The 72,089-nt window shown below is 38.2% G+C and overlaps 3 protein-coding genes across 5 annotated transcripts; 1 reads left to right on the top strand and 2 right to left on the bottom strand.

Annotated features, from left to right (window-relative positions):
- Positions 1-29,655: 29,655 nt before the first annotated feature.
- On the bottom strand, positions 29,656-35,303 carry LOC104440754 (CSC1-like protein ERD4). Of its 2 annotated transcripts, XM_039311558.1 has the most exons (7): positions 35,003-35,303; positions 34,868-34,969; positions 33,337-33,485; positions 32,826-33,101; positions 30,934-31,778; positions 30,357-30,612; positions 29,664-30,247 (listed from the first exon to the last, which is right to left on the bottom strand). In XM_039311558.1, exons 1-7 carry the CDS (start codon positions 35,139-35,141, stop codon positions 29,891-29,893), a joined length of 2,124 nt encoding a protein of 707 aa, XP_039167492.1. In that variant the 5' UTR covers positions 35,142-35,303; the 3' UTR covers positions 29,664-29,890. The 2 variants fall into 2 exon arrangements, with proteins under 2 accessions (XP_010052015.2, XP_039167492.1); XM_010053713.3 differs by having other exon boundaries at positions 29,656-30,247; positions 34,868-35,303.
- Positions 35,304-37,689: 2,386 nt separating this feature from the next.
- On the bottom strand, positions 37,690-43,400 carry LOC104440756 (CSC1-like protein ERD4). Its single transcript, XM_010053714.3, has 6 exons — positions 42,888-43,400; positions 41,331-41,479; positions 40,819-41,094; positions 38,936-39,780; positions 38,401-38,656; positions 37,690-38,291 (listed from the first exon to the last, which is right to left on the bottom strand). The coding sequence occupies exons 1-6, from the start codon at positions 43,159-43,161 to the stop codon at positions 37,914-37,916; spliced, it is 2,178 nt and encodes a 725-aa protein (XP_010052016.2). The 5' UTR covers positions 43,162-43,400; the 3' UTR covers positions 37,690-37,913.
- Positions 43,401-59,383: 15,983 nt separating this feature from the next.
- On the top strand, positions 59,384-66,658 carry LOC104440757 (protein PLASTID TRANSCRIPTIONALLY ACTIVE 12, chloroplastic). 2 transcript variants are annotated; one of them, XM_010053716.3, is made up of 10 exons: positions 59,384-59,614; positions 59,942-60,021; positions 61,559-62,272; positions 62,582-62,694; positions 63,369-63,628; positions 64,039-64,160; positions 64,726-64,794; positions 65,512-65,565; positions 65,660-65,758; positions 65,979-66,658. In XM_010053716.3, exons 1-10 carry the CDS (start codon positions 59,581-59,583, stop codon positions 66,087-66,089), a joined length of 1,656 nt encoding a protein of 551 aa, XP_010052018.2. In that variant the 5' UTR covers positions 59,384-59,580; the 3' UTR covers positions 66,090-66,658. The 2 variants fall into 2 exon arrangements, with proteins under 2 accessions (XP_010052018.2, XP_010052019.2); XM_010053717.3 differs by having other exon boundaries at positions 59,951-60,021.
- The last annotated feature ends 5,431 nt before the right edge of the window (positions 66,659-72,089 follow it).

The following is a 72,089-nucleotide window of genomic DNA, read 5'->3' on the forward strand; positions in this document are numbered from 1 at the left end:
CATTGAAGCAAAGCAGAAGTCACACCGCTCAAGTTGCATGATCCGAAGCACTGACTAAAGATGAAAATCCAAGAGTCTAATAGCAGTGTTTTGTTTGAATTTGTCTAGGCTAGTCCTCAAACAACAAAAATGAAAAACGAGGGGCATGAAAAAAACAGTATGCCTAGTAAAAGCAAGGTCAATGCTCATAAATGTGAATATTGGATTAAAAACTAAGGGCGTGAAAAAGTAGTGTGCCTAATAAAAAGCAAGGCCAATGCCCTAAAAAAAAGTGAATTGAATTAAAAACTAAGGGCATGAAAAAGTAGTGTGCCTAATAAAAAGCAAGGCCAATGCCCTAAAAAAAAGTGAATTCAACCACTTGTACTCCCAAACAAAGCTGCTGTGGTGGTTCAATTAATGAAGCTTCCATGAAGATACTACCGACGGTGAGAAAAAAGACCAATGACAATGTCAAGACAATCACCAATTCTCACTCTTTTACACATGAACCGAGCTTACGTTGCATCCCTTTGTAAAATTCTCTTCAAACTATGGTACTTTAATTAACGTAGAACTTCATATGTTTAAAAGTATTGCTTGAAGAAGTACGAGCAAGATTATTTCTATCTTTTTTTCGTTGGATTCTTGACTTGTAAACCCGAAGACAATCGTGCTACATTTCTTTCATAAGCCTTGACCTTCATGATCCCCTTTGATAAGCCATTGACTAGCCTATATTACGATCCCGACAAAGACCTCTTAGATTAGTAAAGTTGTACCGCTTGCAAGAATATTCAAACCCTTGCCGACATGATGACAATGAGAAGATGTGCTTCTTGTAGATCCTGCATTAATGGTTGGAATAAAATAGCCTTTTCAGTGACGGTGAGTGGAAAGTCCTTTCCGATTGAAAGTCCCTCATTTGGCATAAGATGTCGACCTTCTGAATAAAGATTGTCTTTCTAAATTTTTCCCAGTGAAATTTCGGTGATGCAAAACTGGAAAAATTGTCATGCATGAACCCCATCTAAACTCATGAATTTACAACATGTTTGCATATTACATGAGATATACTTTCAGAAATCAGAGATATCATCAAGTAAGCATATCTCTACCTCTATTTTCAAAAAAAAAACTTGTGTCTAACCAAGTGTTCCATTATCTTCAAGTACCTGCTACTGTCCGGGTACTCTTTTTTATCAACACTCAACCTACTTGAGTTGTCCTCAGGATATGGATGCTAGTGACTACCCTAGTATCTCATTATCTTCAAGTACCTACCACTGTCCAAGTACTCTCTTTCATTGACACTCGATATGCATGAGTTGTCCCCAAATTGTATCACTAAATACTTGTAGCTATCCACGTATTCCATTAATTTGTATGCTTGTGGCTACCCAGGTATCTCCAAGAATAGTAGTTGCGATTATCAAGGTACTCTTTCGAGGCTTACGAATGTCCAAGTATCCTCCAAGGTTAGTACTTGCGATTATCAAGGTACTTTTTCGATGCTCACAAATGTCCAAGTATCCTCCAAGGACTCTTTCGAAGCCGGCGAATGTTCGAGTATATGCCTTGAGAAAGGTTAGGCACTTAGCAAACAGATGTCCTGATAAAGGTCGGCACATCCTCGAGAAAGGTCGGGTAATCAACAAACTAGTGTCCTTGAGAAAGGTCAAGCACTTAGCAAAAAGATGTTCTGATAAAGGTTTACACATCCCCAAGAAAGGTCAGGTAATCAACAAACCGGTGTCCTTGAGAAAGGTCAAGCACTTAGCAAACAAATGTCCGGAAAGAGGTAGGCACATCCTCTAGAAAGGTCGAGTAATCAACAAATCGATTTCCCTAAGAAAAGTCAGGTACTCAACAAACAAATGTTCCGCGAAAGGTCAAGTACTCAACTGATTACTACAATAAGCAACTAAAGAAAAGTTCGGGTCCTGGAAAAGTAATCCGTGTCAAGGCAACCGAAGAAAGGTTCGGGTCCTAGACAAACAACTCGTTGCTCTAACAGGCGACTGAAAAAAAATTCGGATCCTAGAAAAGCAATCCCTCATCAAGGATTTGGGTCTTAGACAAACAACCTGTTGCTCTAACAGGCAACCGAAGAAAGGTTTGAGTCTTGGAAAAGCGATCCCTTGTCAAGACTACCGAAGAAAAGTCCGGGTCCTAGACAAACAAATTGTTACTCTAACAAGTGACCGAAGAATGGGTCGGGTCCTACAAAAGTAATTTCCTGTAAAGGTAACCGAAGAAAAGTTCGGATCTTGAAAAAATAGCTTCCCTACATCATCAGGTAAGATGATACCCTGATACTTGTTAAACTCGGAGTTCATGCCCCATATCACTCCTTCTCGATAAGTAAATACAAATATCTTCTTATCTATCGTAATATGTATTATACCATATTGCACTTTTTGCATAGGACACCTAGTCCTAAATAAGATTTATCTATTGCATATGCATGGACAAAATTTAGGTGTCAGTTCCTCTTTGAATGCTACATTTGCAAGCTCACCTTAAAAAAGATGCAATTGTTGACACCTAAATTTTGGCTAAATTTTAATTAAATTTTTATGATAAAAATTGCATAAAAAATTAGGGACCAAGTTGGCCCTAACAAAAAATGATTTTCGTATCACCTAGATATTAATATCATTGGCACCTACTAAGTTTTACTTTTATTTTTATTTTATCTTATTTTACTGCATTTCAGATAAATAAAATTTAAAAAAAATATAGAGAGAGAGATAGAGAGAGTGAGAGAAATGGCTTGGGGCTAGGCTTGACCCCAGCCCCTTTTTCTTTTCCACACGAGCTAGGGCCTCAGCCCTTTTCCAACTCAACCCCTCTCTCCTTCTTCCTCCTTTCTCCTTCCTTCTTCCCTTGCATTATGCTTCACACATTGAGGCTAACGACGAGTGTAGGAGAGGAGTAGGCCGGTAATGGATGGGGACACGCCTTCAATGCAAAGCAGAGCAGGCACATGGGCAGCCGAGGGACGCCAGTTTGGCTGCACCAAGGCTAGTCGACACACCAAGGACCGGCGGCCGAAGCCTCCACTGACCGATCTCCTCAACCTATAAATAGGGTGTTGGGCGGAGGAGACAAGGACACGAAGACACAGAGAGAGCAAGCGAGATCTAAAACTGAGAGGCTGAGATTTAAGAGAAGGTGAGGTCAAAGAGAGTCACAGAGAGAGGCCGCCAATGACCACCATGCCAACGAGCTGCCGTCGTACCGACTAAGCTGAACTCGAAGGTTTCGACTTTGGTTTAAGCCCCGATGGAGCCAATATCCTATGTTTTAGCAGTGTGCTCTACCCATTCGATGGAATGCTTGAGCCAAATCTAGTTTTGGCATTTTCATTTTGAACGTTCTTGAGTTATCCGGATACCATCTCAGCCGATGGAGAAGTCTTGGTGATGCTCGACGCTCGCAAACATCGGCTGTTTAACCGTTTCGACACGTCCCTATCACTCCACTTCTACCGTTCTCACGCCTGGTTGAAGAGGGAGGAGCAATTTGATTGGCGATGTCGGATTTGGCCGAGGAATGAGAGCCCAAGCAGAGGCCAAGCCCTCGGCATAGGCTTGCCTAAACAACACCGAATGGTGTGTATGGCTATGCGGATGCGAGCGACACCATCTATCTCGGCCATCCCCGTCAATGCCACAAGGAGCAAGGACAGAGGCGCTCGAGTTGCATAAGGAAAAAGAAAAGTAGAAAAATCATAAAAGGGAATAAAAAGAAAAAAAAACGGATGGGAAGCAATTTTATAGAAGTGAAAGGGGGATCTCTTTATGTCTCTTGGTCAATGAAGTATAAACAATGGGGCTACTCTCTTCTCTAGTCAGACCATGCACAGAAAGAGAAAGAAGAGAGAAGTGAGGAAAAGACAAAAGAAAAGGAGAAAGAAAAATTGAAAATGGGGGCAAAAGGTGTGCGCGTTGCTCGAGTTGGGGAAACGTGACCCGGGTTGGTCGAGCCAGATCTAATTAGGCCAACGCCTGAGTCTGACCAATCCGAGTCGGTATATTTTAATTTTATTTATTTTTTAAAAAAATCAAAAATCAGAAGAGTCCCCAAAAATATTTTATATTTTTCAAAAATTAGAAAAATCCAAAAATATTTTATATTTCCTAAAAATCAGAAAAAGTCAAAAAAAAATTATAGTTTTTGATTAGTTCTCTCTGTAAATGCATGGAAAATCTTGAAAATCGAAAAAAGCCTCAGGTTTAAACAAGATTAAGTACCGAAAGAGCATTAGTTGATTAACTAGTGTAATCAAGTCCTTGATCCTAATTTCTCTTGTTGCGCAGGAATAAAATATTTCTCACGATATTTTACTTGGGTTTCTAATCGACCCACCCCAAATCGATTAGCGGTGACTTTTATTTAAGATTGACTTACAGGTTAAAAACTCGAACAATAAGTCATGAATTAGTGGACTTTAGAGAGCTCAGGCTAAGACTAATAGACTTCACGAGCCATTAGCCTCCGCATGCGCCTGCGTGTAAGAGGGCGCCAAAAGGGCGGTCGTGAAACTCTTGTGTAAACCTAATATGAATCAATATAGTAAAGCAAAATAAATATCAAACACGCAAACACAAGACGATTTTTTAATGTGGAAAACCTCATTAGTGTAAGGAGTTAAAAAACCACAGGACTGGAGTCCACCCAAAAATTTTCACTATCAATAAAATTGGGTGAACAAAGTTCTTCTCAAGTAAATACTAGAGGTGCATAAGAACAAATACCTCAAGAACATTATTATTGGCAATACGCTAAAATTTTACAAGAGATCAAGGATAAATCTGACAAAAAAGTGCAAGTTTTGATCAATTCATGAAAAACCTGATGTAGGATGCTTCAAACAAAAATCAAACCATCCAAATTTGAGAAGAAAACGCTACAAACACGTTGACAAAATTTTCAGCTCAATCAAACTACGAATTGACCTCCAATGCCAGCTTAATGCAAATCAGACTGATCCCCAAACCCCAAATTTTCGGCTTGCTCATTTTTCTCTTGTTACCGCGTCGCTAAAAACTTCTTAATGGCTATCACTTAAAAAATAGTAAGAAACCTTATATCTCCATATGACTTATCATATGGGTTCAAACCCTTTTGGGCTTACATTAGGCTTCCCCACATGGGAGTGAACCCAGCTAACAAATCTCCCCCTCACAACAATGTGGAGAGATTCATCATCCCTGCTATCAATCGACAATGTTCAAGCTTCTCCTTTGGTAGAGTCTTTGTCATCATATTGGAACCATTATGGTTCGTATGAATTTTCTCAAGTTCCAACAGCTTCTCATCTAGAACATCCATTATCCAATGATATCTGACATCAATGTGTTTCGATGTTACCAAGATGAATCGGGCTTTGATTATCACAAAATAACACATAACTCTTTTGCTTGAACTTGAGTTCTTCCAAGAACTTCTTCAGTCATAGCATCTCTTTAGTAGTTTCGATCGTTGCAATAAATTCAACTTCTATTGTGGAAAGTGCAACACACTTCTGCAATCTTGACTTCCATGACACAGCCCCACCAGTAGAAGAAATCAAATAACCAGCAGTATATTTATGAGTATCAATATTTCCTACCAAGTCGAAATCTGTGTATCCAACTAACTCAAGTTTCCCAATCCCAAAACTGAGTTTTAAACTAGAAGTTCCTCGAAGATATCTTATGATCTACTTTACTGCATTCCAGTGCTCTCTACCTGGATTTGACAAATAACAACCAACAACGCCAACTACATATGCTAAGTTTAGACGTGTATATACCATCGCATACATTAAGCTTTTTATAGCTAAAGCATATAGAACACTTTCCATGTCCTTTTTCTCTTTATCAGTCATAGGACTTTGCTTTGCATTTAACTTAAAGTGGGCAGCAAGGGGAGTACTAACCACTTTAGCCTTGTCCATGTAAAATTTCTGAAGAATCTTCTCGATGTACTTCTCTTGTGATAGGAACAACTTCTTAGCATTTCTGTCTCAGGTAATTCTAATGTCAAGAATTTGCTTTGTTGGGCCTAAGTCTTTCATGACAAAAGACTTATCTGATTGCTTCTTTAACAATTCAATTTATGAAGCATTATTGCCAACAATCAGTATATCATCAACATAAAGTAAGAGAATAATAAAGTCATTATCATAAAAAATTTGGATGAACACATAATTATCTGACGAAGTCTTTTTATAGCCCCGTTCCATCATAATTGACATAAACTTTTTGTATCAATGTCCCAATGCTTACTTTAGGCCATAAAGACTCTTCTTTAGTTTGTACACATAGTCCTCTTTCCCTTTTACTTTGAAACCCTTTGATTGTTCTATATATATATATATATAGAAAGGCTATCTTGACATCCATTTGCTCAATCTCCAAGTCCAAGGTAGTTGCCAAGCCTAGTACCATATGAATAGAAAACATTTTCACCACTAGAGAAAATATATCATCAAAGTCAATGCCCTTTCTTTGACCGAATTCCTAACAACTAATCTAGCTTTGTATCGTGGTTGTGAAGTCTATTCATCCTATTTCAGCCTATACACCCACTTATTCTTCAAAGCTCTTTTGCCTTAGGCAACTTCACTAATTCAAAAGTATGATTATCATAAAGTGACTGCATTTCATCTTGCATAGCATCAAGCCATTTACTTTTGCACTCATCTTCTATTACTTCAGCATAATACTCCAGTTCACCTACATCAGTCAATAATACATACTCATCTTCAAATACCTGGTGGAAGGTCGTCGGTCTTTAACGGATCTCCGGACTGGAACATTCGATGGAGCATTTAATAGAGCTTCTGGTTCAGGAACAATGTTATATGTTTCAACATGTTCAAGGACATGTTCATTATTTGGAACGTTCACTTCCTGTTGCTCCTCATCAACCTGTTTAGGAATATGTGTGAGAAGAATTGGATCCAAGTCAACCAAATCATTCCTAACCTATGGCGTTGAAATCATCTTTTATTTCTCAATATCTCGTATTGTCTGATTTTCCATAAATGCAACATCTCTACTTCTTACAAATTTATTCTCAATTGGATCACAAAATTTGTAACCAAACATATCATGTCCATAGCCAATAAATATACATTGTCATGTTTTCACATCAAGTTTAGACCTTTCATCTTTGAAGATATGCATGAATGCCTTGCACCCAAAAACAAGCAAATAATCATAAGAAATATATTTACCTATCCAAACTCTATTAGGAACATCAAACTCTAGAGGAACGCATGGAGTAAGATTTAGTACATGTGCAACAGTACTTAAAGCCTCACCCTAAAAGGATCCAAGTAGTTTTGAGTGTGAAAATAAACATTTTACCCTTTCAACCAACATCTCATTCATTCTCTCAGCTAAGCCATTTAATTGAGGCGTCTTGGGAGGTATCTTTTGATGTCGAATACCCTTTTTTTTTTATAACCCGGGAACCACCGTCGGCCGCCCGCCTCAACGTAAACCCTGTTGTTTGCAATATTCATCAAAATGTCCAATATACTATGCCCTATTATCATATGCATTTCAACTTCTTTCCAGTTTGTCTCTCTATTGAAGCTTGAAACTGTTTAAAAGCATCTAATACTTGATTATTAGCTTTCAAGGTATAAACTCATATTTTCCTTAAATAATCATCTATAAAAGTAACAAAATAAAGAGTCATCAAGTGATTTTACCTTCATAGGACCACAAACATCATAATGCACTAGATTAAGGAGACCTGATTTTCTTGAAGGAGTGAAGCTTTTGAATGCAACTCTATTTTGTTTTCCTACTAAACAGTGAGCACACCTCTTCAACACTAAACTTTTCATTCCTGAAAGAAGTTCCTTCTTGGCCAATATTGACAAACCCTTCTCACTGATGTGGCTGAGCCTTTTGTGCCATAACTCAGTCTTCTATTCGCTATCTACTGCATTAATTTTGTCTGTGGATAACTTTGCTTGCATTATTTACAACGAAAAATATTGTTCACCTTTAGCCATAACCAGAGAACCTTTGGTAAGCTTCCATCAACCATCATTGAAAGTGTTGCAATACCCCTCATCATCCAACTTGCCTGTGAAAATCAAATTCAAACAAATATCAAGTATATACTTAATATTATTCAATATTAACCTCATGCCAATACTGGTCTCTAAGTACACATCAGTAATGCCTACAACTTCAGCCAGCCCATTGTTTCCCATCTTTACAAATCCAAAGTCACCCTGACTTGTATGACATAAAGAAATCCCTATGAGATGTAGCATGAATAGATGCACCACTATCAATTACCCAACTGGTTTCATGACATACAAGATTCACCGCATCACCATCAAAGACAATGAGAAAGTCTTCTTTAAGTGTAACAACATGATTGTTATCGCTGTCATTATCACTTTTTTTATCTTTACCTTTCTCTTTTTGTTTCTCCCTTTTGAACTGACGCCAAAACCTCTTAATATGTCCCTTCTGATGGCAATAATGGCTAGAAAATTTATTGTATTTGCCTCTACTTTTATCTCTATTTTTATCTCTATTTCTCAAATCTTGAGACTCTCTTCTTCCCATTTTCTCAATAACTAAGGCATCAACCTATGAAAAGGATGATCCATGTGTCTTTCTTCTCATCTCTTCATTCAAAACACTAATATTGGCTAAATCCATGGTAATATTCAGGGCGGAATTAGACAAAGACGTTTGAAACGTCTCCCACAAATTGACCAAAAATGCAAGTTTTGATCAATCCATGGAAAACCTAGTGTAGGGAGCTTCAAACGAAAATCAAACCATACGGATTCAAGAAGAGTGCGCCATAAACATGCTGAGAAAAATTTAGCTCAATCGAACCACAAATTGACCTCCGATACCAACTTGATGTAAATCAAACTTATCCCCAAACCCTAGATTTTTTGCTTTTTCTTTTTCTCTTGTTACTACGTTTCTAATAACTTCTTGCTAGCTATCACTTAAAAGATAGTGAGAAACCCTATTTCTTCATATGACTTATCATATGGATTCAAGCCCTTTTGAGCTTGCTATTTATTGGGTTTCCTCCACATAATAGTGAACCCAGCTAACAATCGAAATATGCATGGAGAATGGGTTGGATATTTCGGTTCAAGTGTAGGCCATGAAATAAGGTCCCCCTCTAGGTACCATAGGATCCGCTTTGCGGCTGTCCAGTGAGCATTTGTTGGCTTGTGCATGAATTGTGACAATTTGTTTACTGCAAAGCCAATATCGGGATGGGTAATCATGAGATAATGTAATGCCCGAGTAAGCTTCTAAATTCTGTGACATTGGCGGCTTCAAATTGATCATGCTTGGTGAGTTGGAGTGCCATGAGTAGTGGAGTCCGCACCTCTTTGGCGTCAACCATTTTATGATGTTCTAGAATCTCCTATATGTACTTGTGTTGAGAAAGGAGTAAGCCAGTCCTAGTTAGAATGACTTCAATTCCTGAGAAATAGTTGAGCTATCCCAAGTCTTTAAGAAAGAAACATTTGGCTAGTGTGGAGATGAAGTCAGAGACAAAAGTGGCATCATTCCTGGTGATTCAATACTAAGAAGTAGACTAGAATGCCACCGTTTGAGTAAATGAAAAGTCAATGATCCATATTTGAGTTTCGAAGGAGCTTGCACTAAAGAAGGAGCTTAACTCATTGTACCATGCTCTCAGGGCTTGCTTGAGACCATAGATGGCTTTATGGAGTTTGCAAACATGTGTCAATTTGTCCGGATCTATGAAACCGGGGGATGCAACATACAGACTGCATCTTGGAGTGTGCCTGGAAGAAAGGCATTGTTGATGTCCATTTGACGTAACGACCATCCTCTCATTATTGCCAAAGAAAGGACCACCTGTATTGTTGTTGATTTGACAATGGGACCGAAGGTATATATGTAGTCTGATCCCAGACGTTGATGAAAGCCTTTGGTCACAAGTCAGGCCTTGTATCTCTCAATGCTCCCATCCGTTTGTCTTTTGATCCGATAAATCCACCTACAACCAACAACATTCATCAAAGGCTCAAAAGGTTTCAATTCCCATGTTCCATTATGGATGAGTGCATTAATTTCCACCGCCATTGCATCATGCCATTGAGGATCACATATGGCTTGTGTAATCCTCGTTGGTTCTATTGGTGGCCGTAGGGGATGTTTTGTTGATGATGGGTGGGCTTGTTTGGGTTTGAAGATATCGTTTTGTGATCTTATAGTCATAGGGTGGGTTCGAGTGTTCAATTGGTTATTTTAGGTAGAGGGCAGTTGCTGGTTTGGCAGTAGCGATTGTTCTATTTGTGGGGCTTATGTTTGATGCTAGGGGTTGTATGGTTCATTTGCAATTTGGTCAGTGAGTTCTCTACGAGGAGCATTGTTACTTGTCGGATGGCATAGCGATGGAGAGGACGCAAATGGCACAGGCTCGAGGAGTGAGTGGTAGACTAATGGTTGGGGATAAGTACACTATCAGTGCCATAAGTTGTGTACGACACTCACTTTGGTGCCAAAAGTTTCTGTCGGATCACTTAAGTGCCAAAAAGTTTGAAAAACGATCATTTTAGTGCCAATTCTGATCTGGTTGGTTGGAAATCCGACGTGACACTTTTTTATTAATTTTTGAAGCTGATGTGGCTCGCCAAAGAGTATAGTCAACATCCTAACACCAAAACGACGCCGTCTGGTGTCTCCCCCAATTCAAAACCTTAAATCTTCGGCTAGTCGCCATCCTCGACCGCCCCCACGCTCGCCGACCGCAGCTTTGACCCCAACCCCAACCCCAACCCCGACGATGGCCACTCGGTGGCCGCAGCTCCAACCCCGACCCCGACCTTGACGATGACCACTTGGCAACCGTAGCTCTGACCCCGACCCCGACCCCAACCCCGATCCCGACGACGGCCACTTGACGGTCAAGTCGAAGGCCGTGATCTGGCCGGTGCTGGGGGAGGCTGTCGACGAGTGCGCCGCCATTGATGTCTCCCTCTCCATCTCCAATCTCCCTGACGAGTACCTAGCCTGCATCTTCCAGTACCTAGGCTCCGGCGACCAAGGCTGGTGCTCCCTCATGTGTCATCGAGGGCGTTCGAACAGCGCCAAGCAACAACGGCCAAGCGAGTGACGGCGGAGGCCAAGCGACGACGGCCGAGCGAGCTAGGTCGGAAAAATCTTAATTTCAATCCCCAAATAAAATAAAATAAAATCCCCAAATGGGTTAAACGGCATCGTTTTTGTGAGGCCATCCACGTAGGACGGCAAAACGACGTCGTTTTCTTAAGGAGGATCGAAAATGATGTCGTTTTAAAGCAACCAGAAATTTTTAAAAAAAATATAAAAGCCACATAATTAATATGGCCAGAATCTCTCACCGGTGGCACCAAAGTGATTGTTTTTTCTCCAATTTGGCACTTAAGTGATCCGACGAAAACTTTTGGTACCAAAGTGAGCACTGTACACAACTTATGACACTGATAGTGTACTTCCCCTGTAATGGTTGTGGTATGTGAGACACATAGAGAGGACTAATTTGTTGATTGATTTTGTGATAATTTTTTGTAAGGAAAAACATTTCCGTCAAACACAACATGACAAGATATATAGAATCGATGAGTTGCTAGATCGAAACATTTGTATGCGCTTTGGGTGAGGGCATAGCCGAGGAAAAGACATGCTGTGGAGTGAGAAGCAAGTTTGTTGGTGGTATACGATTATAACCAAGGATAACATTGACATCCGAAAGTACGTAGTTTGTGGCAGTTGGGCTCACGGCTGAAAAGCGTTTGGTATGGTGATTTTTTGGCTAAAATGGTTGTGGGCACTCGATTGATTAAATATGTTGCAATTTATGAAGGCATGACTCCAAAATATTGGCGGGAGTTAGACCGTGTGTAGGAGAGTAAGGCCCGTTTCAACGATATGTTGATGATGACATTCAACGGTGTTGCTGTGTTGGGGCGTATATGGAGGTGTTGTTAGGTGGGAAATATCATGTTTCGAAAAGAATGGTTTTAGGTTTTAATATTATCCTCTACCACATGAACAAAGAGTTTGGATGGAGCAAGAGAATTGTTTTAGTCATTGGTTATATGATGGGACGCTCCAAAGTCCACTAACCATCCAAATTCACAGGTTGAAGCTACTGTGACATTGGCTCTCGAATCACGTATGGAGTTGCGGAATCGAAAACATGCTTTGGTTGAGTGGCGGTATTTGTCACAAAGCTGGCAGATTCGGCAGCTATCATTGCCACGCTTCTCACAATCGTTGTTGCGTTTGTTTGAGTAGTTTCAATTATGGTTGGTGCAAGAGTAACTAGATTGAAAATTTCCGTGCTAATAAATGGTGTCCCTGTGTGAATTATGATTGTTCTTGTCACACCCCAAAACTACAAAGAATGAGGATAACACGACCGTCTTTCCACACGAAGGACACTACCTCAAACACAACAAACAACCTCATACCTCAAACACAACAAACAACAAACAACCTCATATCAACTTATATATATCTCAAACCATATATATACACATCAGATAAACCAAAAGGTTGATTGTAACGTCAGAGTTTCTATAATCCACCAAAAAGAAATATACAATTAGAACTCAGCTAACCCAACCACTAGCAACAACTATAAATACCATTTCTTTAAACCATACCCAAAAATAGAACTCCCAAAAGCTTCCCACCGACGACGCTCTCGCTCTATTCGCCGCTAACCAAGAAACCTGAAAAGATTAAAGAACAAGTGGAATGAACAACAACAGCTCAATGAGTAGTACATATCTTTTAAGCAGATCGAACAACCATTATGCATGTATACAGAGCAATACTAAACTTCATAATGCCAACTCAATATATAAAATACATATCGAATCATATAAGAGTTATTTCTTATCATCAAAGCTTTACACTAAAATGAAAAACTCATTTAAATCACCATCAAAAGTCAAGTATCAATGGTCAAGTCCATTGAATTATCTCTATCAAATATTACATATCAATGGTCCATCCATTAACTAATATGTTGCTCAATATTCTACCATGGTCACGACATGACGCCTGGTAACAAGGCGACCAAGATTTCCCCTTTAGCAAGGTCTCCACAAACAAAACTACAAAATCAAGCTGAAAAATGACACAAAAAAAAAAGCCCTTCAAACATACTACAGGAATCCCAACTTGATTGTCCCAAAATCAAGCTGAAAAATGACAAAAAAACAAGCCCAACGCTGCTGGACGCGTACTGTTCACTGCACGCGGGAAACTTCGAAATTTTATTTCGGACAAACCATAAGCTCAAATCACGATTCATAAAATCCTATAGCTCCACAACACCCTAAACTATGATTTCTATAAAAATGGGCAGCTCAACGACTCTAAAATTGTACTTCGCCGCTCGATTTTCTAAAAATTCCGAATTTGAGACCTAAACCCGTAAATTACTTCGATTGGACGAACGAGGAGCCTAATCTCTTACTAGGCGCTGCATTATGGAGTCAAGCCGGCTTGGCAAGGCATCCACGGTGTGCACGTGCCAAAACCCCTTTCCTTTCTTCCCTTTTCTCTTCTTCTTCTCTTCTCTTTGGTTGAGGGATCTCTCAGCTTCTATTTAGCCGAGCCCCCTCCCCTCTCCTTTTTGCTTTATTGACTTTTCAACTTCTTTTTCTTTTTCTTCTTTTGGGGTCCACTAGCCTAATATTACATTCCACCCTTCTTAAAAAAATTTCGTCCTTGAAATTTACATGTACTTCAATCATGAAACAAGTGAGGGTATTTGCATCTTGCCTCCTCCTCAAGTTCCCAAGTAGCCTCTCTCTTGGTGTGGTTTTGCCATTGTATTTTCACATAAGGAATAGTTCGTTGTCGCAACACCTGATCCTTCTTATCGACAATGTGAATAAGCTACTCCTCATAGTCAAGTTCTCTCATAATCTCAATGGAGTAAAGTCTAGCACATGTTCAGGATTTGACACATATTTTCGCAACAAAGAAATAAGGAACACATTATGGACACATGATAGTGCCGATGACAAAGCCAATTTATAAGCGACTTCACCAATTTTCTCTAAGATCAAGAATGGTCCCACTTATCTTGGACTTAACTTCTCACGTGTGTCAAATTTCATTACACCCTTGCTAGGAGAAACTTTTAAGAATACGTGATCCCCCACATTAAATTCTAACTTTTGTCTTTTAAGATCCGCATAACTTTTTTGGCAACTTTGAGCCATTCTAAGACGTTCCCGAACCAACCTAATTTTCTCTTCTGACTGTTGAATGAACTCAGGACCAGTTAGTCTTTTCTCACCAACGTCATCCCAACAAATAGGACTTTTACATTTTTGGCCATATAAAGCTTCGAAGGGTGCCATCTTAATTCTAGAGTGATAACTGTTGTTATAAGAAAATTCTGCCAAATGTAGATGTTCATCCTAAGAACCGCCAAAGTCAATGATGCATGATCTCAACATATCCTCTAATGTTTGGATCATTCTCTCTGACTGTCCATCTGTTTATGGGTGAAAAGCTATACTTAATTTAAGTTTAGTGCTGAACGCTCCTTGCAAACTCTTCCAAAAGTTATACATGAACCTAGAATCCCTATCAAAAACAATACTTACTGGAACTCCATGAAGTTTCACTATCTCATTAACATATCACTTTGCCATATCTTCCATTGAAAGGCCAAATCAATATGACAAAAAGTGAGTGGACTTAGTCAATCAATCAACAATCACCCATATAACATTCTTACCACTTGCCGTCCTTGATAGACCAACTACAAAGTCCATGGCGATATGCTCCCACTTCCATTTAGGCATCTCTAGAGGTTGCAACTGTCCACCTGGTTTCCGATGCTCAATTTTCACTTGCTAGCAAACTAGATATTGATCGACAAATTTTACAATATCCTTTTTCATGTTGACCCACCAAAAGTTTTCTCTCAAGTCCCTATACATTTTAGTGCTTCCCAGATGAATTGAAAATCTAGTGATGTGAGCTTCCTGCAAGATCTCATTTTTCAACTTTGAGTCCTCAGGAACACATAATCAACCACGAGACCTCAAGGATCCATCTACGTGTAAACTAAAATCCACTTGTCCTCCAGTTTCCACGCCTTCTCTAAAAAATTTTAATTGAGGATCTTCATTATGTTTGGCCTTAATTCTATCAATCAACATCTGTTGTACCTGAATGTTAGTTAACTGAGAACCAAGCTAATGCATTAATACCTTCGAGTCCAACTTCCTCATAACTTCAAGAATGGATTTCTGAGAAGTAAGCAAAGTCGCCATATTTCCAAAGGATTTACGACTCAAAGCATCCGCTACTACATTAGCCTTACCTGGATGGTAATTAATAGACAAGTCATAATCCTTCAGAAGTTCTAGCCATCTTCTTTGCCTCATGTTCAATTCTTTCTAAGTAAAGATATACTTTAGATTCTTGTGACCGGTAAAGACTTTACATTTTTCACCAAACAAATAGTGCAGTCATATCTTCAAGGCAAACACAACCACCACTAACTCCAAATCATGAGTGGGGTAGTTTTTCTCATATAATTTCAATTGTCTAGAAGTGTAGACAACAACTTTGCCATCTTGCATAAGAACACAACCCAAATCTTCTTTAGATGCGTCACAGTAGATTACGAAGATGCCACTTCCTGAAGGTAGAGTTAGAATAGGAGCTGACACTAGCCGTCTTTTTAACTCTTGGAAATTGCGCTCACACTAATCTGACCATTCAAATTTAACTCTCTTCTGAGTTAAATGAGTAAGTGGACCAACAATCTTTGAGAATCTTTCTACAAATCGCTTGTAGTAGCCAACTAACCCAAGAAAACTTCTCACTTCTGTAACGTTAGTTGGACGATTCCACTTAACAACTGGTTCAACTTTCTTTGGATCCACTAATATGCCATCCTTCGAGATCACATGACTCACAAATTCTATATGATCAAGCCAACAGTCACACTTACTAAATTTGGCATACAACTTCTTTTCATGCAAAGTTTGCAAAACAAACCTTAAGTGTTGTTTGCGTTCCTCTAAACTCTTCGAATACACTAGGATGTCATCAATGAACACCACAATAAATTTGTCTAGATATTCCCTGAACACCCTATTCATCAAGTCCATGAAGGTAGCATGCGCATTTGTTAATCCAAAAGGCATGACGAGAAATTCATAATGGCCATACCTTGTTTTGAAAGAAGTTTTAGGCACATCATCTATTTTTATCTTCAATTGATGATACCTAGAATGAAGGTCGATCTTGGAAAATACCTGAGCTCCATGAAGTTGATCAAATAAATCATCAATCCGTGGCAAATGATATTTATTTTTTTATCGTTATCTTGTTAAGCTCTCAGTAACCTATGCAAAGCCACATACTACCATCCTTCCTTTTCACAAATAGAGCAAGAGCTCCCCAATGCGAAACACTAGGTCTAATGAAACCCTTATCCAAAAGCTCTTGTAGCTGCGTTTTCAATTCTTTCAACTCAGCGGATGCCATTCGATACAGTGCCTTAGAGATTAGTGTTGTACCAGACATCAATTCAATACAAAACTCAATTTCTCTATCATGAGGCAAACCTGGTAAATCCTCAGGAAAAACACTTGGAAACTCTCTAACAACAGGAACATTTTCCAACTTTACTACAACTTTACTTGTGTCTTTTACACGAGCTAAATAACCACAACAACCCTTTCTCAAAAGTTCCCTCGCTTGCAAAACTGAGATCAACCTTGAAAAAGTGTTTTGACAACTTCCTGAAAAAGAGAATTGGGGTTGATTTAGAAGTCTAAATATCACTTTCTTCGAACAATCAACAGTAGCACAATAGGTAAATAACCAATCCATCCCTATAATAACATTGAAATCTCGAATATTTAACTCCACTAGATCCATAGGCATTTCAACATTATTAATCCGAATTACACATCTCTTGAACACATGATGAGCAACTAAGAAATCGCCAGTAGGACTATCAACACGCAATTCACATTCAAGAGAGTCAAGCAACACATCAAGCTTCTTTGCAAATTCAATTGAAATGAAGAAGTGCATAGCACTGGGATCAAATAAAGCATAAGCACATTGTGAGGAAATAGAAATATTACCTACAACAACTGCGTTAGATGATGCCGCCTCCTCCTTCGTCATTGCAAAAACTTTCCCACTTATACTTTGTCTTTGTTGGTTCTCTTGGGGCCTACCAAGTGAAGGGATATTCCTTCACATGGAACAATTGTGTGATAGGTGCCCTTGTCGCCCACATAGATAACATGATCTATTGTTAATAGGAGGATTCCTTTATGTAGGACAATCTCACCGCATGTGTCCCACTTTCCCACATAAGAAGCACACTTCGGTTTTCTAACGACACTCACCACGATGATAACTTCCACATGTATTATAGGGGCCCTGGTTACTCAGATTTATGAACTGTCCCGGCCGACTGAAACCTCTTCACCTTCCACTACCATTAGTATGGCTACCTTGTACATTTGTGGACTTAAACCTTTTGGGCTTAGGCACTCCTTGTGTGCCGTGCTTCAAAATGCTTTGTTCTACCTTGATTGCTCGTTCTAGCACATCCTTATAAGTTATTAATACGAAAGGTGCAAGTGTGGAATTAATTTCAAGTCGGAGCCCTCCTAGGAAATGGTGAGCCTTATCTTCCTCATTTGCTATTAAGTGCTATGCAAATCCACTCAACTGATTAAAGCTGACTAAATACTCCAAAACTATGGAGTCACCTTGAGATATATGTACAAAATCACCCTTTGAACGCCTTTTTAAAGTCCTCCCAAGATATGATGGCATCATTACCTCCAAGACTTGGCTTCATTCCATCCCACCAAAACTCTACTTCACCTTCCAGGCATTGGGTGGCAAATTTAACTTTCTAATCCTCGAGAACCTCTTCAACTTCAAAGATCCCATCAATCTTTTTAATCCAACGCTCAGCCACAAGAGGATCAGCTTTCCCAACAAAAGTTGGTGGTTTCACCTTTCTAAATTGGGCAAAAGTGCCTAAGCTAGTCACTCCATCTCCAATTAATTCTTTTGCTTGGCTATACCAATGGATCATTACTTGTTCAAATTCAGTCAAATGAGTTGGCTCTTGATCCTCTTCTTTGACTTCACGCAAGTTAGGACTCCTATCATAGTGGTCCTCTAGTCTCCTTCTTAAAGACGCACCTCGAAGAGCTTAAGGCATGTCTCTAGTGTTAGGAGTAGCGACTCGTTAGCGACTCGTTTGCCTTTGCTACTCCTACAAAGTGAGGCAAGTGTCTCTGAGTCGGTACGCATGATCACCTGAATCCCAGAATGAAACTACACCTTAGAATCTAAAAGACTAACGCAAAAATAAAATCTATCACACAACTTCACAATGTCCCATAACTACATCCAAAAAGATCAAAACTTAGGCCATGATACCAAAAAATGTCACACCCCAAAATAACAAAGAATGGAGATAACACAGACGTCATTCCACACAAAGGATGTAACCTCAAAGACAACCAACAATTTGATATCAACTTATATATATCTCAAACCATATATATACACATCAGATAAACCAAAAGGTTGGTTGCAACGTCAGAGTTTCTATAATCTACCAAAAAGAAATATACAATTAGAACTCAGCTAACCCAACCACTAGCAACAACTATGTATACCATTTCTTTAAACCATACCCAAAAATAGAACTCCCAAAAGTTTCCCACCAACAGCACTCTCGCTCTATTCGTTGCTAACCGAGAAACTTGAAAAGATTAAGGAGCTAGTGGAATGAGCAACAACAACTCAGTGAGTAGTACATATCTTCTAAGCAAATCGAGCAACCACTATGCACGTATACAAAGCAATACCAAACTTCATAACGCCAACTCAATATATAAAATACATATCGAATCATATATGAGTTATTTCTTATCATCAAAGTTTTATACTAATATGAAAAACCCATTTAAATCACCATCAAAAGTCAAGTATCAATGGTCAAGTCCATTGATATCAAATAGCACATATCAATGGTCCATCCATTGACTAATCTATTGCCCAATATTCTACCTTGGTCACGACACAATGCCTAGTGACAAGCGACCAAGATTTCCCCCCTAACAAGGTCTCCACTTACAAAACCGATGGCTCGGTCCAAAATGATATCCTAAACCTGGTATGCATACCCCCAAAACCCTTCACTAGGTTCACAGTCATATTGAGCATATATAACCATCCTCCAATACCAGAAATCTAATTCAGAAATCAATATCTTAAACCAAGCAAATAACATTTTGCAGCATAGCCCATCATCCATTTCCTATCCATTTCTCAAATCATCATAAATATTTTCATAAATCAGTCGCAAAGTAATTTCATATATATTACTCCACGAACTTTGTATAACACGATTTTTAGACATTCATAATCTACCAAAGAGTAGCAAATGCTCGATCCGGCTTTTATGCAATAAGAATGCTCCTCAATTCAATATCTGTATATACATATATACTTCAAGACATGATTTTACAAAACCAAAAAAGATATAGTACCACTCACCTTGTCGTCTACGACCAAACGACAAACGATACTTGTATCATTGAACTCACGGCCCTATCAAATAACCAAGGAATAATATTAAAATCAAATAAAACTCTATCTCAACTACGAAACAACTAAATTATGCCTTAACTCTAACAAAAGAACTCATACACTCTGACAAATCGCAAAACCAAAGCGATTGGTCAAGCCGTTTACGACGCAGAGTTTAGGCGCAAAACTTAGTTACGTTATAACTTCCTCCTCCAAACTCTGTTCCAAACATATCTATAGTCAAAAGAAAGCCCTTCAAACATACTACAGCAATACCAACTTGATCGTCCTAAAATCAAGCCGAAAAATGACAAAATACAAGCCCAAAGCTGCTGGATGCGTAATGTTCACTGTGCGCGGGAAACTTCGAAATTTTGTTTTGGACAAAACATAAGCTCAAATCACAATCCGTAAAATCCTACGGCTCCACAACAACCTAAACTATGATTTCTATAAAAATACGCAGCTCAACGACTCCAGAATTGGACTTCACCACTCAATTTTGCAAAAATTCTGAATTTGAGCCCTGAACCCGTAAATTACTTCGATTGGACGAACGAGGGCCTAATCTCTTACAGGGCGCTACGTTAAGGAGTCAAGTTGGCTTGGTGAGGCATCCATAGCGTGTCCGTGCCAAAATCCCTTTCCTTTCTTCCCCTTTCTCTTCTTCTTCTTCTCTTCTTTTTGGTTGAGGGAGCTCTCAGCTTCTATTTAGCCGAACCCCCTCCCCCCTCATTTTTGCTTTATTGACTTTCCAACTTCCTTTTCTTTTTCTTCTTTTGAGGCCCACTAGCCTAATATTACAGTTCCAGCGTGAATGACTCCCTAAGCCTCAATTATGTGAGCTGAATTGGGCAGTATTTGGCATGGAAACCTGGCTAAACTCTTCTTGTTTGAGATTTGTCTCATATCCAGCTAACTTGTCGTGCATTTCTTCAAATGAGATAGGGGTTTCTCAAGCCTTAATTGCCACAGCGATTTCCCTATATTCGGATCCAAAGCCACAGGGAGCGTGAGTGATCAAATCATCGTCATTTAGAGGGGTATCAATTATGGCCAATTCTTCTGCAATTGATTTAAGGAACTGAAAATAATCCAACACTAAGCGCAAGTTGCGGTAGACGGTTGAGAGTTGATCCTTGAGATACATAACTCTTGAGCAGGATTTATTGGCATATAAATTTGTAAGTTTTGTCCAAGCTTCGTAGGATGTTTTGCAAGATGCGATGAGTGGTATAACTGATTCGGAGACCGCTGAAAAAATTGCAGCGAGAAGGAGCTGATCCTGGCGTATCCATCATGCAGGGTCGGGGTTGCTAACTATCTGATTTCCAGTAGCAATGGTCAAGGATGGACATTGCTGCAATCCGTTAACAAAGCCTTGCGGATCCTGACCAATAAGAATCGCCTGGAATTGAGCACGCCACGAGGGATAGCTGGCGGGTGTTAGCTTCAGTGGGAATCGCACAGGGACAGAGATGGCCATGAGGCCGCTGGATGGAGCTGCACCAGCAGTGTTGGATCCAGTTTAGGAACTGGTATTGCCCGTGTTAGGGGGATGAATCCATACCGGGAAAATGCAGAATTGGATCGAAAATCTGCTCTTAGGAGCACAAGGGCTCTGATGCCATAAAGTGGCTATAGAAGAAGATGAAATTGTTCTTGCTTTATTGTTGAACTTTTACATGTATTTATATAGAATGCCCTAGTGCTCACATTTGGTAAGTCTACAATCAAAGAGAAACAAATATTCTACAGATAAGGAGAGCCAGCCAATATACAGTTGGTGTTGCAGCGGTTTAGTAGATTTGGAAGATTTGAAGTTTATTTGATATCTCTATCACTGAGAACGCCCAAACTAGGCGCGCACTGCCTTTTGACTGGTTGTCCTTTAAGGTTACGATGGATCCGTTCTTGTGGAATAAGTGGGTTTCTGCAAGCTACACTAAGTTGTTTCATTTTTCAAATTTGCACTGGAGCGTAACTTCTTGATTGGTTTTGTCTTGAAATTATGTATCTCTCTATTATGCGAAATAAAAATTTTCCTTCTAAAAAAAAAAAAAAAAAAAAAAAGACTACTCTCCTTATAACTCCCATTTATATGACCATTTAACACAATAATTAGTGGTGTACCTTGTCTCCATGCTGCCACACAAAAATATTTTTGAAAAAAGAAAGTTCATGGCCTAAGCCCACTACAAGTTTTAAGTCAAGCGGAGTGCCAAACTATTGCGACCTTCCCAAAGTTAAACCACTAAGGGAAAGCTAATGAGTTACCAAGCCAACACTGAGTGCAAGCTCTCCCAAGCTAATACCAATCGTAACTTTGAGGCTTTAATTTAATCAAATAAACATGCAACTGAATTCTATTAGGAGTTGTTATCAATTTATTATGAGTCAATTAGAAACCCAAGTAAAATGTGGGAGAACATTTTATTTCTTTGAACTAAATATTTCATGAATAAGGGAACTTGATTACGCAAGATATGTATAACGCAATTTTGGTATCTTTTCTTTTTATTTCAAAATCATGTTACAAGCTATCTAAGTCAATTTTAGGGCTAGACTATTAACACGTGAGAGATAATCACACGGGTGCACAAAGTGAGAATCTAACACTCAAGCGATAAATAAATTAATTGAGGAGACAAAAAAAACCTTGATGTGTTATGCAAATATTCCAATAAATGTTCTCCAAGATTTTAACTAAAAACCAAGCAAAAATGTGATGTATGCATAACTTAGACATGATTTCTAAATATGATTATGCGATGACAATCAATTCATGTTGGGTTTTTCTTGTTTAACAAAAACATGATTTAATTTAAATGCTATGACTATTCTACTCTAGCATGCATTGATGAATTTACAAGAAACCTTAAATGACATATATGCTATGTTAATTAAATTGAATCCAACCTATATGCAGTTCTTACGACAAGGATATGATCAATTATAAATTAACATTATTATTTAACCTACTTGTGAGATTATTTTTTGTGTTTTCTTTTTAATAAATAAGAGACTGTATGCAATACATGAAAGACAAAGATTAATCTATATGACATGACCTACACATGTAATTGTATTCAATACAAAGAACTTTTTTCTTCCTAATATTTAGAAATTAATAAATAAAATAAAAATATTGCATTCATCCAATAAAAAGAAAATCGAGGATTAAATTGAATTATTTCTAAGACTTCTTTAGAAACCAATGGAACGACCAAACTAAATGATGTGGATATCATGAAACTAATTAACTTTATATGCTAATGACAAGCAAAAGAAAAATGAACTAATCTAATATGACGTGCAATATATGATATGAGCGTTATAAAAAAAATAGCATGCATGTGATATTTTACAATTTTCTTTTGAAAGTTAAAATAGGAAAATACTTAAATGTATGATGACCCAACTTAAATAAGAAAATATTTTATATTAAATCCTAATGTAATTAGATAATCTCCTAATTACTGCATAGTTCCTACGCTATGCAACACTAAATTCGAAACTAAATGAATGCAATTATCCTAAATGCAATGCAATGCAATGCAATCTTTTTGTATTTTCATAATATGAATATTTCCTAAACTAACCCAACCATGGGTAGCGCAATTGGTGTGCGTTCTCTTCCTCATCACCGAGGTCGAGAGTTCGAACTTTCTTGGTGCTAAAGTGTCTTAAGCAAGGGTCCTAGTGTTGGGGTCCTGGGCTAGCCTCCCTTTTACATCTAAATAGTGGCTTGCAACGACGTCCGACAGTGCCACCAGGCATCGGAGGGCAATCAGATGGTGTGACCCTAATTAGCGGGAGTCTCCAGCAGTTCCTCGGTCACCCAAAAAAAAAAAAAGATGTTTCATAAACTAATGGCATGCAATATATAAGCCCACATATTCGCTACATCCAAATATGAAATAAAGGTAATTGGAAATCCAATCTTAGGTCTTAGAGATCGAAACATTGATTATATGCATGACTCGAACGAGGAATTTTCGATTAAGGAATCGCCTAAAATCTCAAAACAAATCAGTTTGAATGAAAATAATCTAAGTTAGGCGATCATATATTTAAATCGGGGTATGGATTAGGAGATTACCTAGTTCGATCCTTCAATTTGAAGGACGGCCTTGAGGGACTTTCGGGGACCAGCGGTAAGGGAATCATGATAACCGGTGAAGCTACGGGCGTGACCAGCTATGGATGAAACACTTCCGCAACTGCGTCAAGTTTGCAGGATCTGTGAGACTTAGTGGAAGAGGTTGTGATCGGCAGCGGGGAGATGGGAAGTTCTGGGCAGAGTCGTCAATGGGGAGCAAGAACAACGAGCGACTTGATAAAGACACCAACGTGACCTCCGCTGGTGCGTTGGAAAGACAACAGAAAACCTTGTTTTACTAGGATGATCGCTGATGAGGTCCCGGCTCTGTAGTGGTCGTCTGTCTGGATTGATCAGCGTCGAGACTCAGCAGCCACGGGAATTTGAAGCGCTTGTGCAGGCGTCCGTTTTTGCCCGGTGAATTCTGTGTGCTGCTCTCAAGTGTGTGCTCTCTTTTGCTGTTGTGTACGTAGCCTTTTTCTGTTATAATGCCCCATGCACGTTTGTGTACTTTTTGTTTATGATGTTCTTTTATGTTTGCCTAAGCATGCTGCATATCAAGCAAAATGCCTTTCTTCTGAAGATTCTCTCTTCCCTTTTAAACTCTCTTCTTTATTTCCTTTTCCTTTTTTAACTCTCCCCAGGCACGAGAATTCCCACATTTCCTTTATAAGCGATGATCTTTTGCTTTCGATTCCTACAATTCCTAATTTGGATCAAAATAAATATGGCCTTCTCTTATTTGGGCTGAAAGGCCATATTCCTAATAAGGAAGGCCATGTTTTCTTACTTTCCAAATTCAAATGGAGAACGCGATCTTTCTTATGTTAACACCCTCATGTGCACCTCATATTTTTTGTCACTATAGATACTCAGGGCGCATTTGACAACTGACCAAATAGTGAAAATTACTATTTTTGTGTTTCCAAAGTAAATTTAGAACAGAAATCTGTTTGATAAAACTTTTGTTTCCGGAAACAAATTCTATTTTTTTTTATATTCGGAAGTAGATTTGAAACAGAATTGAGAAGTAAAAAAAAAAATATTATTTATTCTCAAGAACAATTTCAAAATCAAGCTAACCTATTTTTTTCTCCTCTCTTCTTTCTTCTTGTTCTTCTTCCCTCTCTCTTCTTCTTCAACCATTGCCGCCGCCGACGACTGGTTGGGCGAGGTCCAGCGAGGCCGAGCCTCGCCAATGGCTAGGCGGGCCTCCCCCGGCCACCGGCAAGCCTCACCCAGCTATAGGCGAGGCTCGGCGACGAGGCGTGGCCTCACTGAGGGCTGGCAACTCCAGCGAGGTCGCCAGCCCTCGTCTGGCCTATCGCTAGAAGTTTATGTGTGTTAACAGTGCAAATGCTCGATGGGCTTGGCCAAAAATTACAATCCCGTGGGTTCAATATAGATATTAAATTAAGCTCAGAGCTTCCGTGCTTAAATTAGTCCAATCATAATGCAGTTTGTGTGTGTTAACAGTGCAAATGCTCCTAATATGCAATTCAATAATATTTTTGTTTAGGAGCCAGGGTCAATTTCTATCCAATAAATGGGTCACCAAAAGTTAGGAGTTGACAAGGAGTGAATTCGTAATTTTTCCATATTCCGAGGATAGGACCTCCTTTATAGCCAGCTACATAAGATTACGTATTTATTTGCGAAATCACTATATTTAAGACTATCTATTGAGATACCTTGCCCAATTGTTCTGCTTTTCTAATTTTCATAACTTCAATTCGTTTTGCCCCAATAACCACATCTTTGGGTCTGTTTTTTTTAGCGAAAGAACTTTCCACAAATTAGTTTTTGGGACTTTCAAGCGTTTGATTTGCGAAAAATGATTAGTTAATGGAAAATCAATTATGGTAAAAGAAAACATTCATGCTTAAAATAGGAAAAATGGATTCCATAATCTAAAAAGGGAAAACATTTTTCTTGAAATCGATATTCCAAGAAAACATTTTCCTTTATTATGATTTTTTTCCTGAAACAAATACACTGTTGTTTTTCCTTTAATTTGAAAAACTATCATATTATTGTTTAGATTTTGAATAGAGTGTGCCGAGAGGAATTTTTTTTTTTTTTTGGGTCAAAAGAAAAGTGTATTCTTTACTAAAAAGGATATATCAAAAGGACATAGACTTCATGATAAAACAAATCAAAGCAAAGTAAAAGCCAAAATACTACCCAAAAAAAAAAAAGGCCAAATCTAGAAAACAAGAAAGATCAGTAGAGCATCGCAGATTTAAGCACACACCCATTCCTATGGAACGAATCTATCAAACAAAATAATTGGCAACCAATCACTGAATCGTGTATCATCGTCAATGATGAGCACACGTCATAAATTCATTGTCTAATAACTACAGTGTTGCTAGTTGGCAGTGCATGCCTAGGTTTGGCTTCCTCTGCATCATACAAAGACAATCAAAATAGGTTGAATAAACACAGATCTAACATTTCGAAGAGCAAATCTTCGTAGTTTAACAAAATGCTAGAGTTTTTGAGATCATCATTGAAATTGAAGGCGAAGAACTTGTACATGGACAGCACACAAGGATATCGGATCACCAAACACACTATTAAACTCTCAGATCTAAATCGGGAGAAAAGAACTTCTAGGTCTGGAACTAGATTAGGAGGGTTCCAACTCTCAGATTTAGAACTAAACCGGAAGAAAAGAGCTCTTAGATATTTATCGGGAAAGAAAAGAAAAGGCCAAGAAAATTTTTAAAAAATCAATAACATATGAAGGGGAAGATGAGACTAGCTCAAGCCCTGCTAGAGGATTTGAAACATTGAAAAATAGTAAAAACCAAAGCTATCTCGCAAGATTAAGAAGGAAATCAAAATTTTGATATACAAAGTGGCCTCTCTTATTATTTTTTTTGGGTGGGGGGGGGGGGAGGAGATTCTAAAATTTGCCATGAAAGTGCAATTATATTTTAAAATTTTCAAAAAGTACAATTAAATCGTAAAATTTATCAAATTAATGCAAACAAATCCTTCTATTTGCTCTGTCCAACTTGTCTAGCGAAAAATGCTGACTTGAATTTTTTTAATTATTTTCTCTCTACATGGTGATGACATATTTGAAACGATATCATTTTGAACATCTGATTTTTTTTTTATAAAATTTATTTTAATTTTATTAAAAATAAGCAAACTTTAAAAAAAAAAAAAAACTCAAACCCTTGTCGCCGCCTCACCATCGCTAAGAAGGGCTAGCGATGGTAGGGAATGGTCGGCAAGTATCACCTAGCCTTGGTCTAGGGTCGGTGCCTTACCTAGATCTAGACAAGAAACTACAAGCCCTTGCTTCGCTAGTCGCCGACCATTCCCCCAATCATCCTTAGGGTAGCAACGACAAGGGCTTGCAACCCTCACCTACATTTTTCCTCCTTTTTTTATTTTTCTTTTTGTATTTTTTTATTTTTTTTTTTTTTTTTAATTTAACTTTTATAAATTTGTATTACAAATTCATATTTATACTAAAACGAATTTGTTTTAACCACATCAACATCTTCACTTAGCCAAATTGAACAAAGTGAATAGAAAAACTTGATTATACCAATTTAACAAATTTTATAATTTAATTATAATTTTATTGTAAGTTTTAAGACTTGTCAATGTACTTATTCCTTTTTTTTAAAACAACAAAGCTGACAAGCTTGTTTGCTGACAACCTTGTTTGATACATCCTTTCAACATTAAAATAATGCAACTATTAGAAAAAAGTGCTATGAGTCATAATATGTGTTTGGCCAACTGTTCACATATGCGTTATCCTCACGATTGCAGCCGCTTATGATAGCTTTGAGAGGCTATCTTGCTTGGTTTTGAAATGCTGCAACTTTAGAACATGCACTACATGCACAGATTCATCGCACTTCACATCACGCTTGTACTATATCGAAAAAGAGCTGTAGAAAATAAATATTTAATACCTTGACCAAGACTTAGCTTTTGGTTGATTGACAAACACAAATTTCGGATATGTAATTTATTTATTTTTCATTCATTTATTCCATCAACTTGTCACTTGAAATTTCATCGCCTGTATCCATCTTTTCGAAGAACTCCCTTTTCTTAACATCTACCATAAAAAAATAAGAATAATATCACCAAAAACCATAAACAATATCAATAATTAATTTACCCTAAGCTAATTTTTGACAACCAAAAATTCCAAACTAATACTTTTGTAATAAATTCCTCAAACTAATACGTTTGTAATTAGATTAATGCCATAAAAAAATCACAAAATGGTACACATGTAACATACGAATTGTAAAACCTCAAATTCGTATACCCGTCAACTGCTACGCGTCATCCAATTCAATAACTTAATGATAAAGTTTAAAAAAAATTAATAGAGGGTAAATTTGTCACAGGTATACCAATTTGATTTTTTTTTGTCACTAATGCACTAGATTTGGGTTTTTGTGGCATTAATCTTAAAAAATAATGGTATAAGTGCATCGAAACTCTAAATCTTCTTTACCAAAAAAAAAACTCTAAATCTTATCGTGAAAGTGCAATTAAGTTATAAAAATTTCAAAAAATGCAATTATGTCGTAAAACTTGTCACGAAAGTATAATTAAGTCTTGCAACTTTTAAAAAGCAATTGATGTAAGGACTTGATTGAACCAATTTGACAAATTTTAGGATTTAATTACTTTTTTTTTTTAAGTTTTAGAACTTAATTATACTTTCATGAAAAGTTTTATGATTTAATTTCATCTTCATGACAAGTTTTAGGAATTCTAATACACTTATCACTTTAATAATAAATGGATGTAGATACGAAATGCTTTTATTTGTTGACAAATTTTAAAAGAAAAGGTTACCCCTTGTTTAAACAAAGACATGACCATTTCTGTAAAAAAAAAAAAAAAAAAAACTTAACATTCATATGACACTTTTGTACCATAACATTTTAATCAATGTCATAACTTTTAGAAAATGTTCACTTTTGTGCCATAATTTTTCAATTAATCACCTAAATGTTTGAAAATTTCTTAGGATGTTAAAACTTATGGCTTTTGTGGTGGACAACTTTTAAAAGTTATGGCATTAGGTTATCGATTGAAACTGTTATGGCACCAGAGTTAGCATTATATGAAAGTTATGGCATGTGTGATGTCCTCATCCCATGATGAAATGAAAGTTATGGCATGTGTGATGTCCTCATCCCATCATTTCATCACTCATCTCCTTCTTGCACTGAGGAAGAATTACAAATTACAAATTACAAATTACAAATGGGCAAATTGTCCGGTCAATTCTGATTATATTGTATGAATGTTAATTCAATTATAAACTTAAATTTAGTGTTCAACATTTGCATGAAATTTCAATATAAACCTTGTCACGAAGTTTCACTAGAAACCGCTAACATGGCAATGCGCTACGTAAGATAGCCGGCAATAACTAGACCACTATGTTGGCAATTTTCAACAAAAATTGATTAGAGTGATCATATCGAAATTTTGTGCAAAGTTTTTGAATTAAATTGATAAAATTAAAAGTTAATTTACATTATTAGGACAGATTGGGCAATTTTCCCATAATGTCATTCTACGTATTCTAATAAAAAAAACACGTTAAAAGGACACTTGTTAAGCAGCAGTAAGTGTGATTAGAAGTGTAAATCTATGAAATACAGAGTAGGTTGTTTTCATGTAATATCCGCGATGTCAATTCTTTAAGTCTCTAGACAAATCGTGTTTCTTCCTATTTTTCCCCTTAATTAGTGTCGTGAAATTAGTCTTTCACAAGTTAAATTATATAGTGTAATTTCTACGGGAGTCTTATTGTAGCCACACATCAAGAGTAACCACTTAAAACACTTAATATCGATGATTAAATAAGATTAGTTAAAAGTAATTAAGCAGAAAGGGAAGACCTGACTAAAAGCACTCTTTAATTCGTATTTTTCATAGAGAAATCTCTGATCAACTTATCTTTTCTTGAACAATAACACGTTTACAAAAGATGCACAAAATTACACTAAAAACTACAGATGAAACACAAACCGATTCGCTTCCTATAACATTACTGACCAAATCTAGCGTAACTTCCTACAAGTTTGCCTGCTTTGATGAACACAAGAAAGAAACATTCCAGTGGGAAGGAAATATACTGATATTTACATCAAGCAAATGAGCCCGCCCTTCAAACACGAGACAGAGCATCCTCGATGCGGTCATCTTCCACCTTCTCCGAGCACAAGCTGGGAGGGACGTAAGCTCGGAAGATGCGCTCCATGTCTAGCGTCTCCTTCAGCTCGTGCGAGGCAACTTCCAGCGCTGGGCAGCAGAAGGAGCGATAGAACTTCTTGTTACACACGTAGGCAAAGATAAGGCTCGAGATGACCAGCGGTAGCAGGAGAGGCGCATAGTAGAATTTCTTTGTCCCAAAGTAGGCAAGCATAGTGAGCTGGTAAAGGACAAGAGAAGCTAGGATTCGCAAATGGATGTGCGGCCACATTCTTCCGTAACTCTCATAGGATGGAACATAAACCTTAAGTGCCTGCCGACCAAAACGATCATATGAAAGTTAAGGAATGCTCTAGAAGAGGCAAAGATGTGCAAAGTCTTTGACTTGAAACTAAAGTACGATGTCGAGTTAGCCACTCAACCTGATTTCGAAGAATAAGCCATCCTAAGCCGAAGTATACAACACCAAATGGGATGATCAGAGGAGCAATGACAGAATAGCAGAGGGTAATCGTGATGATCAGCATGTCTCCAGGAACTCTGGTCGCGTATCCTTGATCTCCAGGATACCATGCTTCTTTGACTTCAGCTTCAGTCTTGCAAAGGTGTTTCCTCTTCAAGTGAAAAATAATCAGAGGAACGATCCGAGAAAGCTCGAGACCATAGCCAATGAAGGACCTGATGGCCATTTCCCCAAATTCAGACATTAGCATCATCACTCTACCAAGAAAGCAGAGGAAAAAGTCCATGCAAGAACTATGAAGTGAAACATAACCATACTATTGATTTCATGATGGCCATAGGAAACTGGAATTCATTTTAAGGAACATAGAAACTACAAATTATGAGAATAACAAACTGACCTAATGCACACATAAGCAAATCCAACTCAATTTTTTTTCTTTATGTTCCCTTTCGCATCAAATTAAGAATATCAGAATCTGTCACTCAGCAAGTTAGAAGTTAATAGAAGACTGAGGAGGAACAAAAACATCTTACCTCAAAGCAACAAAAGTGAGGAAAAATGTTGCATTATCAGGTAGACTGGCCGCCAGTATTGTGAGGAGAGAGTTGGGATCTTTCTCAATCTTCTTGAATGTAGCAAACAAGGTTCCACCCACAGTAACGCCAATAAACACATTCAAACTTGTGAAGTAGAAGTATTTTCCAGAGGCAGCACGTTCTATATGGCTCTGGGAAGGAATCCCCTCTAGCTTGGACAGAAACAACAGCAACTTGGGCAACAAAGCCAGAAACACGAGGAGCACAATCTGAGGGAGATAAGCTTCCAACAAAGTTCTGATCGTTGCAATATCCACAATCGACTTCAAAAACGGGAGATATTTCTTCAGATTTTCCAGAGTCGTAAAGGCAGAAACAAACGTGATCGGAATCATGTAGAAGAAAATGGTCAGAGCCACTATAATGTAGATGACGTACTGCCGTATCTGTCGCTGAAAAAACTTAATCGCAAGATTAGTCCATATGATTTGACGAGGTTCAGGTGCATCCATCACAATCCATTTGTCAGGCATTGTGGCATGCAGGCTCTGTGCTGCAGAGGCTGCGGTCACCCTGTTAGTAAAGAAGACCAGAGCCGCTGCTTGCTGCTTATCTCTCAAGGTGGCTATCTGCTCAGCTTCAAGCTTTGGAGTCAGTTCACTGATCTTCTCACTGTAGTATTCTATACTGTCCACCTTTTCCCCAATAAGACCTAGGAAGCCGGTTTTGTTTGTGGGTCTTACTCCTTCCGGTTTGCCGGTTGTCTTTGATTCTCCATAAATTTTTTCAGCACGTACAAGCTTTTTCTTGTACCCTTCCAACTCTTTGTAGATTTTGTTAACCTACATGATAACATATAACAAGGAAAGGTCTCTCAATGGATGAAATCAAAAGATGAAAGAACAAGTTGTTCTACTATGCCTACATTCTCTGTCACGATATATGACCAAAACTTTCACGAGAGGAACTTTTAAGTATACGACAGATCTTTATCCCTCTAAGTATTTCCGGGCATGGATGAGATAATGCCTCTATGAACAATACGGGGTCTGCGGCAGTGGCACAGTAAAGAAGTCCATAAACCATGATCTTTTTATTTTTTATTTTAAAGGTTGAACTGGGAAGTAAACTACGATATATTGAATACTGCATTCCCAACCCTCTCTTGGTACTGAAAAACACCTATTTTGTCCTTTAATAAATCAGAGAGCACCCATACAGTGGGGTAAGGTTCAACCATGATTGTTTTCAATACACATACAATGAAGTCATGACCTCAACTATTTGTGTTAAGTAGGACTATTTCTCTATGGTGGTCTTATTTTGGTTCATTAATAGTAGTGCGGCTACTTCTGCCATATGACAAACCACATATTTGCACTTCCTTGTTTTGTGGACTTCATATCACACTCCCACTTAAAGCTGCCCAACAAACTGCTATCTCCCTTTTGCTTCGGTCTTTCCTTGAGAACCTCTACATAACAAAAGGGCTCAATACTCATCCAGCCCCACAGTAATACATAATTACTCATCAAGCCCCACAGTAATTTATAATCCTCCTCAACTAGAATTAATTATGAAAATAGTCCAAAGCCAGGTCAGCAGTTCCTAACCAGTACCATGATATAAATAGCACTAGCTGCACCGCCACTGTGGTGGAGAAATCATTAAAAGACTAACCATCAGGAACCACACAGTCTTTTTTATGATATTCTCACCTGTGTATTCTAGCCAGCAACCAGATACTTTAAATAGTTGCAATATATACTCACATGCATGTCAATATAGTTAAAAAAAGGACAAAGTTTGCAGAACTTATAGCAAGACTTAGCATAGCAACAACTGAGGAACAAATAGAGTATTCTAGAAAGAAACATTATAAAGCATACCTCTTTATTATTAGTCACTATCATCGACCTGTAAAATGCATCGGGATAAATAGACTTGAAATATGAATCAACTTGTTCCTTCATAATTTGACCTTCTGGGGCAGGAGGTATGTCTCTCACAAGGACAGCAAAGTGCTCTGCTCTCACTTCGGGAAGTACTAAAGCAGCTGCTCTCAAAGCTAAAACGTGTTTGTATGCCTTCCACAACAGGTAGTATGCAACAATTGAGACCCAGTAAGTAGCTATCAGGAATACCCACAACCTCGAACTTTTCTCCTGTACATACAAAAGAATGTGACTTAGAAAACAAGCACTGATTTTCTCTACTCAACAACATTGTCCACCAATTCCTTCCCCACCAAGTATGATATGATGAATACCTCCATAGTTTTCAAAATCCACTTCGATCAATGTCCTAAAATTATGGTAGAAATAGGAAATGCAACATTTCTCTCTACCCTTGACAAGACAAGAAAAAAGAAAATCCTTGTACAAGATTTCTAAAACTTACTGCCACATTTCCCATTGACAACTTGTCAAGATCACTGAATGTCCCATTGCTGGTTGTGTCTGATGATGCGATTGGAGTTTTGTCAGTGACAGCAACAGGTAGAAGAATCGGTAGGAGCACAATGCCGGATAAAACTAATATTCCCAACACTGTCACGAAGTAAAAAGGGAAAAAGTCTTCAGGATTGTCACTTCTACAGACGGCAGAGTGTTTCAAATATACAAGCACAAGAGTTCATCTAAAACAATACAAGAAAAACTAAAGTGAAGGCTTCCACAATTATGGATTCTAAAACATGCAAAACAGAGTTCTGACCATCCAGGGGACCTCGATACCAATATGTATGCCATAAATTAAATTGAGTGATTGTAGAGAATACACAAACGAGAAGCAAAGGATAACAGAGAAATGGCAACTTTAGGCTTGTTTATAAGTCCCACCTCATTTGTGTTGAGAATTCCAATCGCCTGTAATTATTGATAGCTGATGACAGATATAATTAGATTGCCCGCTAGTACGCGGAACTTCTATGTAACTAAGAATGCCAACCCCCCATTACTGTCCCACATATGGGATTACACAGGTAAAATTCTTAGGAAAATAGAAAATCTACTTCTCTTTTCTCCTTAAAAATGAAGAAAACCATCCCCCCCCCAAAAAAAAAAAAAAAAAAACAAAACAAATGTCACAAAGCCTAACTTATTTGAGAGGTTATAAACACGAATGCTCATCAAAATCTGATTGTAGCTAATTTCCTGCAACAACAGAATGCAAGTATGGTGAGTGCCTCAATATCAACTCTTCCGGTTAAGCACAACTGTTAGTGCAAGTGGTATGTATCACCAGCCCCACAGTATGTGTTTAAAAAAACGCTTGGGCTCACCAACCATGTTGCAAAAAGGAGCGATGACAATCATTTAGGATAATGGAGCAGCACAAATTGCAGGTCATATTTGGCCCTAGAAACTCAATCACGAAAAAAGACCTATTTTCGTATTTCCATCTAGGTGAGTCTAACTTCTTACTCCACAAATTGCGCATTTAATCAAGTGGTGCAGGATAGGATTCCGGCCATGGCATGAAAGCGAAATGCTCCGAGAAGTGTCAATGTAGCCCTTGAAATGGATTGTCCTAAAGGCGTGATTTAGCAACCAAATCAACCACTAAAATTCATCGAACAGACTGAAAATCATATACCATAAACGAGCCAAACCAAAACAACACCCATAAAAGAAAGATTAACCAATAAAAAGGTGCAGCCACCCCTTCACCTGAGAACCACTAGAAAACACAAAAAGAAGCAATCATCTTCAGAAAGAACAGTCCACGACTCCCACTCGACTTGCAGAAAGACGCACCCAAGCGCCGCGTTCAAACCAACCCGTGAACAACGACGGACCCCGCCGCCCCCGGCAGCCGGTACTCCCCCAGAAGAACCGCCAACGTCACATTACAAGCACCCAAACAAAGCAAGAAAGGAATAGACAACGGCGGAAAAAATAAAAATAAAAGGCACGGCACGGCCACTCACCGGTGCTGAGGAAGACGAAGTAGACGGCGGTGTCGACGCCGGACACGGCGACGACGTCCTGCTCGGTGGAGGAGAGGGCCTCGCGGATCCAGGCGAAGGGGTTGCGGGAGGTGCGGTTGCCGCCCTCGAAGGGGTCGACGCCCCTGAGGAGGCGGTTGGGATAGTACACCACCTTGTTCCCGGGCCGGCGGGAGAGCCACGGGAAGAGGACCAAGAGGACGACGAAGATCACGAAGGACGTGATCATCGACGTCAGGAACGCGCTGAAATCCATCTCGGTATCCCCCGCCGCCGCCGCCTACCTCTGCCGCCTCGGCACCAAGCTTCCTTCACAGCGTCACAGCGCCAGGGAGGGAAAGAGAAAGACAGTTTTTTTCTTTCTCGCGGAATGCGAAGTGGGCAGGAGAGGAAAGGTCAGGGGGGAGAGGGTGGTGGTGGGCTATGGCGTTGGTGGAGTTATAATAACGCAAAGGATGTCGACTGGAGAGACGAGGAGAGAGAGAGAAAGCTGACGGGGCTTAGAGAGAGAGAGAGAAAAATCTGGCTGCTGTGGAGAAAATGGTGATGAGCTGGCCTGTGGGGCCGCCTCGCTGCTTTGCTTGCGCGGCTCGCTCTGCGTGGGAATTATCTTTGCTGCATTTTTTCTTTTGGATTCGTGGTGGTGCAGCATGTTGCATCGTTATTTTACTGCACAGACAGAGAGAGGGAGAGAGAGGGGATGAAGGAAGGGAGACCGTTGAGGTGGGGGAGAGCGCTTTCTTTTCTTGACCCGCCCGCCTTCCTGCGAATCGGGGACGTTCTTGTCCGTGCGGCAATCGAATCCTCCCGCGGTCCTCACGCGTAGCAAGTGGTCGACGGGACGGGACGTGCCTTGCTACTCTCCGTAGACAGTTCATACCCACCCAGTTCAAACACATCATAAGTCAACACCGACTTAGCTTCTGGTAGTGGTCGGTCGACATACACAAATTTCGGATTACGTAATTTTCTTTTCTCCATTTCTTCCATCAACTTATCCATCTTTTCAATGAACTCCCTTTTCTTAACTTCTACCATAAAAAATAATATTAATATCACGAAAAACCCCAAATAGCTACGTCCGTAATTAATTTACCCAAGCCAATTTTTTTACAACCAAAAACTCTAAACTATTACTTTTGTATTAAATTTCTCAAACTAATACATTTGTAACAAATTTAACCTCTGTTTATTTCCATTAAAATTGGATCAATATCATACAAAATCACAAAATGGTACACATGTGATAAATAAATGGTAAAACCCCAAAATGGTATATTCGTTAAGCCACGTGTCATCCAATTCAAGAACTTGACGATAAAATTTAATAAAAATTAACGGAGAATAAATTTATCACAAATATATCAATTTAGTTTTTGTTGTCACTAATACACTAAATTTGGGTTTTTATGGCATTGACATTAAAAAATAATTATATAAGTGTATTAAAGCCCCAAAACTTATCGCGAAAGTGCAATTAAATCATAAAAATTTGAAAAGTACAATCAAATCACACAACTTGTCATGAAAGTATAATCGAAGCTTGAAACTTTTGAAAAGCAATCAACAAAAAGACTTAACTAGATCAATTTAACAAGTTTTAGAATGTTAAAGCTCTTTTAAAAGTTTTAGGGCTCAATTACACTTTCATAACAAATTTTAGGATTTAATTTCATCTTCATGACAAGTTTTAGAAATTATAATACATTTATCTCTTTAATAATAAAGGGATGTAGATACAAAATACTTTTATTTGCTGACAATTTTTTTTTCTTAAAGTTGCCCCTTGTTTAAATAAAGACATGACCATTTCTAAGAAAGTAGACACCACAAATACCATAATATTCATATGGCACTCGATTTTATGCCATACATTTTCAATCGATCACCTAAGTGTCTGAAAATTTGTTAAGACATTAAAACTTGTGGCTTTTGTGGTGAATATCTTTTAAAAGTTATGGCATTAAGTTATTGATAGAAATTATTATAACACCAAAGTAAGCATTATATGAAAGTTATAGCATACTAGGTGTCCACCTATCATCATTTCATCACTCATCTCCTTCTTGCATCGAGGGAGAATTACAAATTACAAATGGGCAAAATGTCTTGTTGTATGGATGTTAACATTTACACGAAATTTCAATTTAGACCTTCTGACCAAGTCTCATTGGAAACCGCTAACGAGGCAATGTGCCGCGTAAAATAGCTGACGATGACTAAACCGCTATGTCAGCAATTTTCAACAAAAATTGATCAGAGTGACCATATTGAAATTTGCCCAAGGGTTTAGAACTAAATTAATCAAATTAAAATGTTTAGAGTTGAATATACATTTTTAGGACTAATTGGGCAATTTTCCCTCAATGTCATTCTATGTATTCTAATGAAAAAACATGTTAAAAGGACACTTATTCAGCAGCAATAAGTGTGATTAGAAGTATAAATCTTTTAAGTACCTAGACAATTTGCTTTTTTTCGTATTTTTCCCCATAATTAGTGTTGTGAAATTAGTTTTTAACAAAAGTCATTTTAGTTAAAATTATATGATGTAATTTCTATGAGCCTTCTTTGTATTGTAGCCACACATCAAGAGTTACCACTTACACACTTACTACCCATGATTAAATGAGACAGTTGAAGTGATTAAGCAGAAAGGGAATACCTTACCAAACGCACTCTTCTATCTTTTCTTGAACAATAACACGTTTACAAAAGATGTGCAAAATTACACTAAAAATTACCACTAAAACACTTACTACCTATGATTAAATGAGATTAGTTAAAAGTAATTAAGCAGAAAGGAAGACCCGAATAAAAGCACTCTTTTATCTTTTCTTGAACAATAACACGTTTATAAAAGATGCACAAAACTACACTAAAAACTACACAGATGAAACACAAACAAATTCGCTTCCTATGACATTACTGGCCAAATCTAGCGTAACTTCCTACAAGTTTGCCTGCTTTGATAAACACAAGAAAGAAACATTCCAGTTGGGGAGAAAATATACTGATAATATTTACATCAAGCAAACGAGCCCGCCCTTGAAACATGAGACAGAGCATCCTCGAAGCGGTCATCTTCCACCTTCTCCGAGCACAAGCTGGGAGGGACATAAGTTCGGAAGATGCGCTCCATGTGCAGCGTCTCCTTCAGCTCGTGTGAGGCAACTTCCAGCGCCGGGCAGCAGAAGAAGCGATAGAACTTCTTGTTACACACGTAGGCAAAGATAAGGCTCGAGATGATCAGCGGCACCAGGAAAGGCGCATAGACGAATTTCTTTGCCCCAAAGTAGGCAAGCATAGTGAGCTGGTAAAGGACAAGAGCAGCTAGGATTCGCAAATGCATGTGCGGCCACATTCTTCCGTAACTCTCATAGGATGGAACATAAACCTTAAGTGCCTGTCGACCAAAACGATCATATGAAAGTTAAGGAATGCTCTAGAAGAGGCAAAGATGTGCAAATTTTTTGACTTGAAACAAAAGTATGACGTCGAATTAGCCACTCAACCTGATTTCGAAGAATAAGCCATCCTAAGCCGAAGTATACAACACCAAATGGGATGATCAGAGGAGCAATGACAGAATAGCAGAGGGTAATCGTGACGATCAGCATGTCTCCAGGAACTCTGGTCGCGTATTTTAGATCTCCAGGAAACCATGCTTCTTTGACTTCAGCTTCAGTCTTGCAAAGGTATTTCCTCTTCAAGTGAAAAATAATCAGAGGAACAATCCGAGAAAGCTCGAGACCGTAGCCAACAAAGAACCTGATGGCCATTTCCCCAAATTCAGACATTAGCATCATCACTCTACCAAGAAAGCAGAGGAAAAAGTCCATGCAAGAACTATGAAGTGAAACGTAACCATACTATTGATAATAGAAGACTACAAATTATGAGAATAACAAACTGCCCTAATGCACACATAAGCAAATCCAACTCAATTTTTTTTCTTTCTGTTCCTTTTCGCATCAAATAAGAATCAGAATCTGTCACTCAGCAAGTTAGAAGTTAATAGAAGACTGAGGAGGAACAAAAACATCTTACTTCAAAGCAACATAAGTGAGGAAAAATGTTGCATTTCCAGGTAGACTGGCCGCCAGTACTGTGAGGAGAGAGTTGGGCTCTTTCTCAATCTCTTTGAATGTAGCAAACAAGGTTCCACCCACAGTAACGCCAATAAACACATTCAAGACCGTGAAGTAGAAGTATTTTCCAGAGGCAGCACGTTCTATATGGCTCTGGGAAGGAATCCCCTCTAGCTTTGACAGAAACAACAGCAACTTGGGCAACAAAGCCAGGAACACAATGAGCGCAATCTGAGGGAGATAAGCTTCCAACACAGTTCTGATCGCTGCAATGTTCACAATCGGCTTCAAAAACGGGAGATATTTCTTCAGATTTTCCAGAGTCGTAAAGGCGGAAACAAATGTGATCGGAATCATGTAGAAGAATATGGTCAGAGCCACTATAATGTAGATAATGTACTGCCGTATCTGTCGCTCGAAAAACTTAATTTTAAGATTAGTCCATATGATTTGACGAGGTTCAGGTGCATCCATCACATTCCATGTGTCAAGCATTGTGGCGTGCAGGCTCTGTGCTGCAGAGGCCGCGGTCACCCTGTTAGTAAAGAAGACCAGAGCCGCTGCCTGCTGCTTATCTCTCAAGGTGGCTTTCTGCTCAACTTCAAGCTTTGGAGTCAGTTCACTGATCTTCTGGCTGTAGTATTCTATACTGTCCACCTTTTCCCCAAGAAGACCTAGGAAGCCGGTTTTGTTTGTGGGTCTTACTCCTTCAGGTTTGCCAGTTGTCTTTGATTCTGCATAAATTGTTTCAGCGCGTACAAGCTTTTTCTTGTACCCTTCCAACTCTTCATAGATTTTGTTAACCTACATGATATAATATAACAAGGAAAGGTCTCTCAATGGATGAAAATAAAAATAAAAAAAACAGAACAAGTTGTTCTACTATGCCTACATTCTCTGTCATGATATATGACCAAAACTTTCACCAGAGGAACTTTAAGTATACGACAGATCTTTATCCCTCCAAGTATTTCTGGGCATGGATGAGATAATGCCTCTATGAACAATACGGGTTTGCAGCTGTGGCACAGTAAAGAAGTCCATAAACCATGATTTTTTTTTTTTAAGGTGAACTAGGAAGTAAACTACGGTATATTGAATACTGCATTCACAACCGCTCTCTTGGTACTGAAAAACATCTAGTTTGTCCTTTAATAAATCAGAGAGCAACCGTACAGTGGGGTAAGGTTCAACCATGATTGTTTTCAATACACATACAATGAAGTCATGACCTCAACTATTTGTGTTAAGTAGGACTGTCTCTCTATGGTGGTCTTTGGTTCATCAATAATAGCGCGGCTACTTCTGCCATATGACAAACCACATAAATGCACTTCCTTGTTTTGTGACTTCGTATCACACTCCCACTTAAAACTGCCCGACAAACTGCTATCTCCCTTTTACTTGGGTCTTTCCTTGAGAACCTCTACATAACAAAAGGGCTCAATACTCATCCAGCCCCACAATAATACATAATTACTCATCAAGCCCCACAGTAATTTATAATCCTCCTCAACTAGAATTAATTATGAAAATGGTCCAAAGCCAGGTCAGCAGTTCCTAACCAGTATCATGATATATAGCACTAGCTGCACCGCCACTGTGGTGGAGAAATCATTAAAAGACTAACCATCAGGAACCACACAGTCTTTTTTATGGTATTCTCACCTCTGTGCATTCCAGCCAGCAACCAGATACTTTAAATAGTTGCAATATATACTCACATGCATGTCGATATAGTTATAAAAAGGACAAAGTTTGCAGAACTTATAGCAAGACTTAGCATAGCAACAACTGAGGAGCAAATAGTGTATTCTAGAAAGAAACATTATAAAAGCATACCTCTTTATTATTAGTCACTATCATCGACCTGTAAAATGCATCGGGATAAATAGACTTGAAATATGAATCAACTTGTTCCTTCATAGTTTGAGCTCCTGGGACAGGAGGTATGTCTCTCACAAGGACAGCAAATTGCTCTGCTCTCACTTCGGGAGATATTAAAGCAGCTACTCTCAAAGCTGAAACGTGTTTGTATGCCTTCCACAACAGGTAGTATGCAACAATTGAGACCCAGTAAGTAGCTATCAGGAATGCCCACAACCTTGAATTTTTATCCTGTACATACAAACAAATATGACTTAGAAAACTAGCACTGATTTTCTCTACACAACAACATTGTCCACCAATTCCTTCCCCACCAAGTATGATATGATGAATACCTCCATAGTTTCCCAAATCTACTTCAATCAATGTCATAAAATTATGGTGGAAATAGGAAATGCAACATTTCTTTCTACCCTTGACAAGACAAGAAAAAAGAAAAATCCTCATACAAGAGTTCTAAAACTTACTGCCACATTTCCCAATGACAACTTGTCAAGATCACTGAATGTCCCATTGCTGGTTGTGTTTGATGATGCGGTTGCAGCTTTGGCAGTGACAGCAACAGGTAGAAGAACCGGTAGGAGCACAATGCCGGATAAAACTAATATTCCCAACACTGTCACAAAGTAAAAAGGGGAAAAGTCTTCAGGATTGTCACTTCTACAGACGGAGGAGTGTTTCAGATATACAAGCACAAGAGTTCATCAAAAACAATACAAGAAAAACTAAAGTGAAAGCTTCCACAATTATGGATTCAAAAACATGCAAAACAGAGTTCTAACCATGCAGGGGAGCTCGATACCAATATGTATGCCATAAATCGAGTGATTGCAGAGAATACGCAAAGCATAGGATAAAAGTAACATGGCAATTTTAGGCTTCCTTATAAGTCCCACCTCATTTGTATCGAGAATTTCAATCGCCTGTAATTTATGATAACAGACAACAGATAGATTTCCTGCTAGTATGTTGAACTCTTACGTAACTAAGAATGCCAAAAGCAATTTGAATACACGACCATTACTTTCCAATATATAGGATTACACAGGCAAAATTCTTAGGAAAATAGAAAATCTACTTCTCTTTTCTCCTTTAAATGAAGAAATCCACCCCCCCCTCTTCTCTTCTCTTCCCATATCATAAAGCCTAACTTATTTGAGAGGTTATAAACATATGAATGCTCGTCAAAATCTGATTATAGCTAATTTCCTGCAACAACAGAATGCAAGTATGGTGAGGGCCTCAATATCAACTCTTCCGGGTAAGCACAACTGTTAGTGCAAGCGGTATGTATCACCAGCCCCACAATATGTGTTCAAATAAATGGTTGGGTTCACTAACCACAACGCGAAAAGGAGCGATGACAATCAGTTCGGATAATGCAGCAGCACAAATTGCAGGTGCTGAAGGCTTTATGCTCGAGTAAAAGGATACATATTTGGCCCTAGAAACTCAAAATCCACTCGCTATCAAGAAAAAAAGACCTATTTTCGTATTGCAGTCTAGGTGAGTCTAACTTCTTACTGCACAAATTGCGCATTTAATCAAGTGATGCAGAATAGGACTCCGGCCATGGCATGAAAGCGAAATGCTGCGAGAAGTGTCAATGTAGCCCTTGAAATGGATTGTCCTAAAGGCATGATTTAGCAACCAAATCAACCACTAAAAATCATCAAACAGACTGAAAATCATATACCATAAACGAGCCAAACCAAAACAACAACCATAAAAGAAAGATTAACCAATAAAAAGGTGCAGCCACCTCTTCACCTAAGAACCACTAGAAAACACAAAAAGAAGCCATCTTCAGAAAGAACAGTCCACAACTCCCACTCGATTTGCAAAAAGACACACCCAAGCGCCGCGTTCAAACCAACCTATGAACAACGACGGACCCCGCCGCCCCCGGCAGCCGCTGCTCCCCCAGAAGAACCACCAACGTCACGTTACCAGCACCCAAACAAAGCAAGAAAGGAAAAGACAACGGCGGAAAAAATAAAAAAAGGCACGGCACGGCCACTCACCGGTGCTGAGGAAGACGAAGTAGACGGCGGTGTCGACGCCGGACACGGCGATGACGTCCTGCTCGGAGGAGGAGAGGGCCTCGCGGATCCAGGAGAAGGGGTTGCGGGAGGCGTAGTTGCCGCCCTCGAAGGGGTCCATGCCCTTGAGGAGGCGGTTGGGGTAGTACACCACCTTGTTCCCGGGCTTGCTGGAGAGCCACGCGAAGAGGACCATGAGGACGACGAAGATCACGAAGGACGTGGTCAGCGACGTCAGGAACGAGCTGAAATCCATCTTGGTATCCCCCGCCGCCGCCGCCGCTGCTGCTGCTGCTGCCTACCCTGCCGCCTCGGCACCAAGCTTCCTTCACAGCGTCACAGCGCCAGGAAAGGAAGAGAAAGACAGTTTTTTTTTCTCGCGGAATGCGAAGTGTGTAGGAGAGGAAAGGTCGGGGGTAGAGGGAGGAGTGACGGTTGGGGAGAGAAGGGATGGAGGGGAAAGGGTGGTGGTGGTGGAGTTATTGTAACGCAAAGGAGTTATTATAACGCAAAGGTGTCCACTGGAGAGAGGAGGAGAGAGGAGGCAGATGGGTCTTTAGAGAGAGAGAGAGAGAAATCTGGCTGCTGCTGTGGTGATGAGGAGAAGTGATCGGATGAGCTGGTCTGTGGGGGCCGCCTCGCTCCCTTGCTTCTCTTGCTTGCGCGGCTCGGTCTGCTCGGGAATTATCTTTGCTGCATTTTTTTTTCTTTTCGATTCGTGGTGGTGGAGCATGTTGTTGCGTCGTTCTTTTAATGCAGAGAGAGAGAGAGAAAGGCAGAGGGGATGAAGGAAGGGAAGGGGACAAGACCGTTGAGGTGGTGGGGGAGAGCGCGAAAGGACGGGAATGCCCTTTTAGGTTCTTGGCTTGTTTTGGGGCTCTGTTTCTTTTCTTGACCCGCTTTCCTGCGAATCGGGGATGTTCTTGTCCGTGCGGCTATCGAATCCCACGGTCCTAACGCGTAGCTAACGGATCTATCACCTGCCAAGAGAAAGAATAACCACAATAACGACAAATGTATTTTTAAAAATGCCTTTTTCGCTTTTTGAAACTTGCGTTGGCAATTTATGTTGCCGCCATTGTAATTCTACTTCAAATTGCTTTTTGAATTCGAACCTTTGCTCGCAATCTCGAGAGGGTTGCTCAACCCTCTAGTCCCATCACCAAGGGCGGCAATGACCCTCCAAAATGGTGGCTAGGGCTCGGGGGTCTTGAGGTTCTCCACCTCCGTTGCGAAGTGGTCATGGCACTCTCTGTAGCTATGGGAAGATGGTTGTAGTTAAGAGATGATCATGGTTTTGGGATAGAATTAAGAATTAGAGAACGAGACTGAAAATTGACCTAGTTTAAAGTTCAAGGGCATGTAAGGTAAATTTTGAGTTCTAAAAATTAGGAAATTGATTGAGATGAGCAGGTTTTGAATTTCAACGTGTAATTAAGAACTTGGAATATGAGTTTGTGATTTTCTTATTTTATGTCTTCATACCATCTTGTACTGCACCACAGCTTACAATAATTAGTATGTAAACTGAAACTACTAATATATGCTTCTATTTCATAGCAAGACTTTTATTTTATTAATATTAATATAAATATGAGTTATGGTTAGTGATTTCACAAATGGTAGTCATTAAAGATATTCACTACAATTGTTCGATTAAGAATAAAGACGGAATTTGGGTAGACTTTGAATTTTGTGACAGGATAAATTTTAGATTCTATAATATGTATGGTAAGTTTCAATAAATAGGTTTAGGTTCCAGATTAAATCTAGACAATGCTAAAACCAGTAGTTGCAATCCTCTACCTATCTTTCTTTTTATTATTTTAAGATTCTTTTGAATTCTTACAAAGCGTGAGCACACGGATTATTATCTACACAAATTTTTTTTCTAGAAAATTGGGGACATATGTTTGGCATGTGAGGGGCAAATCTTTATTAAAATTTTTAAAAAGTACAATCAAATTTTAAAATTTAACAACTTAGTAAAATTAAGTTATTTCATTAATCCCATCCAACTTAGTTAACTAAAAAAGCTTACACGAATTTTTTATTATTTTCTCTCTCCTACGTGGCCAAAATAAGAAATATAAGGTTAAAACGGTGTTGTCCTAGTCCAAATTTGGTTATTTAATCTAAAATACTATTTAAATTTGTGAGAAATATACGAAAAATCATAAACTTAGATAAAAGGGGATCCTTTATCCTTCTCTTTCTTATTTTGGCAACGTAGGAGCATGAAAATAATAAAAATAAAATAATATCAGTATTTTTTGTTAATCGAATTAGATGAAGTACCAAATTCGATAAGTTATAAGATTAGATTACACATTTTGAAAATGTTGTATGTCAATTCTACTTTTACAATAAAATTTAAGATTTTCAACGTGCTTTTTCTTTAAAAAAAAAAAAAAAAAAAAAAGATAGAGTTTGAACTGCTGCAATTCCCAAAGTCCAATCCCGTCATTCTGCCCCATCCTGTCCGCTCGGTATCCGCCCCCCGGCCTCTCGTCACATGGATCCTCTTCAGAAGCGTCCCCACCGGGCCCCACCCCCTTCACTCCTTTTCACAAACGCGCACGCCACTCGTCACGGCAGTCTCCTCCCCTCACGCGGTCTCCTTCCAAAAACCGTCCCCTCTCTGGACGCGCGGGGCGCGCGTGCATCCACTCCCTTCCTTTGTACGCTCCTTTCCCCGTGGGGCGCGTGCCCTTCTCGCGCGTGGGCGTCGTTTCGGGGCGGGGGCGGGGGCCAAACCCCGCGCCCCCGAAAGCTAACCGTCAAAGCGGGCGACGTGGCGGAAGCTGACAACGCGAGCTTTTAACCCCCTCGACGGGAGACGTGTCCCGCTGCCGACACGGCGGGGCCCGCGGTTTCTTTTCTCCCCCAACCAACTTGTGGTCTTTGCGCGGAGAGATCGCGGCCGTTGACCCGATAACGTGGGGCCCGCGTCGTCCTTGTGCTCCGCTGATCTTAATAATGCTCCTTTCTGTCTTGATAGAAAAATATAAAATTAAATTTGGTGGATTTGACAGGTGGGATTGCCCGTCGGCAAGGATGAGGATGAGTCCGTTGTTTCGGTTTGCCAACGTGACATGTCGGCAAAAGCGTTATTAGGAAGCACGATTGTTTCGAGCTCCATGTTTTTTATTGGGTACACGTTCGGACCACATGGCCAAATTAATTTTAAATCCATATTGATATGTCCATAAAATATATAATATAAATTAATTTTCCTGTTTTAAGAGATTCAAAATCAGTATATCTGTAATTAATGTAATATCTATTAACTTCTAGCCAACATCCTAATGATTTGATGACATGAAAACATACGGAGCAATTAATTCATCCGACATGAAAATTCGACATAAATGAATTTTCAAGCTACATCGTTGTAGAAAGTCGGATCTGAACAAAACGAATTGAGATTGGGAGCTGGGCCAAACATTGAACTTGCACATCTCTTTCTAGGATCACCAAAATCTTAGGACAAAGTTAGGGTATTTAGCACAGTCCAGAATCTAAAGGAGCTCCTGCCTAGAAGGGATGTCGCTAGAGATGGCAAGAACAGAGAGGAATTGATGTCTGCGGCCATCAAAAGGGTGCTAGCTGGAGATGAGATGAGACAGAATCTGCGAGACTTCATAAATTGTCACTAAAGAATGAGTATCCTATTCCTTATGGATTTGGCATTTTTCATTGAAGAGCTTGTGAAGAGATACATTGCAAACGATTCGAATGCTTCCCCTGATGTGGCTGAAGTTTCGTGACTCTTTCCATGATTTTTCTCTTCCTCACAGAATTGGGATCCATCAGATGAGCTTGGATTTTTTTGAAGACTTTTTTTTTTTTTTTAAAGAGTCCTTCATGCTGAATCTCTATGTTGGATATGCGCCAAACAGGTGGATTGCCACACATGTTTTCATGTTCGTAGTTTAACCTGAATACTAAATGAAAATTAACGAATGGTGGATTTGTTGAGAGTATATTGCTTTAAGTTTTTTAAGTGACGTGGAATCAATTTAGAGAAAGCGTGTTACAATTGCATTGGTTTTAAATGTTTTGGCACTGAAATTAGTTTAGGGTAAATATATCATGAGTGTACTAGTTAAAGAAAATGACATAAAAGTTCCTTAAACTTTAACATAATGTATAATATTATTCTTGAACTTTTAATTTATTAAATGTGATTTTTCAATTATTGCCCATTGTATAATATCGTTCCTGAATTTTCAATCCATTCAATGTGATATCTAAACTTTTAATACATGTTCAATTTAATCCTTAGACTAGATAATCCAAAGACTCAATTGAATTCGGAGATATAATAATTCAAGGACTATGTTAAATATTTACCAAAAGTTTAAGATCCATATTGAATAAATTAAAAATTCACGGACAATATTCTATATTTGACCAAAATTTAGAGATTGTTTGTATAATTATCCATTTTATGTCATGCTTAATTTAGAAGATAAAAAAAAATCCTCACAAGAGCAAAGATACACATAAATACATCTATAATCTAAATCTTAGGTACACATCACTACAATCGGGAGATGTGCTAGAGTAGAGTCTAGCCACGACAATGAAAGCGAAAAGTAATTTCAAGATGTGTGATTCATTTTTGGTAGATTTATTGTTTGTTTGAATTTAATATGGGTTCAAAGTCACATAGCTACATTGGTTTAAGCACAATCATCACCGCATCGCGAAAGATAATGAAAGGAGCACACTTCAAATTGCGATTTCCAGAGGGATCAAGAATTAGTTCGTATAGAGCCATCGAACCGGCCCAACTCACAGCCAAAGCTGTATACATTATGTGGACAGAAAACAAACTGTCGAGATCATTTAATATGACGGTATGAACACGTTCAAAGTCACATTACTACATTAATTTAAGCGCAATCATCACTGCATTGCGAAAGATAATGAAAGGAGCACACTTCAAATTGCGATACGGGAAATCTTGTAGTTCAAATAGAGTAAAGATAATGACACGGAGAATTCCTAAACCCATGACAAATGTGAAGCCTTCATGGACTTGGGCGATGGCAACGGCGACCTAATCAATCACAAGACAAGCGTTTGTGAAGGCGAAGACGGGACCCTTGTTGGCCCCGCCTTGCTTAGCTTTCATGTCAATCGCCACTTCAATGGTCATACCTTACCTACTTCTCTCTCTCAAACTCTTTAGAAATTTTTCTGTGTTTTATTCCACATCAAAAGTTTGCCAAAGGAGTTTTGTCGACACGGTGCAAGTTGTGAATGGCCGTATCAACTTTCGTGTCCAAGCGTTTGAAGTGTGAATTGCAAAAAAAAAGGAATATTTAAGGACGACATTGCTCGGATAAAGCAATTTAGGGACTCCAAACATCATTAAAGTCGTAAAAATGAGAATGAGGGAAAATTTATTTTAACCAAGAAAGGAAAAGCATAATAGTAGTAAAAACATCACTTTCGAACATGAAAGAGTACCGATGTTAGGTTAATTTTGACACTCATTATTTGACGAGTGACACGTGTTTTGGGAGTCAATTTTGCAAAGGAATTCTTTCACATATCACTTATCAAACGATGAATATATACTTTTCATACCGAAAATAAACTTAATAAAATTCTGAAAGAAATTACCGAATTTATGAAAATAGGTCTACAAAATCGATTTGCTATTGTTGTTATATTCGGAACAAAAATTCGGAATTCCCCACGTACCTCTACTGATGTAAAGAAAATTCTCACGGGTGGCTCAATCTATAGTTTAACCTGAAAAGATCATAAAAAATCAAGGATAAGATAGGTACTTTTCCTCGCGCCACAAAGATATGTGGTGTTCAAAGAACATCTTCCGTAACAAGTCGCGCAATTCCCGGGTGTCTCCGAAAGGAAACCCTTCTTTTGCACGAGAATTAAGATCGACAAAGAAGTAAATCCAATCATTTGATCTTTCTTCGCTCATGGAGGTGAGCAGAAAATCATGATGGCGAGGCGGAACCTGCGTTGATGGAACATGGGTTCCCCAATAATTCACTTTCGATAGCGACTCCAACTTTAGAGTGCTCCCCGAATACTAAACCGAGACGACGCCGTTCTCCATTGGTTCAGTAGTCCGTGTATAATCATTGATGAGGAAAAGGGAGGTGGATAGTTCGATTTCATGATATTTAGGCGCGAATGATAATTATTTTGATCAGAAATTAATTTTTAAAATATAAATAGATCTTTTTCATTTCTATTTCTCAATGAGTTTCCAAACGAAAATATGCGTTTAATAACAACGTAAAAATCCTATTTTCAGAATAGAAATTTGTTTGATAATAATACGGAATTTCTCTTTCCAAGACGGTGATGGACAGTTACAATGGGTAAGGGTGGCAATGGAGGTGGTAGACGAATGACGAGTAGTGTGAGGGATAGTAGCAATGGCGAATGGGAGGTGGGCAGTCAAGTAGTAGAGAGGATGAGTGATAAGAAGAGTTTTTAATTCTTATTTCTGTACCAAAATCAGAAGAGTAGACAATTTTTACTTTTCATTTTTATTCCAAAGTTATTTCTAGAGTTAAAATTTGTTTCAGAAATAAATAAATAAATGAAATTATGTTATCAAATGTAGTCTATTTTTTAAAATAGAAATAGAGTTCTAGAATAAAAATCGAATGGTTATCATGCGCGCTTTTAGTTTTAGATGTAAAACTCGACTTTCACGTTCTGTAAAGAAGTAGAGCAAAAAATTGAAAGTGAGTTAAATTTAGAGTAAGACAAACCAAAAAAAGGGTTAATACCTTAAAAAACCCAAAACTGGTACATTTGTGACAAATTTACCCCAAACTATTTTTTTGACAACGAAAAACCCCAAACTGGTACACCTGTGACAAATTTACCCTGATTAACTATAAAAAAACCCCAAATTGGTACATTCGTGACAAATTTACCCCAAATTAATTTATTCGACCACAAAAAACCACAAACTGGTAAATTTGTGACTAATATACCCTCCAAAAAATTAGATTAATACCACAAAAAAATCACAAAAATTATAAACTATGACAAATAGAGTGTAAAATCCCAAATTGATAAACCGGTCAATTGTCACGTGTTATTTAACTTTATAATTTAACAATAAAATTTAACTAAAACTAACAGAGGGTAAATTTGTCACAAGTGTACTAGTTTAAGGTAAATTTGTCAAAGGTATACCAATTTTGGGTTTTGGTGGTCAAAAAAATAGTTTGGGGTAAATTTGTCACATGTGTACCAGTTTGGGGTTTTTCAAGGTATTAACCGAAAAAAAAAAAAAATCATCCCTATGCCATATTAGTTTCAAGAAAAATAAATGATTTAAAATTTTTAAAAAATAATTATTTATATTTCTCACAAAAATAAATAAACAAAAAAATTCACCATTTGCGAAAATATTTAAATATAAATTTTTATCAATAATAAAAAAATATTAACTAATTATTTAAAGCGATATAACTAATTAATTTTTTTTTAAAATTCAAATTATTTATATTTTTGTGAAATAGAAGAAACTTAAGCCTTATCCAAATTAGGGGAACTCCACTTTATTCATTTGAACGGTGGGCCGAAAATCGTTGGTGGTGGTGGGCAGAGAGAGAGAGAGAGAGAGAGATATTATTGCTTACGTTACCCCCGATTCTGTATCGAAAGCGACGGTTCTCCAAATACAATACGATTACACGAGGATCTTGCGGAGAGCCCGACGGCCCACGGCGTCGTTTTGCGCCCGGACTGTGCTTCTCCGCCCGCGGGCCCCGCCTGACGAAGATATTGAAGGGACACGTGGCCCGCCAAGAGGGAGAGGAAAGGACAGTGTTAGAGAAGGAGAGGGGACCCACGTGACGTCATCTCTCTTTCCCGTGCAGCAACAGTCTGCAGAGAAGCCCCCCCTGTTTTGTTGTTGGGCCCCATTCGCAGGGCCCAGCACAAAAGCCCCAGATGGGCCCGTCTCTCATCATCTTTGTCCATTTGAAGATGATGAATCATGTTTGATTATGCAAATCTAATCATTTTTTTCCCTGTCAGAAACTAATTAATGACCACAGGAAATTTTTTGATTAAGTAAGAAATAGGGAGTTTCGAAACAATCTCGATCTATGGTCGTTGTCGTCACGAAATCAATGAAGGAAATGGCGGTGGTGAAGAAGGCCCGGCTCACTCTGAATATGCATTGTCCTCTGAGGCGCATCGGCACAATTGATGCAAGTCATCTTGCGAAACACATGTCTTAGCTATGCTTCGATGCGCATTTCTAAGATGGCTTTGGTGAAGTTATAGTACGTGATCGAGGGTACCATCCAAAGTTATAGCCCAAATCAATGTCGAAATCATCATATACACGGTGCAAGTTGTGAATGGCTGTATCAGCTTCGTGTCCAAGCGTTTGAAGTGTGAATTGCGAAAGAAAAGGAATTTCTAAGGACGACATTGCTCGGATAAAGCGATTTAGGGACTCCAAACAACATTAAAGTCGTAAAAACGAGAATCGGGGAAAATTTATTTTAACCAATAAAGGAAAAGCACAATAGTAGTAAAAACATCACTTTCGAATATGAAAGAGTACCGTTGTTAGGTTAATTTTACGCGCTCATTATTTGATGAGGGACACGTGTTTTCGGAGTCAATTTTGCAAAAGAATTCTTTCACGTATCACTCATCCAGCGATGAATATATACTTTTTATACCGACAATAAACTTAATAAAATCCTGAAAAAAAAAATACCGAACTTATGAAAATAGGTCTACAAAATCGACTTGCTAAATAACGTGTCGGGCTGTTGTTATATTCTCGAGCACCGCGCAACACAAATCGGAATTCACCACGTACCACTATTGATGCAAAGAGAAAATTCTCACGAGCGGCTCAATCCATAGTTTAACCTGAAAGGACTAGTTTAACCTGAAAGGACCATAGAAAATCAAGGATAAGATAGGTACTTTTTCTCGTACCAAAAAGATATGTGGTTTCCAAAGAACATCTTGGTTAACAAGTCGCGCAAATCACGGACTTCTCCGAAAGCAAACCATTCTTTTGCACGCGAATTAAGATCGACCAAGAAGTTTATCCATTCATTTGATATTTCTTTCTTTGCTAATTAGGGCTGGGGGCAAATCATGATGGTGTGGCGGGACCCGCGGCGATGGAACAGAGGTTCCCAATAATTCACTTTGGATAAGGGCCCGAATTTTAGAATGCCCCCATGCTAATTAAGACAACGTGATTTCATGCTTATTTCATCGGTCATATGTTATATTAATTTCGTGAAATATTAGTAATTTAAAAAATATCATTTTAAAATTAATTTTAATATCTTTTACAAAAATAAATGGATAAATTTTTATAATCATTTCAAGTGATATAAATAATTATTTTTAAGAAATACTTTTAAATTATGAATATTTTTGCGAAATAAATGAAGCTTTAGGCTTTCCCAATGCTAGAGGAACTGATTTGAACTGTCGGCAGAAAATAGTTGGCGGACAGACTGCGAGAGAGATAGAGAGAGAGGGGGGCCCACGTGACGTCATCTCTCCTTCCTGTGCATCGATCTGCGGAGAAGCCCTCCTGTTTTGTTGTTGGGCCTCATTCGCAGGGCCCAGCACAGAAGCCCCAGATGGGCCCGCCTCTCATCATTATTGTCCATATGAAGATAACGAATCGGGTTCGATTGTGTAAATCTAATTTTTTTTTTTTTTTTTTTTTTTTAGGGTCAGAAACTAATTAATGACCAAAGGCAAATTCATGATTAATTAGGAAATAGGGAATCTCGAAACAATCTCAATCCGTGGTCTCGTCGTCGCGAAATCGATGAAGGAAATGGCAGTGGAGAAGAAGGCCCGCTTTACTCAGAAGGGTTATGGTCTTGTGGATGTAATTAGGGGAGCGGGACTTGCGTCTTGAGCGCATTATCATTGTTGTTTTGAAAAGACCAACCTTGACTGACGAGTTCCTACAGAGATTTCCTTGATGTAGGAAAGGCTCGAGCAAACTCTGTACACTACTATCCCCATTCCGGGCTCATTTATAAAGGATGTCTCATGACCGAAGCCGAGGCATAAAATATGAAGAATACAAGCTCTTCCTATGGGGTGCACTAAATATGAGTTATCCTCCGAGGTGCACTGGCGCATCTATTGCAAGACGTCTTGCGAAGCACATGTCGAAGCTACGCCTCGATGGGCATTTCCAAGACGGATTTGGTGAAGTTATAGTACATGATTGAGGGTAGCAATCCAAAGTTATAGTACAAATCGATGTGGAAATCGTGATATACTCATAAGCATAATGCGTGTGCATGGACTGGAGCTGACACCGTTCGCTCGTTAGGGCTTAAAAGTGGGGTGGCCGAAATTACACTAGGTCTAACACATAAGTGGGCGCAAGGTTGTAGGCCCATTAGACACCTTAAGAGGATCACTCATTCTTAAGAGCACAAAAAATTAAGTATTTCTCATTTCCATGTTTGAGCTTCTCCTAGACTGCATTTAGTCATCTAGACAATTTTACTGGAAAACCTAAGGTTGAATAGGATAAAGATATGATAGGATTTGATATATCCTACCTAACTTTTGGTAATATTTGGATATACATGGACAAAGCTAGATTAAATGTGAAACATAAACAATCGATTCCTTGAGATTTGAAAAAACAAATTCGAGCATTGGATTCGCGAAAACTATTTACGATTGCTGCCCAGGCCTGCCATGACCATCTCTATCGTCCGGAATAGCCACCGATCCGACGCCATCCTGCCTCTACTCCAACCCATATCGTCATCATGAACTTGCTCTATCCCTCACTCGTCCTTCTTCTTCACACTGTCCTTTTCGATCGTGCTCGCCATCCATCTTCTCTGCCTCGTTGTCTCTCTTTCTTTGAATCGATAAACATTGTCCAAGAGTCCATCTCAGCTAAGGAGACCCAAAAGTTTCAGGCCTTCCTCAACTAAACCAGAATGTTTTTTTTTTTGGGTCTGAAATAGTTCATTCATTCCTTCGTAAGCGAGGAATACAAGTAGATGATAGATTGGATTTGGAACATAAAATACTTGAAAGGGGTTGGGGTGGTGCGGACACCCAATTTGTGAAAAGAGTTTTGAGGCGATGAGCTTTTGCTACCTAGTCGGTGGCCTAATTGGCTTCTCTTGGACAATAAGATAACTTCACGAATGTTAAACGTTGTAAAATCCTTTTGCTTTCATCTAATAAATTGCTCACAGCCCATGGGGCTTCAATCCGGCCCAATATAGCCTCCACTAAAGTTAGATTGTCACTCTGCACTACCAGATTTCCTCCCCTTATTTGTACTTCTCCCACGTGACTTTCAGTTCTCTGTTTCAGGAAGTGCAGACCTAGTAGTAGTGCTAGGGCTTCGGCGTGCAGAGGAGAAGCGGCTTGGATCTCGTCCGCAAAGCCATCGACCACAATCCCTCGCGAGTCTCATAAGATCCCTGCAGCCGAGCTTGTTTCCTCTCCATTCGCCCAAGAGCAGTCCACATTGAGCTTGAGGTTGTCGCTATCCGGCACTATCCAGCGTTCAGGTGAGTTTTGCTTGTTGGATCTTTTCTTTTCAGTGCTCGAGCACCATCTCGTGAAGGTCCGAACCTATGCTAGGGCGATATCTACTATGGAGTATAGTTGAAGCATCTAGATTTAATATCCCTTCTCTGTTTAAAGATCCCACAAAGACAATTTTTCCATTAAGCAATGATGCTAATGATGATATCATGGCAAGTATTGTTGGAAAAATACGGTTTTGAATTGGGTAGAACAATAAAGTCAGATTTTTAGAGTAATCAAGTTAGACTATGAATCATGATATTACTTTTTTTAAGGATTTATTTGCCCCACAAATTTACTAATGGTTACCAGCAAATTTTCTCTAGGATATAACAAAGTCTCAAATGAGAATATTAGATAACAATTTTAGTATTTCTCCAGGTCTCTCATGGGAAACAATTGAAAACAATGGCCATATAATCTTTCGAAAAAGGACAAAAATGGAAGAAGATGATTGTTTGATCTCAAAACAACGTTACATATAATTTTCTTTCTAATAGAGGCAAACTCTTCAAAAGGTTACAAAAAAAAAAAACAAAGGCACCTTTCTGGAAATGTTGCAAAATGAATAAATACGTTTTAAATGTTACGTTGAAAATACATAAAAAAAATTCGGAATTAAATAAATAAAAAATAAAAAATAATCGTAACTTTTCGTGAAAGGACAATGCACATCTTCATTTGTTTTATAAACAAATTACCAACAAGTATAATTGTGATATACAGATAATCTGGGGCTCAAATCAAGCACCAGCCTCACATTACGGCTTGTCTACTTGATCCTTGCTCTGGGGGTCTACCTTGGCTTGTTGGTTCTCGAGGTTGATACTTGATGAGGTTGGGGCTACGCGTGACAGAGCTGGAAGAGGTGGTCTAAGGCGAAGTAGGGGTGTGCAACGGAAACCGCCTGAACCGGAACCGGACCGGACCGGCCGGTTTTGGGCGGTTCCCATGATCGGTGGTCTGGTTCCCGGTTCCTAATCTTGGAACCGGCGGCCGGTTGGTCCGGTTCTCGGTTCCAAGGTGGGAATCGGACCGGACCAAATTTTTTTTATATATAATTTATATTCATATAATATATAAACACATATAATATATTAATATTATATATGAAACTTATTGCAATTGGAATTGCAATTTAGGTAACAACCTCTTATGTGGCCAAGAGATAGAAGAGAGATTTTCTATAAAACCTAAGCCAAGCACAACCTTTAATCACATTATTCATGGGTTTTATGCTTAAAATTAAGCATGAAGCACATAAACTATGATTGATATTCACACAGTGAAGTTTGAATATTTTGCACGTGGAAACATGTGTGAGTAGTTTTATTAGATTGCTCGGAAACCGAATTTGATTGATCGGTCCGAAGTATGATTATTCTTTAGTGAATGGTCATTCTTTAGTGAAAAAATAAAGTGCCAATTCTTTTGGACCGGACCGGAACCGATGGTCCAGTCCGTTCCACAGTTCCCAAAATTGGGAACCGATTCCCCCGGTCCGGTTCCCGGTTCCACCTTGGAACCGGACCGAACCGGGAACCGATCACCCCTAAGGCGAAGGCAGTCGGGATTAAGGGCGGTGGTGGTGAGAAGATAGATTAACTGAGAGGTGCAGACTTGACGAAGACGGCAGTGAGAGAGGGCGACGACGGAGATGGCTAGCAATGAGAGGATAGCCGGCCGCAACGACAACTAGGTGTGTGAGACAGATAAACTTCATGGCTCACATTTTTCTTTTGTTGGATTTTTTTTTCTTTTCAAATGGTAGATATCCTATTTGGGTATATCCCATTTACTAGATCGGATATTTTTGTTGATATTTGTTTATAAAGTTAGATTAAAAGAAAATATCTCGAAATAAATTTTTAACTAACATGTAATATATCTGAAATAGTATTTAATGTTACTATTTAAACTTTTTTATACACGTAAATCTATCAAATTGGGAAAACGTCAAATGAAAAGTTTGATTATATTGTAATTTTTAATTAACAATTAATCAAAAAGAATTTCCTGACTTTTATCTGATTGCCGAGGATGAAGAAATCCACTCGAATGAATATTAAGTACAATGGAAAAATAAAGGTATATGATATTAAAAAAAAAATTTAATCGGTAATCTGAAATTTAAATCGTTATGATAAATTTAGTACATCAGTTAGAGAAGTGACAAAGAAACCACTAGATTTAGACATTAAATATGTTAAAAGTGGCTGCTTATATCTCCCATAACTTTAACATTATATTATGCAATGTATATAATTTGGGAAATGAGTTATTTACTTTTTATTGTTAATGTAGTTACTCTTACTTTTGGAATCAATTTACCATAAAATGATGACAGAGGAAGATTCTATTGAGTTTTAAAGACTTTGGCTCAATCCAAGATATTCATATTCTAAAACAAATGAGAAAATCCTAATAATTTTCATGTCCATTCGAGTTAAATTATAATTTAAAAACTTTCGTGTTGCCATGTCTAACTTTAAGCAATTTCCAACTTTGTATGTTTGACTTTACAATTTTTTTTTAATATTTACGCACATATATAGGTCCGACATTTTCCAAATCATCTGTGACAATAACTATATGCTAACATTGATGAAGATAACATGTAAAAATATGTATATATGTGTCGTTGACACACGTATTTTGACGGTTGAGAGAATATATACTTCTATGCTTTCCTCCTGCCACATTACTTGGCCTCTATGCCTATCGTGTGGCGAGACACCTAACACAATTTTGCCCAATCTTACATTCACCAATAAGTATTGATTTATTAATATATTATCTCTAAACTTCATCTCATATCATATTCAATTTCAATAAATGGATGAACATGAAATATCTTTAATGTATTGTTAAATGATGGAGTTTTAATTCAACCGAATATATCTAACTAAGAATGAAGTAAATGATATAGTCTATTTACTTTAGCAAAACTTCAAGTGTACATATTTATATTTCATTTAGTTATATATCCATCCTTAAAAGTAACTTATTATAAGTAAAGATTATGTAATTTAAATCAAATCCTTTTTGCAAAAAATAAAATAAGAGAGAATTTAAATAATGGACAAGATCATATAGTCACAAGTTCTAAGTTAACCATTGTTATTAAAATAAAATTTCATTTAGAGAATATGATACTGAAATCCACATTTCTAGAATAAAAATAGAATTGAACTTGCGAACATATTAATAGCATTCAAAAGCAGTTCTTTGATTATTCTGTTGTACATCATTCCAATTAATATTACGGTTCTATTTATTTCGAGGAAAATAAATAATTTGAAAAATATTTTTCCGAAATTGATTGCTTGTATCTCTTAAAATAATTAGTTAATAGAAAATGTTTTCATTATCAATAATAATTTATTTTAAAATATTTTTCTGAACAACAAAAATATTTTTCATTTATTCATTTTTGCAAGTGATACAAGTAATTATTTTTAGAAAAATATTTTTAAATTATTTTTTAAAACAAAATGGAGTCTAAGATTGTAATTTCACATGGCATTTCACTTGTCTAATTTAATAAATGTTTTACTTAATATTGTCCGGCGGTCAATATTATATATGTGTATGGATTATAACCCTTAATATTCTAATTGTAAATTTTTTCCCAATGATAATGAAAAGGAAAATTGACATAATTACGTTTATTAATATATGCCTGTGCTATTAAAGAGGAAACTCTGAAGGCCTACAAAAATAGTATCATTATTGTTATCATTATTATTATCATGATTGTTATTGGAAAAAAGGCACAAAAAATCTTAAACTATTGTCAGTGCGACACATTTACCATGAATTGTAACATAATTACTTATAACTTCTTGTACCTTTGTGATGTATTTACCATTCATTAAATGATTTTTTAGCCAAAATAACTTTGTTTTTGTTTCACTTAAATCACGTGAGCATCATGTCAACAATGTTTGCTTTCTAGCGTAATTTTAGGTAAATTTTTAATAATTTTCCTTGTCAAAACTTTGATGAAGATAAATATATCATACAAATACAAGTTTGGGGTTTTCTGTATCATAGAAAAAAGTACAATAAGTATAATTTAGGGTTTTTGTGGCTTTCACCTTTATTATTATTATTATTATTATTATTATTATTATTATTATTAAGGTTAATATCATAAAAAATCCCAAGTGGGTACACCTGTGACAATACAAAAATTAATTTTTTGACTATTAAAAACCTCAAACTAGTGCGCCCATGAGAAATTTATTTTAAATTAATTTTTTTAACCACAAAAAATCCCAAACTAGTATATCTATAATAAATTTACTTCAAACTAATTTTTTAATCACAAAAAACTCTAAATTAATACACTTATGATAAATTTATTATCTGTCAACTTATGTCAAATTTTATCGTTAAATTTGTTGACATAGTGATGCGGAAATCCATAAGGTAAATATCACAAAAGATTTCAAATTAATATACCTATAACAAATGTAACGGTAATCGTATGATCAAATTTAACGATAAACCTGTGACAAATTTAGAATTTTCCTTGGCATTACCTTTGGTTTTTGATGTGGACTTGCCACATCACCATAACTTACCATGACGTGTCATCTATGTTAGCAAATTTAACGGTAAAATTGACATAAGTTAACATATGATAAATTTATCATAAGTATATTAATTTTTTAGTTTTTATTATCAAAAATTAGATTTGGGTAAATTTGTCGCGGATGTATCAATTTGGATTTTTTATGATAAAAAAATTAGGTTTTGGATAATTTTAAAACATATGTATTAATTTGAGATTTTTTTATGATCAAAAAATTAATTTGAGTTTGGAATTTTTTGTAAAATTAATTATTATTATTATTATTATGGATAAACTCTCATCTGGGTCTCGACCTGCGAAAGTGGGCTGTATAAGCCGAAACAGTGCACTCTCTCCTCGGACTCGTCTCCACTCTCGCTACCCTCAAGAAGCTTTATCCAGCACGAGTCGGAACCAGAAATGACAATCCGAGGAGCTTCCCTATCCAATCTCTTGACAATCTGAAAACCCCGTGGCACGAGGAAACGAGGGTCGTCCTCGGGTCGTTGCGGGATGGCTTCTCTGTCGACCTCCTGGTCGTGTTTCGGTAAAAGCTCTGGTTTTTCTTCTTCTTTCTTGCTTCCCCGCTTGGTGCGTTTCGAAATGCCAGGACTAGATAGACCAGTGTCGCGAGATGAGTTCGTGCTGTGAATTGGTACCCACGATTCTGGTGCTGTCTGGTCCGTCTCGCCGTTTCAATGTTCGTCTGAGGTTTATGTTTTTCTGCTAGTTTGAGAGGTTTTTCACGTTGTTCTGATATGGGTCTCTTATCTTTGGTTGCGCTTTCACTTTTTTCCGAGGATAAATGTGTTTTTTTTGTTATTGGTCCGGTGAGATGTTTTTCGGTTCTTGATTCTGTAAGCAGATAATTTAGTTGTGGCAGGTAGCGGATTGAGGTGCGCGGTCAAAGCTGATGGTAGTGAGCCCGGCAAGCCAAATTCCATTTACTTGCAGGTATGTTTATATAAGAAAAAGGAAAAGGAATTTTTAGTACTTATCGGGTTATACAATTTAGTTAGTGTGTTCTCTGTTTGGGAGTAGCTTTTCATGGAAGTTGTTGATGCCGGTACTTGTTCTAGAGCTCAAATCTGTAGCTTGCTTTGCTTTCTCTCGGTTATGCTCATGTCTTTGTATCATTCGTCATCGGTAGATGAAGTTCAAGGAAGAAGAATGAAAGTAATCTGCATAATGGGTTTTTGAACATCTAGGAGCTGAGGAGTAAACCCTGAAAAGATTTGAAGTGGGGTATGCTCTCTGGATGTGTCAGTTCATTTCTCTAGCAAATCTAATGACCCAGACTCGCTTTCTTTCATTTAAATCTGTTCCTCTAGTTCGAATTATTTTCCACCTTTTCTGAGGTTCCTATCAGTTAGCATGACTGGTGCAGGCTTTTAATGTTTTTTTTTTCCTTTTTGGTGGGAGGCTGATGCAGAGTATGATCAGGATTGAGTTTTGGGTTTGTGTAGTCTGGCATTGACATTTGTACGTGTGCTTGAGACTGAAGTTGAGCATGATAAATAATCTTTTGAGCTTGAATTTGAGAATCTTCATGCCTTTTTCAGCCGAGTCTGAAGCACGAAAAGAAAAAAATGATTGATATATTTACTACCAATAAAGTGAAATGCTTACCTACTTTCTCACAGATGATACAGTCAGTGTGCATGTTGGATATCTTTAGGTTTTTACTTACAATACATCCACTTTAATGAGCATATTCCTTTCTCCAATTGAACTACATTGCAATATCTTCCTAGCTAAATTGATCCCTTACTACAAGGATGACGATGGTGGGCCATTCCCACTACTAAATAGAGAATGCTCAAGAGGTGGATTGCTAAAATTAAGGCATCAAAGCTATAGCAGCTATTGCATGTCAAAAGAGTATGAAAGCCATCAACAGAAACATATGGTTCTTTTATGGAAGTGATGTCTTAGGAATATCCGGAAATTGTGTCACTGTAGAATGTAGATTTGAGCATCATACTGTACTTAGTGTGTTGTAATTCGAAACAATTTTAAAAGGAACATAAAAAATTTCCTATCTATACTCTTTCAAATGACTTTCTATGTGTGAATGTAATGCCAGCATTGATCACTTGGATTCTGAAAATTAGCATGCTGTTGAGATCTATTCTCGGAAGTACTCCTCCAAGTATAATTTAATAAACCACAGAAGAAGTTATTGCTGAAAACTTTTGAACATGTCACTTCATTTGGATTACTGATTATATTTTTTAACCAGTGCATGCGCATGGGTTTCATGTCATGTAAGTTAATTTTGCTGGTCTCTGAATAGTATGGTCTCTGAATATAGTCAGCAAGAGACTAATCGTGGTCGAGTGTCAGTGAAGTCCATATATCAAATGTAGCATATGGTAATTTAGTTGTATAGTGCAACTACCAGATAAGGTGCCTCATTACCTTCATTGATATTATAATCCTTCATGTTCAGTGCCATTGCTAATTGTTTCTTTCCTCCCAAACTGTGTAGACATCATTTCTGGGCTCATTTCCTGCCAGAGTTGCACAAATTAGAGCTGGCTCAAAAAGTTCTCTTAGGCAGGGGCCTTCAGTACCTTGTATAAAATGCGAGAAGGATGAGTTTGAAGATGTATCTATTGAGCGTCCTCCATACTATAGTTACCTGGACTCTACATCTGGGCAGCTTGAACCAGCTTCTGGTGCACGTGCTCCTATCCCTGGAGAGGAGTACTGGCCAGAGGGAACTGCTAGCCGTGTCAGAGCTGCGAGGGCTCCTGAACCAACTGGAAAATCTTTGGGTTCTCCATCTTATGGGAAAAGCCCAGGAAGCAGGAGGAAGAAATACAAAACATCAGTTGCAGCTTCTGAATCCACTGGAGTCGGTTCGCAATCAAATGATTTGCTTGTCCCAGAAGCTGTATCTGGATCATCTGAGACTGATCTCATTCTGTCTGACTCAGAGACACCCGAAACTTCTGATGATTCTATAGAGGAGCATAAAGATAGCTCATCTGGGTATGTTGTTTATCAAACAGAACCTGATGAAGAAGAGATTGGATATGATTTGGACAAAAAGCTAGGGCGTCCCCACCCTTTTATCGATCCAAAAGTGAAGAAGCCTATAAAGGAGCCACTTACAAGTGAAGAATTATGGTGGAACTGGAGGAAGCCAGATGAGGAACAGTGGTCTAGATGGCAAAGGAGGCGACCTGATGTTGAAACGGTTAGTATTGATATTGGGGAAATGGCCAATGCTGTTCCTATTTCAACCATACTTTTTGTTTGGATTGTGGGAACTTGCATATTTCCTTTTCAGAGATACCACGTATATAAAGCTGATTTCTGGAACTATAATCAAGTTGCCGTATATCAGACTTACCAATCACTAAAAGAAAGTGCTATCAAACCTGATCATCAATGATGCTTGAATTTGCGACAATATGCGATGTACTGCCTAGTTTGGATTCCACTTGCTTTATATTACAAATCATTGATTCGGTTTGCACATATCATAGGACATGCTGTTTTGCAGGTTTTCCTAAAAGCAATGGCAGAGACTGGACAAGTAAAGCTTTACGGGGATCATCCAACATTGACTGAAACATCTTTATATAGAGCTAGACGGCATCTATTCAAGGAAGAAAGGCATGCATGTTTAGAATATCATATGTTTAACTACTTCTGCAATATGTGCTGATATGGGTGCTCCATCTGGTTATGTCTTTGTGGACAGTGGCATCTGTAGGTTTTAAGTTTTGTTAGATGACTGTCCAGGTTCATTTGTATTTTAGGTCAGGAGACTGCATTGCATGAGACTATTTTCCCTTTTAATACGTACGGCTACTCAATTTTCTTGATGACAAGTCTCTGTATTATTGATGAGAGAAATCCTTTTCATCTATTTTCTGTTCTCATTCCTAAGTGGTGACAATTCAGTCCATAACTCAAAACCATTATGCATATTATTGGAAGTAGCTATAGTTGATAGCTCTTCTTATGCCACTGTAGATTGATTCTAATTCATCATCAACTTATCGGCACTTTTACATCTTTGAGTTTGTCAGTTTCATATTTAAATAGATTGTGAATTAATCACGATCATGTGAGAGCTGCATTGAACTTTCAGATTGCTGTAAAATTTTAACTCCAGTTCAGCTATAAGTGCCTTTGTATATGTGGACCCTTAGCCCATTCCCATTTTTGACGGAATTTGTGCTTTTGATCCTTGTGCTTGATTCCTAGGTGAACCATGTGTGAAATTCCTTAGATTCCTTAGATTGCCTTGTGTTTAGAGTCTCAAGAAATGTTCATTTATATAGGCTTCAAGCTGAATGGGATAGACTGGAAGAAGTAGGTCCATTGGCGTACTACTCAGAATGGGTATCAGCATGGAAGAGAGACACTTCGCGCGAAGCTGTGCAAAAACATTTTGAAGAAACTGGTGAAGATGAAAACACACAACTTGTTCAAATGTTTCAGCACCAGACTGATCGAGAGTATCGCATTATGATGGGTACTGATCTGCGCATCAAGAGGGATCCTCTTGCAATGCGTATGAGAGAGGATCAAATCAAACAAAGTAAGTTAACTAAGTTCCTCTTTTTTTCCCCCCCTTTTTTTTCTGTTCAACTTTTTACATACTATGTCATAGTTTTTGTTTGATATAATGAGGTCCTAGGACTGAAAGGTTAGAAGCTGTGCCTCCTGTTGTGGCGCTATAGTCACATGCGACTGATTATTTATTGTTGCTGGTGGGGAAAGTTTCAGCATCATCCTGCCCTTTTTCAATACTTCCTCGACTGACTAAATCGGTTTATTGCATTAGGCAAAAGCATAATTTTAGCTCTTACAGCTTGTGAAACACCATTCATCTCCTGTCATTCATCTTAGTCATGTCAAAGGATGAGACTAGAGTATTGTTCTCTTCATTTCTCTCTGTTCTTTTCCATGGCTTCATGCTGGTTGTTGAAATCCTGTTAACTGTTGCAGTTTGGGGTGGAGATCCAGTATATCCTACTGTAAATTATATTCAGGATCCGAATGAAATTATTGATTACAGAGGTCCAGATTTTCATGAACCAACTCCCAATATATTGGCTTATCTGAAGGAGGTTAGTACGACGTAATAGTTTCGTTTTTCTTTCTTGTCCTGGTATGATGTGCAAAATAATCATAATGACCAAAACGGAGATCGTGTGTGCTTTTACTAGCAAGAGACTTGTGGATCTTCCAACAAAAGCATCGTTCGCTAGTAATAAGTTAATATTAAGACAGAATTTATCATTCTAACATCTTTCAGAGAACCAAGATCAGCTAGCTTTAATTACTGTTTTCCATCTCATCATTCTGTTCTTCCTTCTTAATTTTGTTTCACATCAATGCAAGTTTTCCAGATTCTTCCTGTCTTTGTTGTGGAAGAATTTGTCGGTCTCCACAGAATTACTCTGTGGCTTCTGGCTTACTTGCTTAGTGGCAAAGTAATAACTGTAGAAGGACCCAGTAAGCTAAATGATCTGTTAGTTATGATGTCCACAAAGATGTAATGCATGCAAATTGATTTGCTGTTACCACTGTTTTCACATCCTATAATCCCTGATGTTAGCATCATAGTCCAATATTAGTTGTAGCATCTTTTGCAATTGTCTTCCAGCCCTTGACTTCCTTATCTTTGATCAGCGAGGCAAGATAATATCAAGGGAGGAGCTTGAGACAATTCTGGCAAAGGAGAAAACTGAGGAAATTGAGGTGATGTACCCATTGATTATGAATTAACTTTTTAATAAGTGATGACTTATGAGTACTTTTTCCTGCCATTTTGTCCATTGCAAACCTACTTTTTTGAAGAGATATATATATATATACTTCTTTTGCGACTCTAACTCTCAAGTGTCATTTAACTTTTTCCCTCTTAGCTCTGCTTAATAAAATGGTCTGAACAACTGGAACCAAGCAGAAAGACTTAGATTCTTGCAAGTTCATGATCACCAACTTGGTTTTCAAATTATTTTGGCAGAAGAAATGAGATACATTGGTTGAGTGATGGAATGTCTGCTTGAGGACTTGAACTCTCATGTCAAAATATGAGGCGCTTTGTGTTAAGAACTTGTGATTGAGAACCAAAGAGAAGCCCTATCATTAAAAGGGACAAAACTAAAACGGATCAGAACTAGTTTTTGTTGCAGGCGGAGCTAGTTTCAAGTCCTTGGTATTGACAGCTGCCCTGTTTGTTGATATGTGAGAGAAATTTCTTGTATTATTGCTTAGAATTCGTGGACCAACTCCTCTTACCTGTTTTCTGATTCGACTCTTCGAATATTTCTTTTTTATTTGGTTAAGCTCAGCTAATTACTAGTCTTCGAAGGTTAGATCTTTACCAATAGGATTACCTGGAAAATAGTGTGATAATTATGAAAACAGCTAATAATGCAAACTTTTAACCCCTGATCTTCGTGATCAATGCAGATAACAGACATGGACGAAGCGATGGCACGAGCTGTTGATATTGGGGAAAATGATGTGAGTCTCTCTCCTTAACACACCTCAATGAAACATGCACTATTTCAGACTTTCTGATGTGATCTGATTCACTATTGGGCTCTTTATTATGCAGGAAGGAGAAGATAGTGAGCTTGAGGGTGAGGAAGAGCCAGAGAAAATTACACGCAACTGGAGCGTTTTGAAAAGCACCCCCGAGCTCGACAAATCGAAGGTAATTGTCACATATGCTCTTGTGCATTATTCCTGCGATCAATGGCTCTTTGGCAGGTTGAATTTGCTTCGTGTCCATGATCGTTAGACTTTCCTCTTCCTGTTACAGCATTTGCCTCTGAGAACATTTTGCATTTCCAGTTTTATGCTCAGGCTTTGAGTTCTTCCACAGTTGAGGTGACGTGCATCTTTTTATATTCTGTTCACGGTACGAATTGCAGGACAAGAAGCTGAAAAAGGAGAAAAAGGATGGTGGCATGTCGTTGGAAGAGGCGGTAGATGATTCCGAGAATCTTACGGATTTTCTCTTGGATTTTGAAGAAGATGAATGAACCCTCCCAAAAGGAAGAACCCCTTCACCTCACTAGCTATGCAAGTCCGAATCGCCACACTTGCACGGCACGACATTGCCGTCGATCATGAATTCAATCTCACTGGTGGAAGAGTGGATAGCATCGCGTGCTGCTGAAACTCTGCGGTAGCACATTAGGGGGCTGTGCCTGTGGAACTTGTTGCCGTGGACCACGACATCGTGAAAGTCGGAAACTACTGAGTGATTAGTGCATTCTTGCGGTTAACCTGGTGTCCATCGCACTGCAGTGGACTTGCAGACCAGAATCATCTGTCTGTCCTGCCGTCAAAATGGAGTTGATTTATCACCCTTTTTTAAAACATAATGATGCAGATCTAAGCTTTTTTCCCCTCTAACATGGTCGTGTATGCAATCAACCATGCCATCACCGTGTGTTTTTAAGTTACATGAAAAGAAAACACAATGGATGAGTTCCAGAGATTTCTTTCCAGAGCTGCCGGAAGATGGGTCTGACGCTCGGAAGACCGCTCATGTAAAGCGTGTCTTGACGAGGAAATGAGAAAAGTATCGGAAGAGTCTTAAACTTTTTGCTTTTGTGTCAATTTAGTTTTAAACATTTTTATTGGTGTCAATATAGTCTTAAACTTTTTATCGATGCTAATTAAGTCCTAAATCGTTTGATTTGGTGCTAATTTAGTCTCAAATCTTTTATAGGTGTCAATTTAGTTTTAAAACTTTTGATTTGGTGTCAATTTGATTCTAAACATTTTGATCTAGTGATAATTCAGTCATTTCGGTAAATTTTGGTCGGATATTGTCAGTTACATGACATAATTGGCATTGACGTATGCAACTTTTAATAATATTTTAATATTTTTGGATTATTTATTAATTTATTTTTCTTTTCTTTTCTTTTTCCCTTTTCTGTCTTTTCTTTTGCCTTCTCCTTTTTTTTTTTCCCTTCCCCTCCTCCTTCTCGGCTATCATAGAGACGAGGGTTGGCGAGGCTTGAGCCCTCGCCGGTAGTGGCAAGGGTGGCCTTACACTAGGTGGGCGAGGCAGTGCTTGCGCTAGCCTTGTTGGATTCGGCAAGGCCTAACCCTCGCTCGATCCGACAAGGGCAAGCCTCGCCTGCCCAATGTGAGGCTGCCCTCGCCATCGACAGCAAGGCTTGCCAACCCTTGCTTTTGGCCGAAGACTAGCTAGAGCAAGGAGGAGAGGAAGAAAAGAAAAAATTGGGAAAAAGAAGAGAAATTAATTAATTAATAATTTAAATAAATATCAAAATATTATTAAAAGTTGTCAACGTCGACGGTGGTTATGCTACATTAGTTGAACGACGTTCACATCAGTAATATCTAACAAAAATTGACCAAAATGACTGAATTGATACGGATTAAATGAACATCAAATAAAAAGTTTTAAGATTAAATTGATACCACTAAAATGTTTAAAACTAAATTGGCATCGAGTCAAAAGGTTTAAAATTGAATTTGCACTAATAAAAAGTTTAAAACTAAATTGATACTAATGTAAGAGGTTTAGGACTTTTTGACACTTTTTCTGCGAGAAAAGAAAAAGGAAAAACTCAAGCACTTGGATCAATAGGAACTTGATAAGGAAGCCAAAGAGGGGAGGGTGATGACCATAATTGAATTTTGATAATTGCAAGACTCAATGAATTAATCATACACTCTTAATATATATTATATAAAAATCTGTTTGTTGTGACTTCATACGGGTTGCGCACAAGTTTTGGAGGCCTTGTGCTAGTGGGAAGACGGGGCGGGGTGCCGCTTGAGTAAGGGTTGTCGGTCGGTGCGCACGGTCCGGGCAACCGGACCATCAATGGCGTGCAACCACGAAGTTAAGTAGATTACCCAGTCCATTCTGTTGAAATGCAGTGGGCACAACAGTTAAGAGGGGGGATTAATTTTTTTTTTTGTAAAGAAGTGACAATAAATGTGTAGAAGGTGCTGTTGAAACTAAAAACATTTATGCAGAAGTAGAATTTTCTACCAGGTAGAGATTGAAGGGATTAAAGAGATAGAAGAGATGCAAATCAGATTTAGAGGGGTTCGGCCTTCCACTTGTCCTACTACACTCTCCAAGCTCTAATAGCCTCGACAAGCCTGAAATTTACGTTGTAATCCATGAGATATTCAGCTTGTGCGGAGCATTGCTTTTACATGAAATTTCATTAGTCGCTTCTATGAACTTAAGCACCTCTCGTGACATTATATTACTTTCTTTCCAATTTACAAGTATTCCCACTCTCAAGAGAGATTTACAATTATAAATCACTTGATTATTTGCAAAGCAAAGCTGTAAAATTTGATGCGACAGAGAGAGAGTTCTTGAACTTCAAGCCTTCACCAGCTACTTGATCTGTTTAAATGGGCTTTCAAGCTTCAAAATATCCGTCGAAAGCTTTCCAAGATTCATTGTTCCAACCTTCCTTTTGACCATCAGGGCTATATGCACAATCAGAACGTCTGTTTATGGGTATTGAATGCCATTTCCAAAAGTAGAATTCTCTGCTTTTATAGTCTAGCTGACACCTTTTCTGCTTTTTACAAAAGTGGCAAAATATGTTATCATATACTCCGCTTTAGGCAAATTTTAGTCCTTGTATGCGACCGTGAAACACCAATTTGAGTACATTTCCAAAATGATAAAGATTTGAGTGTTCCCACCAAGACTCTAGAGACTCGTATCTAGAACCATCTATCTTGTCTATAGCATGAGCTGCTTCAACAAAATATCCCTCCAGACTTTAAACATATTCTTGTTGAATGGTCCATTCACCTTCTATAAACAGGTCCTAAGCGAATTGACGTCCTCGTCTTCTTTGAGCCGTTCACATTTTATTATTCCGTTCAAGCTTTGACGAACCCTCATTCCATAATAATTTGTTCACCTTCTGCGAAAGTCCTTCCAAATTTAAACACATTTCCCGTCCAATAGTTCGTTCTCCTTTTATAGAGCAAACCCTTTCCATGCTTTTACAGAGGGAGAGACAATACCCTACTCCTCTCCTCATCAAAATGACCAACGGTGTTGTAACCCTGCGGAGCTCTCTAGACAAAGTGCATCGAGGGTTCCCCAACCCTAATGGGGGGAGCACGCTGGCGGGAGTACAAAAAGATAATGACACCGATTCTAAATTGTCCGCGCATTCTTCTGTCCTTTCAGCTCTCTTCTCTGAAACAAATGGTTTCGAAGTTACCTCTTTTATCTTCTTATATCTCGTCTTCCGATTTAAATATGGGAGGATTCTCCTTAGACTAAATCCAAGAGACTTTATTTTGTGGCGTACATTTAGGCCAGATCCTCGAGCAATTCGAGAAATCCCAGCGAGACGCAGACAACTGTGCGTAGACATTAATTTCACAAGCTTAGGCGATAGTACGGATAAAGAATACAGCTGAAGAACCTACTTTTGCCGTGGAGGAAGGTGATCATTGCAATAGCAGGGTTTGGAAAAAAACAAACACTGGGTTTCTTTTGTTTTTGGTAGCTTAGGATATTTTCTTCGAAGTTATAAAAATGAAAATAAGTTTAAAAAAATTATAAAAACTAGTGCGTGATTTAACGTGCTTTTCATACATCTGAAAATTTTTAGGTGCTTTGCATGTGTTTGATATCAACGATTAGAGGGAAAGAGAAAGGATATTTGGATGAAGGAACCAAAAAGGAAAGCATTTTGGAAACATTACTGGAGCTGATTTTGTGTGATTTTTTTTTTATCTCTTCAGATTATACATATTGTAGTTTGACCATAAGACAAAAACTATACAAATTGTAAGGATTTGAAGTGATTGGGGGAGTTGCTTAACAGCCTATGCCCTTATCTGCCTATCATTCCTTTCCTTTTCTTCTTATTTGTTATTATCTGAATTCATTTTTTCCCTATCTAATCATATCTAACATACCCAATGTAAAATGAAGAATAATGGAATTTCTAAACTAGAAGACTATAAAGTGAGATAATTATCTAATTAATCCTAAACCTATTAAATGGTCAGTCCTAAATTACGCCAACAAATTTCTTGCAGTAATTGACTAAAAGGACTATCTTCAAATTTTGGGCTAAGGTTTAGGACCATGTTAATGAAATTGAAAAGTTGAGTATTGAATTGACATCCTTACAATAGGTTTAAGACTGAATTAATAATTTCTCCATAAAAATAAGACTAACAAATTTTGACCTAGCTCGTTGACACAAAACGTGCAAAAGGCACATACTTGAGCATTTTAATGTCAAACTTGAATCAGTTCTTGTTGTAAAGGATGATAAATATACTCCCTTAACTCTGCTTGAGATGCTTCAAATATTTATTTATTTGGGTTTTGAGCCAAAAGGGATGCATCTCTACACATTTTTACCTGCTCGTGTCACGGTCCAGAGATTTTCCATGCACGGAGGACTGTGAATGATCCAAGACGACTGGATGAACCTCGCTTGTGTTCTCTAGAATATTTCTAGGGGCAGGCAATATTATAAATGTATCTTATTATTAAGTGTTGTTCTAATAAATGCCAGTAGTTTGTAAATAGGAAGATAGAATCTCCATTGTTAAATTGAGAAGAGATCACGGTTGTAAATTAAGAAGTATTTGTATATATATGGGTCTTCTCTCCCTTATCTGTATTACCTCACGAGTAATAGAAATCCAAAATTTATTTCTTCAAAAAGTTTCATTCTCTACAATCTTTGTGAATATTGTGAGAAAGGCCAACTTTGGAAGAAATTTCTAGGGCTACACTAATAAGGGAACGCTAAATCAATTGACCTTGACAAGTTGTATCAAAGCGAAGTCAATCCAAGGCGCAATGGATCCACATTCCAATGTAACATCCGTCCAGGGTGACAAGGCCATTTAGGAATGAAGTGAAGGGCTGCTAATCAACCAGCCTTCAAGGCAAAGAAAGGCCGCGAGAATTTAGAGGTTGTGTGTGTTGCATGACTCGGAGGCTTGTATGGCAAAGATGGAGATCGCCATAAGTGACGTCCAAGGAGTGGTTGAGGAGTTATCCGAGAGCATCGAAAGGCTCAAGACTAGCGAAGGGGAGCTCCAAGCAGGGGTGCAATAGCTCAAATCCGACATGGATGAGCTCTGAGGAGAGAAGCCGGGCACCTTGGGCACTACATCCAAAGAACTCTGGTCGTGGGATGATGCCTTGGAAGCCTTGGTGGAGGCCATACGTGCGGAAATGATCGAACTTAAGGCAAAGCTCGCCAAGATGGAAGCTGCATGTGTGAATGTGGTGATCACCATGTAACCTAGTCCATGAGTGAATGCCCTAAAGCCGAAGGAATTCAAAGGCTCAAGGGTGGCTGAAGACGTGGGCAACTTCCTATGGTACATGGAGTAGTACTTCTAAGCATGAGAGTCACCAATGGAGCACTTTGGGTAAATACCGTGGCAATCTATTTGATTGACAATGCCCTCTTGCAGTGACATCATAGGTGTGATGATAAGAGTGGTGAACCTATCACTACTTAGGAAATGCTCATCGAAGAATTCCAAAAATAGTACTACCCCGCTTATGCGAAGGAAGAGGCTCAAGAAGAACTCCGTCACCTCGAGCAAGAAGTTTTCCCATTTGCTACATCAAATCCCTTCCATGAAGGATACATGTTAGGAAAATCCCTTATGATGTTTTAAAGATAACAAAATAATAAAAAACTACTAACATGTCTAATGATTGAGTAACCAGATGAAAAATTCGCAAGCCACTATGCACATCTAATAAAATGTGTGAAGGATATTGTCAAGAATAATACTTGAAAGAACCAAAAAATAGATTTTCTGTTGAAGTTGAACTTATTCAAACTATATTATGACAAAGTTTGAATGTAACGGTTAAATATGTTCAAACTCAAATTCTAAGAATGAATGTGTTCAGACTTAAGTCCAGCTTATAAAATCTACTTCAGACAGAACATACTCTAACTTAAGTTCAAACTTTATATTAAAAATGAAGATCTTCAAACTTAGAGAACTACTCATGT

The sequence above is a fragment of the Eucalyptus grandis genome, chromosome 4 (assembly GCF_016545825.1).
Source record: "Eucalyptus grandis isolate ANBG69807.140 chromosome 4, ASM1654582v1, whole genome shotgun sequence".
Taxonomy (NCBI): domain Eukaryota; kingdom Viridiplantae; phylum Streptophyta; class Magnoliopsida; order Myrtales; family Myrtaceae; genus Eucalyptus; species Eucalyptus grandis.

Coding starts and splice junctions, on each gene's coding strand:
- LOC104440754 (XM_010053713.3), bottom strand. CDS start 35,141: ATGGATTTCAGCGCGTTCCTGACGTCGATGATCACGTCCTTCGTGATC. Junction 31,779..32,825: donor TAGTGACTAATAATAAAGAG/GTATGCTTTATA, acceptor GTTATCATGTAG/GTTAACAAAATCTACAAAGA. Junction 30,248..30,356: donor GGCTTATTCTTCGAAATCAG/GTTGAGTGGCTA, acceptor TTTGGTCGGCAG/GCACTTAAGGTTTATGTTCC.
- LOC104440757 (XM_010053716.3), top strand. CDS start 59,581: ATGGCTTCTCTGTCGACCTCCTGGTCGTGTTTCG. Junction 59,615..59,941: donor GACCTCCTGGTCGTGTTTCG/GTAAAAGCTCTG, acceptor CAGATAATTTAG/TTGTGGCAGGTAGCGGATTG. Junction 62,273..62,581: donor GGCGACCTGATGTTGAAACG/GTTAGTATTGAT, acceptor GCTGTTTTGCAG/GTTTTCCTAAAAGCAATGGC.
- LOC104440756 (XM_010053714.3), bottom strand. CDS start 43,161: ATGGATTTCAGCTCGTTCCTGACGTCGCTGACCACGTCCTTCGTGATC. Junction 39,781..40,818: donor TAGTGACTAATAATAAAGAG/GTATGCTTTTAT, acceptor TATATCATGTAG/GTTAACAAAATCTATGAAGA. Junction 38,292..38,400: donor GGCTTATTCTTCGAAATCAG/GTTGAGTGGCTA, acceptor TTTGGTCGACAG/GCACTTAAGGTTTATGTTCC.